Here is a 72,089-nt window from a genome sequence, read left to right as displayed (position 1 = left end):
AGATGGTGGACCGGTATCTGCTCCCTCCGCATACTCACAGGAAGACTCCTGCAACATTCATGCCAAAGGGTCCCCCGCCCTGGCCTGCTGATGAAAATCCATCCCTAGCGCTGCCACAAGAGGAGTGCCCAGAAGAACTAAGGGGGAGGGGAGGCCAGGAAGCTGAGAAGCTGACCCCAGAATCATCAGCAGTGGATGCAGCACCAGTCCAAGAGCCAGAGATGCTGCCGTACTCCCGCTGGGATGAAGAGGGCCCGACATCCTCCGCTGAGGAAGATCTGTCCAGATACATCACCTGGGAGCCTGCAAGCGGTGAGATAGCAGCCAGGCAGGACCCAGCCCGCAGGACACGGCGCCGCAGCAGGACAAGGGATTCACCTGCACAGCAGTCTCCCGAGGAGAAGGACGAGGTCACGGCCAGAGACTTAGAGGAAAAGCGGTCCTTGAGAAGGGCCAAATCGCAGGTCAGAGGCCCACTTTGTCGAGGAGTTGTAGAAGACTTCAGTCTAAGGTCTGGATATGGCTTTATAGTAGCATCTGGTGTAAAGGAGGGCATATTTGTAAGCAGGAGAGACGTTAGAGCACATTTACCTAGAGGACATCCAGGAAGAAACCTACAGATAGGAGACTCAGTAGAATTCACAAAGCACCAAGGAGAACGCGGATGGTACGCACTAGATGTCACACCCTGCCCCAGAAATCCCTACAGTAAACCTGCTATCTCAACAACAGAAGATGAAGATACAGAAAAAGAAACAGACGACAGAAACATAGAAAATGTCAGGTGCCAAAGCCCAATAGGCAAAAGCCCTGGTGGAACGGAGTAGAGAAAAGTAAAGAAAACTACAGCAGTTTGAAAAGTTTTGCAACGTTCAAGTTTAAGCACGTGCCCACATGAACTTGTGTGAGAAACCCTTTTGCACTTTAACCCATGAACCTTAAGGCTATGAACTGGCTATAGCCACAAACTCTCGCAGTGTTTATAGTTACCCCAGAGGTACAACCACTACCAGGGAGCACGCCTGTTTATGGGGCCTGGCTCTCCACCACAAAGAGGGTACCTGGTCAGCACCAACTGTGGAGGCCGCCTCTGCATCCTGCCAGAAGAGGCTGAAGGCGCGGCTCCACCAGGCCAGGTATACCCTGAAACCACCAGACCATGAAAGCCGCCTCTACATCCTGCCAGAAGTGGCTGAAGGCGCGGCCAACGGGAGAGGCAGATGGGAAGAAAGGTCTGGGGAAGCTGATGGCCCAGACCTGGTTACCAAAAGAAACCGGTGACCTGCCGCCTGAGAGGGTTTAGGGTGGGTTAACGGACTTGTGGGTGGAGGGTGGTGATGTATGGTACCTGATGGTTTTAAAACGTTTTACCATGTTTTACTGTTTTACGCTTTTTAAAATGTTGTCTTGCAGCCCGAGGACGTGCTGGTGATAACTAAGGGGGAATGTGGCGCCCCTGACCTGGTCAGGCACCACTGAGTACTGCACCCATGCTGGGGACAGTACAAAAACAGGTAATCCAGAAGGCTGACTGAGGTGTGACTACACAGGCGCATAGTGATCAGGTCTCACACATTTACCTTTGAGAGGACCCCTGGGGATCCCAGGAGGGGGCAAAGCCTCCATCTCCACTCGAGGGGTGTGGTAGAGAGCCTGGTTGCTAGGTGACGTAGGCAAGAACAGGAGAGGAGGGAAGAGTGAGCCGAAGACAGTTGAGTGGTGAAGTTCAGGGAGGGCAGAAGCAGACCCTGTAGCTCTACACAATTCTGACAACGTACGCGCAGTGACTACCGACGGGGGAGATCGGTCACCTGGTAGTGCTGCCCGAAATCCACCCATGACTAAAGAGAGAGCAACGGAGTGGAGAGTAAGGAGACTGTCAGGGAGATACCAGGCCCAAACGGGTAACAGGTCCCAGTGCAGGGATAGATCCACCTGTCCTTTGCCAAACCTGCATGAGGGGGCACTTTACACCCCCAAGACAACACCACAGAGTCCGCAGCCACGTAGCAAAGTGAGGGCCCATAGCTCACAGGAGGCAAGCAGCCGGAGTGACCTGGTCCAGGCTACAAGAAAACGGGCCAAAAAGAAGGGAAGAGAGGCACCAGCAACTTCCCTGGGCGACCCCAGCAGGGCTTCAAGCAGGGGTTACCCCAAAACACAACGGGCTAAGGAAGGCGAGTTGGTAGCCACCCTCACCAGTCAGCCTGAAGGACACCTGGTTCCAGCCTGGTTCATCCCAGCTACGCCCGGGTTACTCACCCTGCCACCATCAGTGAGTAAAACCCCTGAAAGACATCCTGCTTGTGCGTGTGAGTCATTCTGCGACTTGTAGTTCCACACACCTACACGGGACCCTGGGGCATGCCTCACTCTCAGGAGGCTATTACAACTGACTGCACCTACTATCAGCCCCAGGCACCCCTAACCTGCAGTGGCGGTCTCCACTGACCGCAATTCTGAGAGTGGCGTCACGACAATCAAAATAGAGGATTTCCTACCTGTGACAAGATCCAGCCGCGTGGAGTCCCTGAAGGTAATGCACCGCTGCACCGACACCGAACCTCGGGGCCCCACAATACCAGTATACAATCTCAGTTACAATGACCAAATATCATCATTATATCAAAAAAAGGATAACTTCCCTTATTAAAGTGCATCTGCACTGCCTCGACGCGTTTCTCCGCCCTCTAATCCGGTTCATCAGGAGGCAGTGCAGATGCGCGTTGGTAGGAAAGAGTCAGTTGAAGGTTTATAATAGGGTAATTGTAATCCCTCTGTGGGACCCCAAACCTCCTTTGTCCTCCACCATTGACTGTATATATTTTTATCCTCTGATTAGGATTGGCATCCCTGGTGTATATTTATACCACCCTTGATAATTGCTGTACGGGTGAATCACTTGGGAATATTTTTAATAAGTAAATAATTAAAGAGATGTTTTAGGGTATGTGCGCACTAGGCGTTTTTTTCACGCTGCGTTTTTATGTGCGTTTTTGTCTAAAAAACGCACCCGCGGCTAAAAAACGCGATTTGGTGCGTTTTTTGCTGCGTTTTTGCTCACTGCGTTTTTAATCAGTGCACAATGCCATTAAAGATTGTTGATGAAAAAAAAGGTCTGATGTCATTTCCTTCTTCAAAATGTTCATTGTATGCAGGAGAGCAGACAGCTGCAGAACTAGTGTATGCAGGAGAGCAGACAGCAGCTGCAGAACTACAAGTCTCAGCATCCTCCATTCACTAGTGTATGCAGGAGAGCAGACAGCAGCTGCAGAACTACAAGTCTCAGCATCCTCCATTCACTAGTGTATGCAGGAGAGCAGACAGCAGCTGCAGAACTACAAGTCTCAGCATCCTCCATTCACTAGTGTATGCAGGAGAGCAGACAGCAGCTGCAGAACTACAAGTCTCAGCATCCTCCATTCACTAGTGTATGCAGGAGTGCAGACAGCAGCTGCAGAACTACAAGTCTCAGCATCCTCCATTCACTAGTGTATGCAGGAGAGCAGACAGCAGCTGCAGAACTACAAGTCTCAGCATCCTCCATTCACTAGTGTATGCAGGAGAGCAGACAGCAGCTGCAGAACTACAAGTCTCAGCATCCTCCATCCAGGACTGTATGCAGTTTTTTGCCCAAAAAGAAAAAAAAAATGACATGGGCTTCGCCATATTTTTGTATGCTAGCTGGGTACAGCAGGCAGGTACGGGCTGCCCCCAACCCCCAGCTGCCTATTTGTACCCGGCTGGGAACCAAAAATATAGAGAAGCCCTTTTTTTTAATTATTTCATGAAATAATTAAAAAAAAAAAAAATGACGTGGGCTTCGCCTAATTTTTGAGTCCAGCCGGGTACAACTAGGCAGCTGGGGATTGGAATCCACAGTGCAGGGTGCCCATGCTTTCTGGGCACCCCCACTGCGAATTGCAGTCCGCAGCCACCCCAGAAAATGGCGCTTTCATAGAAGTGCCATCTTCTGGCGCTGTATCCAACTCTTCCAGCTGCCCTGAAGCCGGGTGGCTAGCCGGGTAATAATGCAGTTAGGGCTAGCTGTATATTATCAGCTGGCCCTAAGCCCGAAATTCATGGTGTCACGCCAATATTAGACATGGCCACCATGAATTTCTAGTACAGATAAAAAAAAAACACAACACACAGAAAAATATTTTTATTAGAAATAAAACACAACACAATTAGTGACTCCATCTTTATTGAAATAAACCCCCCTCCGCAGTAATCCTGGGTCAGGGTCCCGCGCCGTCCAATCAGGATCCAATATCATCTGATCGGTTTGCTGGAAGGCAAAGCGATCAGATGATCTGTCAGGTTCAAGGATGTGAATCACATGACACATCAGCTGATTGTATAAAAGCCGATTATACAATCAGCTGATGCATCAGTAGAAAAAAAAAAAAATAATAATAATACTCACTTATGTGCTGTGCTGATTACCGGCAGCTCCTGGAGCGATCGATTGGACAGGAGTCTGATCCCGTCCGATCGCTGCAAGAGCTGCCGGTAATCAGCTGATGAAGTCCCCTGACGGCAGGATCAGCTGATAGCCGGCCGCGAAAAAGCCGGCGAGACTACGATCAGCTGATGCGTCAGGTGACTGCATCAGGTGATCCACCGCCAGGTCCTGCAAGCAAGGTCCTGTCCCGGGGAGACTGCACACAGCCAGAGCGGCGGGACCGGGAGGAGATGGGAGCGGGCATGGCACCGGGACCCTGCGGACAGGTGAGTATATATGACATTTTTTTTTTTTCTACTGTTCACTTTGATTTTCGCCGCTGCCTCCACCTCCCGCCCAGACATGGCGCCGCACGGAGCTGACATGCACAGGACGGGAGGTGGAGGCAGCGGTGACGGTACCGGGAGGATTCATGCTTCTGTGTTTACCAACAGAAGGAATCCTCTTCCTGTACACGTCACTGTAGTACCCACCCCTTGCGTTTATAGCTGCGTTTTTAGTCATAGAAACGCGGCTATATGCATTTTTCATTGCGTTTTTAACATCTCATTGAATTCAATGGGTGAAAAACGCAGTGAAAAACGCAGAAATAATTGACATGCTGCGTTTTTGTGGTCACCACAAAAACGCAGCTAAAAAAAAACGCTGTGTGAGGACAGCACTTCTGAAAACCCATTGACATTGCTGGGGAAGCAATGTCACTGCGTTTTCAGCACAAAAACGCGGTAAAAACGCCGCTAAAAACGCGGCAAAAACGCCTAGTGCGCACAAGGCCTTAAAGGGATTTGTTTGTTCACTCAATATACACTTTGACTATCCCAGAACGACTTTGAATTGTTAGCTTTTTTTTGAACAGGAAAGGGGTTAAGAGGGAGGAAGGGGTTGCTAACTGGAACCTAATCCTACATTGCCGCGATAATTCTCTTGTAAACACCATTGGGCCCAGGAAATCCTTAGAGGGGATTTCGCTAGGGCTACCCCATATTAGGGAGTTCGGATGGAAAGGTGCCAGCCAGAGCTTCTCAATCTCTGTCCATTTGTTGTAGGGTGGTGAGGTTGTCCACGAGGCCAGGCAACGTAAATGTGATGCATAGTAATAAAGAGTAAGATTCGGACATGATACCCCTTGTACGTGGTGCGTATAGGACTGAGTCTGGTATGCGGTGCCTCCCCGAATGCCAGATGAATTGCATAAGGGATGACTGGACTTTTTTTAGCACCAACATGGGAACCCCCAGCGGAAGTGTTTCAAATAGATAGAGAAACTTAGGAATGATTGACATTTTAATTGTGGAAATTTTACCCAGAAACGAGATCTGCAGGGATGACCATTTTTTTAGGTTATTTTCAACGTTTCGTGTCAGGGGTGGAAAATTCGCTTGGTATATTGTTTTATAGCTAGGGGTTATTTTAACTCCTAAATATCGCAGGAAGTCCGAACGCCAAAAATATTTAAAGCTTTGTTTAAGAGTCTGTAGTTTAGCTTCTGGGATATTAAGAGGCACTGCCTCCGTTTTATCTGAGTTAAGTTTGTAGCCTGAAAACCTAGCATATTGGGCTAGCACCGCGTGCAGGTTTGGTAGAGAGATGGCAGGGTTAGTCAGGGACAGCAAGATATTATCTGCAAATAAGGCCACCTTAAAGGGCTTATCCAGAACCTTAACCCCCGTAATATCCGGATTGAGCCGGATTTGTGCCGCCAGCGGCTCGGTACTAAGTACATATAACAGGGGAGACAATGGGCATCCCTGTCTCGTGCCATTTCGGATTGGTAGGGAGTCTGAGTGTGTGTGGGGGAGACGGATTGTCGCTGCAGGGGAGGAATACAGGCCCCTTAATGCAGAAACAAATGGCCCCAACAGGCCGAAATGACCCAGTACTGAAAACATAAAGGACCAGTCCAGCCTGTCGAAGGCCTGCTCTGCATCTAATTCCAGGAGAAGTGCCTTCACACCCTTTTTGTTCACCACCTCCACCAGATCCAAGATCCTGCGAGTATTATCTCCTAACAAATAATATAACCCTTTAATAGTCAATTTTTATTAAATTATGCTAAAATCCAAAACCCAGTGTAAATCAAAATTTAGGAAACGAAAGGGAGGAGGGTAAAGTTCTCACCCTAAAATGATGCACCTCCCTCCTGTCCTCTACCTACCGCGGAGGTCGGCACCCTAAATCTGATATGAATGTGGCGCCCTGTTACACCTCGTGGCTCTCCTGTGGCAAGGAATGAGACAGTCTCCTTGCCTGCCATGAGCGCTCCTGCTCAGCAGCGCCGAAGGTCTGCCAGACTGCGCAGAGTGCAGGAGAAACCTCCTCAGAGAGGCAGCACGAGGGTGACACCTAGTGGTACTCCTGTTGCAAGAAATGAGGCGGTCTCCCATTCCTTGCCTGCCGCAGCTCCTCCTGCTCAGCAGCCTCGAAGGTCTGTGAGGTTGCGCAATGTGCAGAGGTTTGCTGTTCAGGGAAGCAGTGAGACTCCCGTTATCTCTACACATTGTGAGACCGAGGATCCCGCCTCTATTTCCCAGAGGCAGGAGGGTGAGCATGTGCTATGCTTGGTGGATCCTGATTCGCCCACTGACGTCACACGGCTTGATGACAAGGCTGGTGACGTGGTGAATCCTGACTGGCCAGGCTGGGATGTCGTGGATCCTGATTGGGTCAAGTCCGTCATCTCCGCCTCGCGCCCGCCCTTGGCTGGAGCTACACCTCCTTAAAAGCTCCTCCTGCCATCATGGCGGCGCGCGACCGTCCTTCTATGTTTGGATGTCTGGCAGCGTGCTGCCACGCCACTGCTCAGGCATTATCGTCTTCTGTGGGCTTGGCCCTTGCTGCTTAGGCAGTACCTGGTTTGCAGGCCGTGTCCCTGCCTTGCTGCTCCGGCAGTAGCTCCTTCAACAGGCCGTGTTCCTGTCCCAGGTGAGCTCCTCGAGTCTCCACCGGACTCACCTGGTTATTGAAAGCACACGTGCGTGGGCACCTCTGTGCTACCCTCGTGCCATATTCTCGTGACTTCCACTGGCACACGTGCGTGGGCACCTCTGTGCTTCCCCGTGCAACAGGTACACCGAGCCGTGTGATCCCTGCCATACAACCCACACGGGTTAGGGCAGACCGGTGTACATAGATCGTCTGTGACATTCCAGACGATCGCTAGCAGCAACCCGCTCACTCTTCACCCACCATAGCAGTGGTCCCTTACACCGCACAGTGGACCTTGACCGGCGGAAGCTGTCCATTCCCCATCTTGGCACGCTTCCCCGGGTCCCCCTCGTAACATTACGGTCGCGCCAAAGGTCTGGCTATGGCTGAAGAGCAGCAGCAGTTGCTGCGTTATGTGCAGCAGTTGGAATCACGTTTGGCAGCAGTGGAGCAGTCTTCCTCTGACAAGACTACTCTGACGACAGTCGCCACCCAGGCGGCTACCCAGGCTGTGCTATTGGGCGGAAGGTCTCCTCGCCTTGCGCTTCCAGAGCGCTTTAGTGGGGACAGCTCCGAGTGCCGTGGGTTTATAAACCAGGTCACCACCTACTTAGAGCTGTCCGCGACTCTTTACGCTACCGAGAAGGCGAAGGTAGCCTTCGTCCAGTCCCTGCTCACAGGGAGAGCGCTGAAGTGGTCCACGCCGTTGTGAGTCCTTGATTGAGGTTGCCTCTCGCATAAACATCCGCCAGGCAGAGCGGAGGCTCGAGGTCTCTTCAGCACCCACGTCCTCACGGCCTAAAAAGCGTCTGGCTCCCGTCTTCCACCAGACAGGCCTCCCAGCCAGCTCTGTAGGCGACTCCGTGGAGTCAATGGAGGTGTCCAAAGCGGTCTCCTCTACCCCAGGTTCTCGGTCTGGTGTCATCTGCTTTTCCTGTGGGCAGAGGGGACACATAGTTACCCGATGTCCCAAACCGTCAGGAAAAGACAGCGTCTAGTTTCCATCAGAGGGGGGTTCCTAGACGCTGCTTCTCCCTCTAGGTTGACTATCAGCGCCCAGTTGCAGTTTGGCACTACTCTCTTCTCTGCTCTGGCCTGCCTGGACTCAGGCGCTGATGGCAATTTCATTTCGACCTCCCTGGCAATCCGATACTCAGTTCCCCTGGTTCTCTTGCCCAAGCCACTCAGGGTTCGGGTAGTCAACGGGTCCCTACTAGTCGATCCCATCACCCAGATCACCATCCCTCTCAGGATGGAAGTACCACCAGGACACCATGAGCAGGTGTCCTTCCTGGTGCTTCCAGAGGGGACGGATGAGATCCTACTGGGTCTCCCCTGGTTGAGACAGCATGCTCCTATACTCAACTGGGCAACAGGGGAGATCTCATCATGGGCAGGATTCTGTAGGGAGCACCTCGTGACTACTGAACCACCCGCTACCATTAGGTCGGTTGGGTCCTCAGGGAATACAGGGGAGCCAGGTTTATCGACACCTTATGAGGCCTACAGGGACGTCTTCTCCAAGAGGGCCGCAGATACCCTTCCTCCCCACCGGCCATCAGATTGCCGAATAGACCTGAAGCCAGGCTCCGAGCCCCCTAGGGGCAGAGTGTATCCCCTCTCTACTCCAGAGACGGAGGCTATGTCCAAATATATTCAGGACAGCCTGGCAAAAGGGTTCATTCGCAAGTCTATTTCACCGGCCGGTGCGGGGTTCTTCTTCGTGCAAAAGAAGGAAGGGGATCTACGCCCCTGTATCGATTACAGGGGATTAAATGCAATCACAATCAAAAACAAATACCCTTTGCCCCTCATTACGGAGTTATTTGATCAATTCCGCGGGGCAAAGATCTTCACGAAGCTGGATCTACGCGGGGCGTATAATCTAGTGCGAGTCCGAGAGGGCGATGAGTGGAAGACCGCCTTCAACACCAGGGACGGTCACTACGAGTATCTCGTAATGCCCTTCGGACTCTGCAATGCCCCCGCCGTATTTCAAGACTTTGTGAATGATGTTTTCCGGGATTTGTATCTTTCCGTGGTTGCATACCTGGATGATATCCTTATCTTCTCCCCCGATCTTGCCACCCATCGGAGGGATGTCATCCGAGTACTTAAGAGGCTCCGCACTCATTCGTTATATGCTAATCTAGAAAAGTGCGTTTTTGAACGTGAATCCTTGCCGTTTCTGGGGTATATCGTGTCCAGTCAGGGGTTAGCAATGGATCCGGGGAAGTTGGAGACAGTGATGAAATGGCCTGAGCCCCGCTCGCTGAAAGCGATCCAGCGTTTCTTGGGGTTTATCAATTATTATCGCCAGTTCATTCCCAACTTCTCGACGGTGGCAGCACCCATCATTGCCCTTACCCGCAAGGGCGCTAATCCCAAAGCATGGACACGGGAAACGGTAGAGGCATTTCACACTCTCAAAACTTACTTCTCCAGAGCCCCCATCCTTCATCGTCCAGACATCTCCAAACCCTTCCTACTAGAGGTAGACGCCTCTTCGGTCGGTGCTGGTGCAGTCCTGTACCAGAAAGACGAATGAGGAAGGAAGCATCCATGTTTCTTTTTCTCCAAAACCTTTTCTCCGGCCGAGAGGAACTACTCCATAGGGGATAGGGAGTTACTGGCGATGAAACTGGCATTCCAGGAATGGCGGCATCTCCTGGAGGGTGCGAAGCATCCATTTGAAGTATTTTCCGATCATAAAAATCTCACATACCTCCAGACAGCACAACGCCTGAACCCAAGGCAGGCCCGTTGGTCCTTGTTCTTCTCCCGGTTCCGCTTTATTATCCGCCACCTGGCCGGTGAGAAGAACGTACGGGACAATGCCTTGTCACGTTGTATGGTTGTGTTGGAGGAGGACGAGGAGGAGCCTTGTCTTATACTACCCCCGGACAGCTTGAGGATGGTCACTCCCACTTCTTTGGACCAGGTGCCACCTGGCAAGACCCTCGTTCCCCCTGAACTACGGAATGAGGTGCTATCGTGGGCCCATGCCTCCAAGGTCGGGGGTCACTTTGGGGTCAAAAGGACCAGAGACCTTGTGACTAGGCACTATTGGTGGCCGAGACTACCCCAGGACATACAGGAGTATGTGGGAGCCTGTATGTCGTGTGCACGGAATAAGCCGTCCCGGCAGAGACCGGCAGGTCTTCTTCACCCACTGCCAGTGCCGGATCGTCCCTGGGAAGTGGTGGGAATGGACTTCCTGGGAGATCTGCCCAAGTCAGCAGGTCACAAGGTCGTATGGGTCATCACGGATCACTTCTCTAAAATGGTCCACTTGGTGCCTCTCCCACGACTCCCGACGTCACGTGCTCTCGCCACCTTATTCATTAGGCATGTATTTAGGCTGCATGGCATGCCTGACAAGGTGGTGAGCGACCGGGGTCCCCAGTTCGCGTCTCGCTTCTGGAGAGAGCTCTGTAAGCTCCTGCAGATAGAGCTGAACATCTCCTCCGCATACCATCCCGAAACCAATGGACTGGTAGAGAGGACCAATCAGACCTTGGTAACGTACCTCCGCCATTTTATCTCCGTGCACCACGACAACTGGGCTAACCTCCTTCCTTGGGCCGAATTTGCCATTAATAATTCGGTCCATGAATCCTCTGGTCAGACTCCGTTCCTGCTCAATAACGGACAACATCCCCGAATCCCGGTTCCGATGCCCATTACGTCACCCGATCCTAGAGTGGAGGATTGGGCGACCGAGGCCCAGGAGATCTGGGATAACACCCAAGAGGCCCTTAAGAGGGCTAAAGACCGGATGGTGACAACGGCTGATGAGCGCCGCCACCCTGCACCATCCTTCGCCCCTGGTGACCTAGTGTGGCTGTCCTCTAAGAATGTTAACCTACGGGTACAGGCAGCCAAGTTTGCCCCTAGGTACCTGGGTCCGTTTAAAGTACTAGAGCAGGTGAACCCGGTGGCATACCGACTCCAGCTCCCTGCACGCTGGGCTATAGCCAACACCTTTCACAAGTCCCTTCTAAAGCCCGTACGACTTAATAAGTTCTCGGGGTCCCTGACGCCTCAAACCGACTCCCCGCCTGACGACTCTGAGGTGGCGAAGCTTGTGGAGACAAAAGTCATACGGGGCAGGAGGTACTACCTCGTGGAGTGGGTCGGCCGTGGTCCGGAGCATAGATCCTGGGAATTGGAGGATCATATCCACGCCCCGGGTTTGATAGCGGCCTTCGAGCACGGGCAGGGGGGGGCCTAGACGGGGGGGTAATGTTACACCTCGTGGCTCTCCTGTGGCAAGGAATGAGACAGTCTCCTTGCCTGCCACGAGCGCTCCTGCTCAGCAGCGCCGAAGGTCTGCCAGACTGCGCAGAGTGCAGGAGAAACCTCCTCAGAGAGGCAGCACGAGGGTGACACCTAGTGGTACTCCTGTTGCAAGAAATGAGGCGGTCTCCCATTCCTTGCCTGCCGCAGCTCCTCCTGCTTAGCAGCCTCGAAGGTCTGTGAGGTTGCGCAATGTGCAGAGGTTTGCTGTTCAGGGAAGCAGTGAGACTCCCGTTATCTCTACACATTGTGAGACCGAGGATCCCGCCTCTATTTCCCAGAGGCAGGAGGGTGAGCATGTGCTATGCTTGGTGGATCCTGATTCGCCCACTGACGTCACACGGCTTGATGACAAGGCTGGTGACGTGGTGAATCCTGACTGGCCAGGCTGGGATGTCATGGATCCTGATTGGGTCAAGTCCATCATCTCCGCCTCGCGCCCGCCCTTGGCTGGAGCTACACCTCCTTAAAAGCTCCTCCTGCCATCATGGCGGCGCGCGACAGTCCTTCTATGTTTGGATGTCTGGCAGCGTGCTGCCACGCCACTGCTCAGGCATTATCGTCTTCTGTGGGCTTGGCCCTTGCTGCTTAGGCAGTACCTGGTTTGCAGGCCGTGTCCCTGCCTTGCTGCTCCGGCAGTAGCTCCTTCAACAGGCCGTGTTCCTGTCCCAGGTGAGCTCCTCGAGTCTCCACCGGACTCACCTGGTTATTGAAAGCAAACGTGCGTGGGCACCTCTGTGCTACCCTCGTGCCATATTCTCGTGACTTCCACTGGCACACGTGCGTGGGCACCTCTGTGCTTCCCCGTGCAACAGGTACACCGAGCCGTGTGATCCCTGCCATACAACCCACACGGGTTAGGGCAGACCGGTGTACATAGATCGTCTGTGACATTCCAGACGATCGCTAGCAGCAACCCGCTCACTCTTCACCCACCATAGCAGCGGTCCCTTACACCGCACAGTGGACCTTGACCGGTGGAAGCTGTCCATTCCCCATCTTGGCACGCTTCCCCGGGTCCCCCTCGTAACAGCGCCCCCACTCAACGGTGGCTGTCCCTGTGGAAGCCCTATTAGGCCCTTGCACCAGTCATGAAAATCAAGGGCAGATAGGCAGGGTATGCTTTTTATATATAGTGGACAGGATAGACAGAAACACACATATATCCCTCCAATTATGCAGATATCGAATAATGGATAATAGGTATGTATGGAGGGGTCCTCAACTGTGCATAATCAAACAGGACCTCATCCTTTCTTTCAATCCGGCAAGGGGTCAGATCTTATGGATAAAGGTTCTGATACCCCAAATATGAACTGACCTCTGGTTGCAACTTTCTATCCTCTAGATCAAGAGGTCTAGACAGAAAAACTATCACAGTAGTGAGCAAATAATTACACTTAGAAGATAAAGTGCCAAGTGCATATGATACACAATGCAATGTAATGTATAAGAATCCCAATTCGCATCTCATGCAATAAAGTGCAACTGTGCACTAAAGTGCAAATGCTAACGTATAAAGTGCTGATATATATCGTGCAATGGAACTCTGAGCAACCATTTGATAGAAAAAGAGGTAGTCATAAACACTTATCTTGTGGAGGTCACATGTGTGTTTCAGCGATGCCTCTATAATGCCTCGACGCGTTTCTCCATCAGCGGATCATCAGGAGGCTTGATAAGTAATGTGTCAGGTGTCATCAGGATAGCATGATGTCATGATAGAAGGGGGAACCCGATATAATGGGATCTCCTTAAGTAATGCACCAGACAGGATGCGACCAGCCTCCAGCCCTCCCACTCAACCTCCCTCAGTGCGGCTCTGCCCCCCCCCCCCCAATACATAGTACTCCCCTCTGAGTGTCAATATTAGGATGGTTTAAGGATTTATATTATATAAACCCCATTCCCCTCATACACACTAAGACAAGTTGCAAATACTACCTCCCATCTGTTTCAGGGGCGTTCCGTGTCCCGTTCACGTGATATATGGGAAACCGGAAGCGGAAACACTATGTAATACACACAGCCAGCCCACTGCTTGCGTTCCACAGTCGCTTGCATTCTACCACATGCCATATGCGCTGATAGGGAACGGAAGCAGAAATACTCCCAACAAGGGGCCTGTGTCCCAGGCCTAGGGGGCGGATCTGATTTACGTTTGCGTTAGAGATCGGAACGCACCGCCATAGTGCCATACAGATGTATAACCAGGATGCAGGTGCGATGTCCCAAATCAAAACACATCGCATCAGAAGGGCGACTTCAACTGGACGGGACGCAAGTGCGATTATTAAAGCACACTTACCTTCCCTATATAGTTCAGATTGTGGTACAAGCGGTATTAGGTAAAATAGAATACGATATCCACCACCTAAAAGGGGGAGGTAATTTGGCAACCAGGCCATGATATAGGCCCTCGCTTATTAATGTCAAGATGGTTCCCATTGGTACCAAAAGTTGTTATTAAAAATCATCTTTACATCTAATTCCCCCCAGGGGGAAGGAGAGAAGGGGGGGGGGGGTTGGGTGGGGGGAGAGAAGTGGACGAGACAGGAGGGCAGGAGGACAGCGCCAGCCACATCAGGTGCATTCATACATTCCATAACTAATCCATTCTAGTCAGATATAGTTAAATTTTATCTCCCTATAGCGGAATACAAGCCAGCAAAAGTGGGAACCGTAAATGGTGACCCCAGGCTTCAAAGGAAACAAGCATATGAGATCTGCTCATTTAAGCCACCAGGGTATGCAGATTCCATCCTAAAGATCCATTCACATTCCTTCCTGAGGAGGGCTCTGTCATGGTCGCCCCCTCTGGGATTGCTCTTGACCACCTCCAGAACCCTAAAATAGACCTGGTGAATATCTGCTCCATGGTGGCTATTTATGTGCCTATCTAGGGGAGTGTCCCGTTGATTGCGCACGTCACCAAGATTCTCACCCACCCTTCTAAGTAGCTCCCTCTTGGTCTTACCCACATAATCCATTGGGCAAGAGCAAGTAGCCACGTAGATAACGCCTGTGGTCTTGCAATTGGCAAAGGACCTTAGAAAAAACTCCTTCCCGTTCCTTGCACTCCTTATAGATTTAGAGGGTCTCATGTTATTACAATATATGCAATCACCACATCTATAGAAGCCACATAGGCCCCTTTTCAGCCACGTACCAGGATGTTGAGGTCTCAAATAGCAACTATGGACAAGCCTGTCCTTAAGAGACCTACCCTTCCTATAGGTGACACTCGGTCTGAGTGAAATCATGTGTCTCAAGTCTGGGTCAAGGGTAAGGATGTCCCAATGTTTATCCAACACCTTACGGACCCGCTTGTTTTGCCAATCAAACGAACCAATCAATCTGGTGACATCATCTTCCTCTCTCTTCCCCTTGCCACATCCATGTAAAAGTACTGCTCTATCCTGTCTTTCAGCATGATATAGGATATTTTGAGGATATCCCGTATCAAGAAAGCGTCTAGTCATGTCTCTCGCTTGTGAATGATAGCCCTCTAGTGTCGAGCAGTTACGCCTCAGCCGCAGATATTGGCCCTTTGGGATGCCATTTTTTAGTGGAATCAGGTGATGGCTATCCCACCGTAAAATATTGTTTGTGGCGGTGAGCTTACGGTAGGTGCTAGTAGAGAGGACCCCGTCTGGCTCCTTTCTGATGTTTACATCAAGGAAGGGCAACTCATTCATATTTATCTCAAAGGTGAAATGAAGATTCAGATCATTAGTGTTGAGCAGTCCTACGAACTTCTGGAAGAGAGTACTGGACCCAGACCACAAAATAAATATGTCGTCGATATATCTTGACCACAATAAAATATGCGGCTGCCACCAGTGGTCCCCATCCGTAAAGACGACGGTTTCTTCCCACCAGCCCAGGAAGAGGTTAGCATACGAGGGAGCACAAGGGCTCCCCATAGCTGTCCCCCTGAGCTGGTGGAAGTGCTTACCGTCGAATTTAAAGATGTTATGATGTAATAGAAAGTCCAATAGAACAAGAAGGAACCGATTATGGTCCACGTACTCCCTAGTTCAGGTATTGAGATAATGTTCGATTGCTTTCAGTCCTAGCTCGTGTGGTATATTACTGTAGAGTGCCTCTACATCGATGGAAGCCAAAAGTACGTCCTCACCTACCGTAATGCCATCTAATTTGCACTGAAAAAGTAGTGGGCACCATTCCCCTATTGGGATCACCATCAGCAATAATAAGACTGAATCAACAAAAGGAAGGGAACGGATCGCTGTATATAGGGATCAACCAATGAAAACTTTGTTTAATTCACAAGTAATATTTTAGTGATACAAAAATTTATACACATAATATCCTCACAAGACAGTGAAAGGGTTAAAAACATTTAAAATACAAATAGTCAACAAACACTCCAATATAAAGTTCCATGTCAGGAAACTAGCACCAAGATCCTGAGAAGGACTATACAAAGTATATCATTCCGTGATCAATCCAGGTTGGGATGCAGGACATATATATAGTCTGTCACTGCAGCCTAAATACCCTATCGTACTCAAAAGTATAGTATTTTATCTGACACCACCATTGATTGGTACAATGTAATAACTCCAAGCCACTAGCAGGAAAAAAAACAAAAAAAAACAAAAACTGTAGAAGATCAATATACCACAGTCAATAAATGGAGAATAAGTAAACCACTGCTGTCCAAATTGAATCACCAGGTGATGTTACCGCCTGCTAGAGGTCCGATTTAAAGTGGTGCGAGGTCCCAGGATCAGTGTAAGTGTCGTGGGCGGCGGGGCGCTGCGCTCACCACGCTCAGGTCCGGCGCTGCTGCTGCTGTTGCTCGGTGGCTCGAGCGGTGGGCCGGATCCGGGGACTCGAGCGGCGCTCCTCGCCCAGGGCGCCACATTCCCCCTTGGTTAAACGCAGACTGTCCGCGGGCTGCTCGTCCATCACCGGTTTTATTTTCACAACTGGAAAAAAGGTAAGAAAACGGTAAAGCATGTAAAATCACAACATTTTATAAAGTTCCCATAACGGGAGGCACGGTACTTTAACGTTACTAAACGGTAGTCAATTTTATTGAACAAACGGCTTCCGCTCTCCCCCCGCCCAAACAACCTGGCCCTGATGCTGCCCCTAAGAAAATGGGCAGCACCCCTTGCCCCAGTCCAGAACCAAATTGCCCGAGCGGGTACGGTCTCTTTCAGGGGACCCGCGTCCATGGGGACCCCTGACCCCCGGAGGATCGCCACCGGTTACGGAAGTGGCGGGCCTGGGCCACCCATTTCCTCCAGGCCCATCCTCCCAAATCAGCCTCTCCGGAGGCAGTCACGGTAACAAGCCAACATTTTTATTTACACGCCACAAGTTTGTGGTTGCCCTGCGAGTTCTCGGGCTTGTCCGCAAGTAGTTTCTTACGCACGGTGCAAGGGGTCCCAACGGGGACTAGTTGCCGGCAACGGCCGGTTTAATCTCGGTGCTAATCTGGTCACAGTTCGGTTGATTATTTCTTATTATCATTCGGTTACATTCAACAGCATACAAGAACATCACAACGGTGCTGGTGGTCCCAACGGAGACACTTGCGGTGAGGACCGCTGCCATCACTCTAGATCCACTCCACCTGGCGGGGGAGGGGGCTGGGTTGGTGCTTGAGGCTCTTGACCTCCTCTCAGCCTAGCGTCCAGGGCAAACCAGACCCTCTCCAGTGCCGGTTATAGGTAACAAGGTCACCGGGAAGCAAGTTGCGGCTTGGGTGATCCTCCGGCAGGTGGTCATTTACGTCCCTCCGGGCTATAAAAACTTCGGCCTCCAGGCCTGGTTTGAAAATGAAGCCGTATCCCCTACGGACGTCGAACCTCCTCACTTGCCCCTCGTACCTAGGGCCCCGCACACGGAAAGTGGCTCTGCGAGGGTTCTCCTTCTCCCTTATTGCGCGGGCTACCAGCTCCGCCTTCCTCTTCTCTCTCTCTGCAATCTCTTGGCCCAGCGGTGTCGGCTCCCTGTCCCAGTAAGGGGCTATTGCGGGCCCCTGCGCACGGGTCGGGCCCCGCGATACCTCCTTTACGCTGCCCAGGACTGGCGTGCGGGGTGGGAGGTCCCGCGGTGTCATGGCCTGGGATGCTGCTGCACAGGAACAACCCGGCGCAGCCTCAGCCGAGGCGTGGGGGATGGGTACAGGGTGCTTCTCCCGCTTGACTTCCGTCTCCTTCTGCATGGGGCAAGCCGCCGGAGTCGGTTCGGGCCTAGACACGGTCACTGGGTGTGCCTCTGGGGCATCTCTGCTAATGGGCTCGGCTTTCAGTATCTTCCAGGGGAGCGGTGCCAGACAGTCACGGGCCTCGGCTGCAGGTCGGTCCGCCTGGGCGGATTGGCAGGGTACCGCTACCGGTTGCGGTGGTAGCGGGCCTAGTGGCGGGGCAGCAGCAGCCAACACGGGCAGCGGGGGAGGCAGCAGGGCGACCGGGCACAGACCGGGCTCCTCAGCCACGATGGCCGACCCTATAGGGCTACAGGGGCGTGGGTTGCTTACCCGCTCTTCCAATTCTTCCTCCACCTCGCGTCTCCGGATGGCCGCCACCACATCCGCCATGTCGGCCTCCCACTCCTCCAAGAGGAGCTGCACTCGGATCTGCAGTCAGCTATGCAGCTGAGCGGTCCGGACCTCCACCCACGCCGCGGAGCCGGGCGCGGGGGTTACGGTGTTGCTCGTCGGGCGATGCATCGCTGCGGCGGCCTCCTCCAGGAACCAAAAGATGGCCGCAGGGTCCTGGCGTCCCTGCTTTTATAGCCGCGATCTACATGCGGCCAGACGCCATCCGTCTCCCCTTGGTGTCTCTCTGGCACCTCCTCTTCAGGGGCGGAGCTTCGAATTTCGCGCCTCCACTGCTCAGGAAGACGGTCGGGGAGATAAGGTATGCACACCAGTGACTATGTAAGGGGAATACATGGAATAGCAGAAACTGCTGTGTGAATACTGACTTGAAAAATCCAATAGCTATATGTAAAGAGTGAAAATGTGAAAAATGGAATCTGCATTACTGCCATGAACATATGAATCAAGAGAAATTTAGCTACTGAATTGATCAATGCAATAGAGCCCCAACACTACGCCAAAGTATTTCTCTACGTTGGGGTCCCTAGCTTGTGTGTGTCCTCTCATGCAGTTAAAAAACTTACCGTGTATGGGAAGCTGAGACCCAGGCTATTTATGCGTATTATATGGATTGGCAATAGGTGTGGTGGGGAGGGTTCACAAACGAAAAACTACTAACAATAACGAATAACGTTTGGAACACCATTCTAAGTCCGAACTGGGTGCAAAAAACCTAAAAAAATCACTATGGGGAGATAAGGTATGCACACCAGTGACTATGTAAGGGGAATACATGGAATAGCAGAAACTGCTGTGTGAATACTGACTTGAAAAATCCAATAGCTATATGTAAAGAGTGAAAATGTGAAAAATGGAATCTGCATTACTGCCATGAACATATGAATCAAGAGAAATTTAGCTACTGAATTGATCAATGCAATAGAGCCCCAACACTACGCCAAAGTATTTCTCTACGTTGGGGTCCCTAGCTTGTGTGTGTCTCTATTGCCAATCCATATAATACGCATAAATAGCCTGGGTCTCAGCTTCCCATACACGGTAAGTTTTTTAACTGCATGAGAGGACACACACAAGCTAGGGACCCCAACGTAGAGAAATACTTTGGCGTAGTGTTGGGGCTCTATTGCATTGATCAATTCAGTAGCTAAATTTCTCTTGATTCATATGTTCATGGCAGTAATGCAGATTCCATTTTTCACATTTTCACTCTTTACATATAGCTATTGGATTTTTCAAGTCAGTATTCACACAGCAGTTTCTGCTATTCCATGTATTCCCCTTACATAGTCACTGGTGTGCATACCTTATCTCCCCATAGTGATTTTTTTAGGTTTTTTGCACCCAGTTCGGACTTAGAATGGTGTTCCAAACGTTATTCGTTATTGTCAGGAAGACGGTCGAGCGGAGACTTTTTGCGCCCAATATGGCGGCTTACGAAAATTTTCGGCCGGACACCTCCGGCGGGACACAAGGCGCCCCTCTACCAGGCGGTAGAACGGTAAGATCCTGTTCGTGACGCCAAGTTGTCGCGGGCGGCGGGGCACTGCGCTCACCACGCTCGGGTCCGGCGCTGCTGCTGCTGTTGCTCGGTGGCTCGAGCGGTGGGCCGGATCCGGGGACTCGAGCGGCACTCCTCGCCCGTGAGTGAAAGAGGAGTTTTGTTGGTGCTTGGTATGTCGGTTTGTGATGCCACCCATGGTGTGTGGTGAGGTTGGGGCACCACCGCTGCTCTGTACGGGGATCCCGGGAGCGGTGACAGGGAGCAGCTGGGATGTTTTCCTCTCCTCCGTGGGTAGGGGGATTTTGGTAGTCCCGGGGCCCGGAGTTGTTGTCTGTTTGGTGGATTGCGGGGCTTGGCCAGGTGCAGGGTCGCGGGGCAGCGCAGTGCCAGACGGCACGGTGGTACTTACTCAGCCAGTAACGCACACGGAGTCTCTGGTAAAAAAATGGCTGGATGGACGAGTCCCACAGATGGCTGCGACGGTCACTCCCGGTAGGCTGGCGGTAACTGTCTCTCCCTGCACCGGTGTTCTGTTCTCGGCCCCGATGGCATCCACCGGTAACCCGCTCCCCAGCGGTATGTTGGCTAAGGGAGCCCCTTTTTGCCCGCAGGCTCTGGCCCTGGGAGCTCTAGCTCTGGCGGTAGCTTTATCTCCCTCACGGTTTGGACGGTTGCCTTCAGTCGGGTCTTTATTGCTGGGAAACCACGAAGGTTCCCATCGCTGACGGATTTGACCGGTTTTACGGCGACTCCTAGCCTCGTCGGGGTCCGTAGACCCTGCCGGATGGTGCTGGCTTCTCTTCGCTCCCCGATCCGGTACCGGCGGGCCACCACTCATCCCCGGTCCTTACGGTTGTGCGTCAATCGGCCTCTCCTGCAGACAGTCACCACCGTCTGCCAACCTTGCTGTTTCTGTGCCCGGGCCACGCACCCGGACACGGCAAGTCAGTTCCTCCACTACTACTTCCCTCAACTCAACTCAACTGTCAACTCCACTCGACTCGACTCCCTTCCTTTTCCCGCCTCCAGGACTGTGAACTCCTCGGTGGGTGGAGCCAACCACCTGGCTCCACCCCACCTGGTGTGGACATCAGCCCCTGGAGGGAGGCAACAAGGATTTGTGTCTGACTTAGATGTTCCTAACCAGGGTGTGGGGTGTGTTGTTGCAGTATCCGTGACGTCCTGGCTTGTCCAGGGCGCCACATAAGTATGGGGTGTTGCCCCACGCGTATCAACACAGAGAATGTGGCTTCCTCAAGGGCCAGAAAATAAATGATCCCTTCACCGTTCATGGTGCAATTTATCCCGTGAGTTGAGCATTTGTGGCGCCCCAGGACCTGGTCGCCACAACAGCATTGCCCCTCCAAAGGGTTGATGCTGAGCCTGGAGGTAATTGGGGGGGTCTATTGGCCAGTAAGTTTAACATCCAACGCAGTTCTCCCTCAGGCCAGCAGGGGGAGCTCTGAACCTGGAGTTCCAGGGAGCATTCCTTAAGTCTGACCTGAGGGAGGAGTTAGTGTTCAGTCTGTAGGAGAAAGCAGAGAGTGCAGACGCCGAGTGTGCTGTCCTGTGGAACTGGGGCCTAGAGCTGGAGCAGCTTCGCCCAGTGAAGCAGGAGGAGCAGAGAGGCACAGAAGAGACTCGGACATCGGAGTCTGTGGCCACCAGGGCCTAAAATACTCCCTGGTAGCCGAATCCGAAGGGCAGGAGAGCTGCAAGCACCTGGCCCATAAACAGCCCGAAAATACAGCTGCATCATTAGGGCCCGGTGTGGACTCCAGCAGAGAAGCACCAGAGAGGGCCTGCGCGGCCTACCACAGAGGGAAAGGGACGTACCACCGGTCCCAGCAGCAAGAGGGCCATTGCTAAATTCAGAGAGCAGGGTCCTATCACAGTAAGGAAAAGAACAGGAGTAGGCCTCATACTCATCCGGCCAAAACGACATCTCAGTTACTTCCAGGCCGGCCGGAGCCCTCTACCACCTGTAACAGTCTACCAGGACTAACCGTTTGTGAAGTAAAAGAGGAGAAGGTAAAGAGACTGTTGTTTGTGCCTGTTTCTTTCATTGCCTGTCGGCCCTGCACCGTGTTATCCACACAGCACCATAGACTCTCACGAGCACCAACAGTGTCCCCGGGGCACTGCTCCACCTGTGGGGAGCAGTACCACCATTGCTGCCATATCATCACCCCGGAGGCCTCACACAGCAGCGGCGGCTTAATAGCCGCATACCACAGGTGGCGTCACGAACACAAACCCCAAGTCACCAGCCATATTTAACTGACACCCACCAGGGCCACGGAGTCGGGCCCTGCCACCACTGACTACCCCCGGACTAGTCCGGCCCGGCACCGGGTGTCCCATAGCACTGGGGTGGGCGAGTCAACTTTTGGCGTCACGAATAGGATTTCGTGCCCGGTCCCACCGGGTACTGTGCGCCTGCAGAAACTGTGCTTAAAAGACTGTGTTACTGTTTGAAAACTGCCGCCGCCATTAGCCTCGCTGAGCGCAGGAAGAAGGGGGGGCGTGCCCGAAAAAGAGCTCAAAGGGAGTGCGCCATCAGAGCGGAGGGTCGTTAACCCCGCACTACCCGGAAGAGATTTTGAAAAGTGAACGGAGCCTGGTAAGGTTCACTAAGGGGGAGGAAGATGTCCGACTCAGAGGGAGAGCAGGTGGCTGCCATAGGCCGAGACGCTGCAGCACCAGCCGAAGCAGTCCCGGTCGCGGTCGCCCCAGCCCCCGCTGTAGCGCCGGTAATGCCGATCACAATGCCGTACATTCTGGGAGCAGAATGGCTGCCGCAGTACTCCGGGGAGTCACATACCCTGAGCAACTTCAGAGAAAGGCTGCACAGCTTGTTTAGGGTGTATCCTCTGACTGAGAGCCAGAAGGTGGGCATACTAATGGGGCAGCTAGCCGGCGCGGCCCTGCGTGAAGTGAAGTCCTGGCCTGATACAGATAAAGGGACAGCAACCCAGATACTGGCCAAGTTAAAGAGTACTTTTGACACCCGCACCGCAGCAGAAATAAAAATGAGATTCTTTGGGTGCAAACAACGGGCCACAGACAGCATAAGGGACTATGCCTTAAACCTGCAAGAGGCCCTGAAAGCAATTAAACAGGTGGACCCAGAGAGTGTACGTGAAGAAGACAAACTCCTAACTGAGCAGTTCATAGAAGGGCTCCTGGCAGATGCCCACAGGACACAGCTGCGTATCATGGTCCTGCAGAACCCTGCTCTGGACTTTGCAAAGTTTAAGGACCAGGCCATCCGGGTACTGAGAGAATCTACACCGAATGACCCAGTACCCCTCCGGCCTCTTGCTATCACATACCCCGGGGTGGTGCCTGCAACACGAGCTGCTGCGGGGGCTGAGGCGCAGTCCCTGGATAAGGATCCCACTGCAGAGCTCAGACAGCAGGTCCAGGAGCTGACCAAGACTGTGGCTGCCCTTGCCAAGACTGTGCAGTCTCTACAAGTGACCCCATCGCCTGCAAGAATCGAGTTGGCCTCCAGCCCAGATGACGTCCCATGGATGCGACAGAGGAGGATTCCGCCGACCCGAGGGAAAGACACAGACCGGTATGATTCAACGGGACAACCGATCTGCTGCCGCTGCAGCCCGGCGGGCCACATTGCACGACACTGTCCTTTAAATGGGCCGAACCTGGGGCCAGGAGCTAACCCCCAGGTGTAAGGAAGCCCGGCTCAACCCCCAGTCGCAGCAAGTATGTGGGAGGACGCTCGGTCCTTCCTATTGTGCTGGACGGGATCCCCTTGAATGCCCTCCTGGTTACGGGGTCCCAGGTAACAACCATCCCTTATAAACTGCACAAAAGATATTGGGCTGATTCAGACATTGACCATGGCCCAGATGATGATTTAACGATTGTGGCCAGTAATGGTCAGCCCTTGCCTCAAATTGGGTATAAGGAAGTAACCATTAAAGTGGGGCGGGTAGAATTGCCGTGTCAGTGGATGATAATTGTAGATATTGATCACAGAGAATCTAACCCACTGCTAACCATTGGTACAAATGTGATGGAAAATTGTATTGCCGAAGTGATAATTTTCTTGCAACAGGCGTCTGAAAATGCCAGCTCCGGGCAGCAGCGTGCCCTACAGAGGGAGATCAGAGCCCTGATGAGGAGGCAGCAGGTAGAGCTGGCCGGAGGAGAAATTGGCAGTGTAAGGGTAAGTGACCCTCTCCCCATTGCAATACCCCCAAAAAGTGAAATGTTGATATGATGTCGGGCAGCAATAGGCCTCAAGGGTCAAGATTACCAGGCCCTGGTAGAACCTGTGTATTCAGAAAGTAGGCCTGGAGTCCTGATAGCCAGAGGGGTAGCAGACGTCCGCAAGGGAAGAGTGCCCGTCCGCGTCCTGAATTGTGGGGAGGAGGAAGCCAAATTGCCCCGGTTCGCCATGGTAGCAAAACTGAACACTGTCAGTAACAATACCATCAAAGCAGTGGAACCCTTGATCCCGTCCGACCAGGCGGAAGACAATGGCTCCAAGGGACAGCTGGAGGACTGGTGCCAAAAATTGCATGTGGGCACCGACTCCACCCCCTCACACGAAAAGCATGGGGTTTATCGGGTGGTACAGGAATACGAGCAGGTCTTCAGCAAACACCCCCTAGATTTTGGGCAGGTAAAAGGGGTCAAACATCAAATCCCCACTGGTGACCATCATCCCATTAAAGAGAGATACCGCCCTGTACCCCCAGCACAGTATCAGCGTGCCAAAGAAATGTTACGGGAAGTGAAGGAGGCCGGGGTTATCAGAGATAGTTGTAGCCCCTGGGCAGCTCCACTAGTGCTCATAAAGAAAAAAAGATGGTACAATGAGAATGTGCGTAGATTACAGACAAATTAACCGCATTACACATAAAGATGCTTATCTACTACCAAGAATAGAGGAGTCACTAACAGCCTTAAAGTCAGCTAACTATTTCTCCACCTTGGATCTCACCAGTGGGTATTGGCAGGTTCCCGTGGCAGAGGCGGACAAGGAGAAGACTGCATTCACGACACCAATGGGCCTCTGCGAGTTCAACTGTATGCCATTCGGGCTCTGCAATGCCCCAGGGACATTTCAGAGCTTGATGGAGTGCTGCTTGGGCCATCACAACTTTGAAACCGTGCTGTTGTACCTGGATGACGTCATAGTCTACTCCAAGACTTATGAAGACCACCTGAGGCACTTAGCAGAAGTGTTCGAGTCCCTGTCGGAGTATGGCCTGAAGATAAAGCCGCCCAAATGTCACCTCTTGAAGCCAAAGGTACAGTACTTGGGTCATGTGGTCAGCGCAGAAGGTGTGGCACCTGATCCAGAGAAAGTCACAGTAATCAAGGACTGGCCGAGACCCACCACGGTAAAGGAGCTGTGGCAGTTCCTTGGGCTGGTGGGCTACTACCGAAGGTTCATTGATGGTTTCACAAAGATAGCAGCCCCTCTCCAAGATCTCCTGGTGGGCCAGCCAAAGAAGGATAAGAAGCAAAGCCCTCCATTTGAATGGAACAGCCAAATAGAAACGTCTTTTGTCCGGCTGAAAGGGGCTCTCACTGGAGAAGAAATTCTGGCCTACCCTGACTACAACTGTGAAGGCCTAGGCTATGAATCGTTTGTCCAGTATGATATTATATTATAATAAGATTAATCTGTATTTTCTATGTTTTATGTATTGCTTTTTACATATACCTGAATGAAATGTTGCAAGGATTGTAAACGTAAACCAACTATGCTTAGGGCTAAGTAATGAGTTTGCAGTCTCATAAATAAGTAAAGTGACATTCTTCAATGTCTTCTTCCAGTCTTGGAAAACCGGTTAGACTCATGATTAAGAAATATTCTTGAATAGACTTTCCTCTCTTCCCAGACACACCTGAATGCCTTAAAGGAATGTTGTTTTACAGGACTGTCCAAAAAGCTGTATAAAATGTTATGCTTTTGAATACACTGGCAGAAGGCATCCACTTCTCCCAAATAGAGACACGTTTCTCTGTATGGTCATTTTCCTGATTCATATACATCTGCGCAGTTCTGATTTGAAATTCACCTCCGTGACCCTGAGAGACCGGGAGGTCTCCCCCAACAGTTTGGCGCCCAACGTGGGGCCCCCATAAGGAGCACCCCGATACCTGGACACCCCGATACCTTGGACGTCACGGACCAGGACCTCCCTCCGCTCCAACAGGCCTGATCAACCAACAGCCCCGGTAAGTGTTACATACTGTGTATTCACTGCCGACAAGGTTGTTTTTGGAGAGGAGGGGGTGACAGGCCTTGTGTCCCCATCGGAGTTAAAGGTAACCGATAGTGACTCGGTGGTGATGCCCGCTGGGGGCCCAGTAGCTCGAATCCTACCCTGTGGTGTGGATTTCAATTGTCACAAGGGATCCGGAGGATGGATTGTAGGGAGTAAGACGGCAGCAGTTGGATATAGCTGGATAGACTGACCCGATCCGTAGTTTGAGGATACGGGGGGGATACCCGTGATCGAAGATAGGGATTAGGACAATAAATTGGTACAGCTGACCAAGTCCGGAGGGCGGGACATTCTTGTATGTGACATTTTTGTACGTCCTCCTCCTTTCACGGGACACCTTTGTTTTTACTTAGCTGAGGGAGCTAGAGTAAGGGTGGAACGCCCCAGTGCCGGCCGGACTGTAGCGTGCACCATATAGTCTTGAATTAGTGTAATCCAACTGCCGCCAAGACAGCAACAATGTTTAGGTGGAGAAAGAAGAAAGTTGAGAAGCCGGAAGGATCACAGAATGTTATAGAATTAGTGACAGACAGAGAGGGAAAGAAAGTTGTGCGCCATGCCTTAGAGATTTTTAAGGTGTTAGGTTTGCCTAGGAGCGGACGGCTATAGCCGTCACATGGAATGCGGCGCTGAAGGGAAAGAAAGTGAAGTTGAAAGATAAAGGATTGTGGGAAGATGCACAGGTGTTTGGTAAAGTGTAGCGCAGATGTTGCAGTCAGAAGGATAGGTTGAAATAGAAGAAGAAGGTGCAGGAGACAGGGGTGTATAATAACCCAGCTAATTCAAATTTACATCATGCTGGGGGAAGTTGCCCAGCAAATGGTTTTACAAGGTGGTCAGACGATTCAGGAAGAATCAGAGGAATATGTTGGATAGCCTGGCGAGAATAGAGAGTTTACAAGTACAAAATTTGTTACTTTGAGTCCCTGAAGTGTCGACCCCTTATTGTACAAATAAGTGAAAATTTTGAACAATTGGTGCTGTAAAAGTGTGGCAGCATTATATCTTAAAATAGAATAGGGGCAGGTAAATACATATTTTTGCACCGTGTTAGCTAATCTAAAAATCCATAAAGACTTACCCCAATAATGTTGGAAGGTATTATATCCATTTAGAAAAAATAGATCCAACAGAGACGTGTATTATGGAGAATTAGATTTCTTGAGATACAGACTGCCAGTATTTCATTAATATTTTGATTTTCCTTTCTTTCATGGATATTAGTGTACAGTATATACAAACTGTGTTATCTATTGTAAGGTCTCAAAATTCCCCAGCAGTGTATATTGTTGCAGAGAACTTTGCTAGATTAGTACACTAAAAAAAAAAAAAAAAAAAAAAAAGGTGTTTTGAAAAACAATGCATGGGGAAGGGTTTCTAAAAGTCTATATAGTGTCTATATAGAGAGAATTGGGTAGAAGGGGAAAGGGAAAAGAAAGACAGAATTTTGAGTTATGTATATAATAAAAATGTACCTTGTGAGCGACCAAAAATGGCGATGGTGTGGTATGGGCCTGTTCTAGCTGTCACTGGAAAAATCCGGATGAGAGTGAACTTTGTTGTGGATGTGGAGACTCTAGGCCGCAATACTATGATAAACCATGTGCTATTTTAGGTCAGATCTAAAAATGGTGGATGAAGCACATGGTGGTCGAGGCATGGTTATTACAAAAGAAGTGAGAGGGGGATGTGTGAAGAAGACCATGTATTGTGTAAATGTTTAAACAACAGATTGGGTGGACTACTACATACTCAGACAGAAAAAAAGGTGTTTTATCTATAATTAGACTAAGATCATGGTTAAATATATATAAAGTAATATTTGGGACTTGGGTCAGTCATAAAGAGAGTGTCAGGTTAGTAGGAAATTGGATTTAATGAGTATTTGCAATGTGAGCCTCAGGGATCAAAATGTTAACATCCATTGCTATATTGAAAATATTAAATTAAAGCTGTTAGTAAAAGTTTATAATACTGAAAGATTTAATATGAATGAATGAATGAATGAATGAGTGGTTGTGCTGGAGATGGCAGGGGAAGACAAGCCCTGTTTGCTATTGGCTTCAGGGTGTGGACCCAAAATACAGGTATTTCCAGTCTGTGGGTCAAACAACTAAAGTTTCAACTTACAGGGGGGGTAGTCCTATTGTTTGCTATAAAAAAAGGAGACTTTTCTCTACTTTAGCAATGCATTGTAAATTATATTGGAAAAAGTAATTGACAATAGTGTTTTATTTTACTGATTCTATCTAAACAGAATAAATTGAATTGTGGACATGTTTAGATTTATTGGCAGATATTGGAGCATAGAGGTCAGGCTGTGTACAATTAGTTAATTATTATAATCTTTATTAATAATCTAATTTATTAATAATTATACTAATTTGGTTTACGGTGGATGATTTATGGCATTCTGTGTTTGATATATAATGTATTGAATAATCTGTTTTCTTTTTATAGAAAGATTGTAATGCAGATTTCTGTGTTTCAAGCAAAGGTTGAAAAGTCATTGAAATCGTTTTCCATTATAAGGCTACACATAACATATTTATGGTGTTCCCGGTTAGGTATGATCTATACAATGTGACTTTTGTGCCTAAATGTAGAGCTCCGGTGACACACACTTTTTGAATCTAATTATGCTTTGGATAATGGATTCAAAAAGGGGGGAAAGACCTATTTTTAAGTTTTTAATTTGTTAATCAATTGAGTTTGTCTATTAAGTTTTCTTTATATTTTTATCTGTAATGGAGGATACAGCAGACAGACATATATCTCATGATTGCTCTGCTGTAACCAGAATTGTCAGATTTTGAACATGTCTCAGATGAGCCCATTGCTAATGCAGATTTTAAGTTTTTTCGTAGATGGATCCAGATACCAAGATGCTGGTTGATTCTGCACTGGATATGCTGAGGTTACACAACAGTAAAATAGCAATCCAATTATGATTAGGGTACAAATTCAGCATAAAAATTACCTTTATTCCTAAACTTGTAGGAGCAAATATCTCACTCCAAGGCACAAGTTAGGTACTGAAAGCCATCACTGTAAGAGGTGATAACACCCTGGTCATGTGGGCTAGCCCAAATAGGCAAGCGCATACAGTGAGGCCACTAGAATAACAAACACATGAAAAAAACTAAACATACATAAAGGAAAGAAGTATTGCTTGTAGGCAAAGGACAGTGGTCCAATTGACAAAAAAACGCAATATACAAAATAATACCTAAAAAAGCAATAACATTACAATGCACTCCATTCGCTGACAATGGTCAGTCATATAAACAGACGAAATGCAAACAATTTCAAGGTATTAAGAAAGGAATGGTCTCACCCAATCCCTTTTGATGGAGGGACACGGAGTCTCTAGATCCTGAGTAGTGGATATGTCCGCCATATACTGGCCCTACTACCTATCGGATACAAAATAACAAAAGACTGCTGCCCCAGACTTCCGTCCTAACAAGGACGGACCACAACTAGGTCTCAAGCTGGACCCCTATGCTGACCCTGATGACATCCCGGCGTCCCGACGCGTTTCGTCACTAAGACTCCTCAGGGGACATGATCGTCTTCAGTCAGGTCCTTACTGCCAGCCCTCACCAAACCATAGTGTCAAAGGTTCTGGCGTGGTCAAAAATGGGGTCATTTAAACCTGTGAGTGATGTCATTGCTCCAATCAGAAGCCACATTCCACCTGATGTTTAATTAATCAAAATCAAGTGGATATCCTCATATGGGTTTGGATTAATCAGTGTAAAACACACCCCTACCTGGGTGTATAGCTGCAACAGGTGTAGACTCAGAGGGTCCTCCCCGCATCTCCTCCAATCATACGTATATTTACACACTGCCAGGAAGCACACCACATGTGCGTCGGCATCATGGGGGAGGGGGGCCTCCTTACAGAGCAGGTGTTACCTCACATCCGGCCAGGGACGCCCATCCAGTATGCACCAGCACCAGAGGGGAGGAACTTCCTCTCTGCTCGGATGCGAGTCCATTTCCGGCCGGGGAGGCACATGTCGTGTGCACCAGCATCAGAGCGGAACTCCCTCTCTCTTCGGATGAAAATACACATCCGACCGGGGACGCACATCTCGTGTGCACCCTTCTCAGGAGGGAGGAACCTCATATGGACCGTAGTCACATGATCGGGAAATTCCCGCATCACTTCCGGTCCCCGATATCAAACATTACACCACACAGTCCACTTCCGGCCGGGGACGCACATGTCGTATGCACCAGCATCAGGGCGGACCTAACTCTCTCCTCGGATGAAAATACACATCCGACCGGGGAGGCACATCTCGTGTGCGCCCTTCTCAGGAGGGAGTGACTTACTGTGGGCAGTAGTCACATGATCGGGAGATTCCCGCATCACTTCCGGTCCCCGATGTCAATCACTACACCACACGGAGCGGCTCCCATATGCAACAAAAAATATAGGGGAGGTGCTTCATTATGCGTAAACATGTCATCAGTGAGGGGCGTAGGGCTATACCACGTATTCACACCCACTCTAAAGTCCGATATGGAGATAAGAGGACCGCCCCCTCTCCATGGGGATACGGTCCAGTCGGCGTATATGTGCCAAAACATGCATTACCTCCCACCCCCATACATAACAACAACAAGGGGCAGAGTATTGCTCAGAAACATACAGCCAATAGGCCTCATCGAACAAATCACCACACTTCATATAGGCATGTTTAGGGGATTTCTCCGATACCTGAAACTCTTCACCATAACATTACACTAATAAAATCCATTCCATTAGAAAATAAATACAAATCCACAAGGTGTTGTTATATTATCACAAATGCATGCAGCTGATTTGACAGGTACATATACGATGTTTGTGATAATTTAAGATATAAAATAAGGAAGGCAAGAATGGATTTCCTGCCCCATTTCCAAGGTGAAGGTAAGAAAGAAATAGGTGGCAGCGAAAAACTCTCCATAGGAAACTAAATAAAGCTGTTGAATAGTAGCTGCTCATTTAGGCCTTTAGGAGAGAGGGTTTCTAGTTGGAAGATCCATTTTGTCTCCCTTTGCAGGATGAATCTATCCCAGTCCCCCCCTCTCTTAGGTCTCAGGACTTTGTCAATTCCAGTGAACCTCAGGACACTGGCATCTCCGCCATGTTTTTCGATGACGTGTCTAGCCACCGCCGTGTCCCTACGATGTTCAACATCACCAAGGTGCTCGCCAATCCTCCGTCTGAATTCACGGATGGTTTTTCCGATATATTCAAGACCACAGGTGCAATCAATCTTGTAAACAATCCCCTGTGTACGGCAGTTGATAAAGTGCCGAATAGCATACTCTCTCTGGTTCACATTGCTTCTGAATGTTTTGGTGGTCTGTATCACCGGGCATGCAATGCAACCTGAGCACTTAAAACATCCCTTAACTCCTCTTGTCAACCAATTCTCCTCGACTGATCGTGAAAAATGACTATGGACCAGCCGGTCCGAGAGGGATTTACCCCTCTTGTATGTAATTTGTGGTCTAGTCGGGAGAATCGGACACAGGTCCTTGTCCATTTGTAAGATGGCCCAGTGTTTACCCAATATTCGGCGTACATTATCCGCCCCGTTGTTAAAGGTAGTTATGAATCTGGTTATGCCAAACTGAGACTCCTCCCTTTTTTTAGGGACCAGAAGTTCAGTTCTAGGCCTTTCCCTAGCAACATTATAGGCTCTTTTAATGATGGTATTAGGGTATCCCCTCTCCTGGAATTTAACTCCCAGGTCATTCGCCTGTGTGTGGAAATCGCCGTCTCTGGAACAATTTCTTCTAACACGAAGAAACTGTCCCTTCGGTATACCCCTTTTTAGATGTTGTGGGTGGCTACTGTCCCATCGAAGAAGGGAGTTAGAGGCTGTTGGTTTGTAATAAGTGCATGTCTGCAGATTCCCCATTAGATCTTTCTGAATAAGAACATCCAAAAACGGGAGGGAACCTCCCTCCTCAAAAGCTGATGTAAACCTTAGACCAATAGTGTTCCTATCCAGACCCGCCACATAGTCAGACAACTCATCCCTGGCGCCATTCCAGACCACCAGGATGTCGTCTATGTAGCGGGCCCAGATCTCAAAACATGATGTTACCTCCTCCGTTTCAGATGTAAAGATCATAGTCTCCTCCCACCAGCCCAGGAGCAAGTTGGCATAGGATGGGGCACAGGGGCTCCCCATCGCGGTGCCCCTGAGCTGGTGGTAGAAACGGCCATCAAAAAGGAAAACATTCTTGGTCAAACAAAAATCAAGGAGTCTCAACACAAAGTCATTATGTTGCTGATACTGAGTCCCCCTAGTCGAGAGAAAGTATCTCACTGCCTCCATCCCTTTATCATGTGGGATGGAGGAGTAGAGAGCCTCGACATCAATGCTGGCAAGAGTAGCACAAGATCGAACGCTAATACCCTCTAGTTTACGTAGAAGGTCAGGTGTATCCTGGACATGAGACTGCAGGGCCAGGACAAAAGGTCTCAAAATTTTGTCAAGATATATTCCACAGTTCTGTGTGAGACTGTTAATCCCCGAGACAATTGGTCTCCCTTTTAGGGGATTCAATCCCTTGTGGATTTTGGGGAGACAGTAGAAGGTAGCCACCACAGGATTTTTTTGGAGCAAGAATTCGTATTCCGTTCTGTCAATAACTCCTACCGACAGACCCTCATCCAAAATCCTTCTCAGCTCTTCCATATAAGTCCTAGTGGGATTCCCTGGTAGAGTCTCGTACGTATCCTTGTCGCTCAGCAACCCCAAGCAGAGATCAACATATTTGTCCTTATCCATGACGACCACATTGCCACCCTTGTCTGAGGGTTTGATGACAATGTGGTCGTCGCTCTCCAAATTTTTCAAAGCCTCAATCTCCAAGCTATCAAGATTGTACCTGGAGTAAGAGCTTGTCACTGAAAGACTCTTAAGCTCATCCGTTACCAAACGTTCAAAAATATCAATTGCTGATAAATCCCCAGTAGTAGGCGGCATCTTTGAACTCTTATTTTTGAGATATGTGAAGGGGCCGAGACCCCTCAAATTAGGGTCTTCTTCCCCCAGACTACTTAGGAGCCTTACATCTGGAAGCAAATCAGAGGGGATGTCAAGATCTTGGCAGACCCTGGCATCCTGCCTGAGAAAATGCTTCCTCCACCTTAATTTTCTCAGAAACAGGCTGAGGTCTTTAATGGATTCAAAGTGATCAAAATTGGAGGTTGGCACAAATGATAATCCCTTTTTCAATAAATCAATTTCAATTGGGCTGAGTATTTTATGGGACAAATTGATGATCTCTATGCTTGGTGTCATTTCCCTCTGTGGAACTGCCGGTTCCTCAGAAAATGGGGCTCAAAGGATTGGGTGGGGGAGGTGAAGTCCACCCTTTCCCCAGGTACAAATCCACCCCTGCCTCTCCCTCTGCCCTTGTTTTTATTTTTCCTGGACTTCCTGAAGTTCTCAGTATCAGAGGTTTCAGTGTCCGTAGAAGATGGCACTGTATGTGGGATCTCTGGGCCTGGTTGACTATTTAGGACCTGATATGCTCGGTTGTCCTTAAAGTTCCTACAAGTTTAGGAATAAAGGTAATTTTTATGCTGAATTTGAGGTTACACAACATGAGATAATAAAAATCGAACCACTCCTCTCTCATCGGAATAGGAGAATGAGATGAAGATTTGCGATTGCTGTGGTTTGTAGAGCGGAAAGGGGTAAGATAGTCAAATGTGGCTACAGGCAGCAGATCTTTTCTAGTGTGACGTGAAAACCCTGTAAAGACCGTAGAGTGCATATGAGCCCAGGTGGAGGCTCTCGCACAGGTGGAGACAGCAAAGAAGCAGTGAATGGGCCTAGAGTTGAGAGTCCTTTACCAATGCAGACCAGTACCTTGGTGGCTCCTGTCACGTCCGTGACATTGGTCACTACTTGTGTTTTTAAATCCCTACAGAAACAAGTGATTCAGCAAGGAACGGAGTGTGAGACGCAGGGAGCCAGCTGACTGAGGAAGGTCTGTGGATAAAGGGCGGTAAGCTTTCTCTGCCATGAGTGCTCTACTCAATAATGGCCCAGGTAACCCATGAACACATGTGACAAAGATCATTATAAGTGTGGTGGTGGACAAGATATGGGCGGCACCAGTGCTCAGTACCCAGGTGGCCGGACACACCAAGTCTTGTAAGACCTGTGCTTAATACAAAGTAGAGAAACTAAAAAGACCTCGTAGAAACACCCCCTCATCCGCTCTACTGCTCCGGTGATTGCAGATTAGTCATATACATCTACCATGAGTAGGTTTATGTGAGTTTGTGCGTGTTGTGTAAATTTCTTTCCAGGTTTGGTCAGAGGCATTCCAGTGCAGAAAGCGACGTTATTGCTGAAAAGCACATGATGGAGGTGGTATGTAAAAAATGGGTTTACAGAAGTAAAGAAAGTGTATATTTTTATAGAAAGGTGGAAACTTCTTTTCGTGATAAACAGGTCTATTTGTAAGATATTTTTTGGTTTATCTCAGGCATGTACAATTTTTTTTATATGATTGACTAAATAGTGTGATAAACAGGTGTATTCTCCATTTCCAGATTTTAAATCAGTGTCAGGAGCACGTGGTCTTCAGTCAGGGGACTGATTGATCCTAAAAGGACAAGCGAGAATGAGCCATCCAGCCACAGACATGTCAATAAGCACGACGGCAGGGCAACATGGATTCACACGTCGCATTGCAGAAGGGTCGGCCCACCGAAGCTACACTGAGCGTCTTGCTTGTATTTATCCTTTTTAAAAGACCTGTACAGTGTCAGACCATCATTGCCAAAATATGTAGAAGAGAGGACTTAGAGAACCTTGAGACATGGGAAAGTCCAACTACAAAGGGTGAGGACTCGTCTAGGAGTCTTTAGTCTCAAACCGGTGAAGAAAACCCTTTCCCCTCTCCGCCCATGCCGCAACGTTCAGTCAGGCAGGTTTTCCCAACAGATCTCTTTCCCTCTCTTCCTAAGGGAACACAGTACCCTTAGTATTCGGAAATGGCAGAAATAAGTCTTTAGGGGGGACTGGCACCATAAGAATTAAGTAACCTGAAATACTTAATTCAGCCATTTCACAGACCCCTATATGTAGTTTAGTCGATGTAGCCTAATATACATATTTATGAATGCTTTTGTTTTCTTCTAACACATATATAAATATATTCGTTGATTTGCCTTAATACAAAATGCCAGCTGTTAACCCTCTAATCCTGGGAAAAGTTTTGGGAGAGCCCATCCCACCAGGCTGATGTCTCCCCGGCCTAGTCTGCTGAGCACTGGCAGTGACACGCGAGTTAACGTCTTCGCCTCAGAAACCAATGGACCTAAAACAACTGAAGCAGAGAGTGGCTGCCATTCCACCCATTATCTCAGAAGGCTTCTCTGAGTCAACGCCTCAAACTGTTCACATGAAGCCTCATCACGGTTTGGATCTTTATCAAGAGCAGAACACCAAGGTTCACGAGTCGGCCCTGGACAGGACTAGCATCAACCAAGTATCCTCCTTCTCATTTAACATCTGGAAAAGACCACAGACAACGTGTAGCAAATGTTGTTTTGTTATGTGCTAACCTCAAGATAAGATCTAGACTCAAACTTCCTTGGTCAGGATAATGTTCCCTAATGAAAGTGTTACTGCCGATCCTAATAAGCCCTGTAAATCATGGAGTTACCCTTGAGCAGATAAGAACAAGTAACCAAGGTAGAACCAGGCCCCGTAGAACTGTGTCAAACAATGACCTATTGGAAGACCCCCATGTATATATTGATGTAATTGGAGACCCAAGGGGGGTCCCAGATGAGAATAAGGCCAGAGATGAAGTAGCAGCAGGATTTAAGTCCTTACTTCCCATTATTACTGTGAATAAAAATATTGCATGGATCAATTATCCAACCAATCCTTGGGGTGACTGGTTTAGTTGGATGACCTCTCTGAAAGGGATACTAATTCATATAGGGATTATAACCCTTCTAGTGTTGTTTTTTGCTATAATTATTGTTTACTGTATTTTGCCTTGCTGTAAGAAGATTTGTAATAAGGGGACAAACGAGGCTATAGCCATGGCAACCTTCTTTTTAGTATTACATACACCAGTAGCCCCCTCCAAATCTGACACAATGGTTACCATCAAAGCTCAACAACCCAAAGTCAAACTTAGCAGGTTGTTATAGAAGGGCACCATGGGGCCCGGATCCCCTCTGTAGGAACTGAGGTGAAGATGCTAGGAAAGAGCGTGATAGCACGCACCTATATACCATATCTATAAGACACTGTAGTCTCACCAGACAGGGGGGAAGGAATAGACTCCAGGTGATTAACCTCTCTTCACATGTACTCTCCATTGATCAGTTGGAGGTATTATCAAGGGGTCTAACCTTTTCCCCTGTCAACAATTTTGATTTCTTCACAGCTTTAAAAGATACCCACCTTTTTGCACGCAAGCTGATACTTAAGAAATTTCACCACAGACGGGACAACACGGGCTTGGATAGTCCCGCGGAGAGGGAGGCTCTGCAGGTACTGGAGGACCTGCTTGAAGAACAGTCCAGTGCTACAGTAGGTGTGTTTCCCAGATCACTACTGCCCAGATCCACAAAATTTCCCCCCCTGTCTCTTTGTCCAGCTATTGAGATTTTCACCCGCCTAGTGTCTAGTGACCTTAAACAAATTCCATCGCGGAGACGGCATGATAATCTCACTTATAGACAGAGACTAGCGCTAGAGGAGCTAAACAATATATCGGATATAGTAATAAAACCAGCGGACAAGGGGGGCAACATTGTGATCTGGGCAGTAGAAAATTATGAGAAGGAGGCCTTGAGGCAGCTGCGCGACAGGAGCACTTATTCTAAGTTATCATATAATCCTGTGCAGTCCTTTTCTCTTGACCTTTCCAAGATCCTTGAGTCGGCATCTGAGGTCGGCCTAATTACTAACAAAATGGCGTGCGGGCTCTCCACCAAATATCCTAAGATACCCACTTTTTATTTGTTACCAAAAATCCATAAAGATGCCCTCTGCCCTCCGGGGCGCCCCATCGTGTCCGGCATAGGAGGCTTGTGTGACCCCATCTGTAAATTCATCGATTACCATCTGAAGCCCCTAGTAGAGACCTTGCCCTCCTATGTCCGTGACACGACTGACGTGCTCCGGCGGATCGACGGCATCTTTATGGATCATAACATGCTGATTGTTACGGCTGATGTGGAGAGCCTGTACACTTGCATTTCCCACCTTGATGGTTTGGAGGCCACCCGCCTCTTTCTGGAGATGGGCAGTCGGGATGGCGAACTCAATAAATTTATCCTTGAGCTGCTCCACTTTGTCCTTACACATAATTTCTTTATTTTTAAGGACCAATTTTATCTGCAGCAGCGCGGCACTGCCATGGGGGCGGCCTGTGCCCCCGCGTATGCCAACCTCTTCCTCGGCATGTGGGAGAGGTTGGTGTTCGGCGAGGGTGGCACCGGGCTTAGCTCCCATGTGCAGTGCTGGCTCAGATATATTGATGATGTTTTGTTTTTTTGGCAGGGCACAGTGGAGCAGCTCGACGAATTTATGGGGCATTTGAATAGTAATAAATTTAACATCAAATTAACATACAAGCATAGCAGCAGGTGCATTGACTTTTTGGATATTAACATCGAGGTGGACCCTATGTCGATGATTCAGACTAGTGTCCATCGCAAATCCACTTCAGTCAATGCCCTGCTGCATGCATCATCTGCCCATACATCTTCCACAATACGCGCCATCCCGACTGGCCAATTCCTAAGAACGAGGCGGATTTGTTCCACTGATGAGACATTTGAGTCACAATCGGCCGACCTCAGAGGTCGATTCAGGGATCGAGGATACAGCAATCGCTGTGTCCGGAAGGGATATTTACGTGCTAAGCGGACCCCCCGTCAGCAGTTGCTTCAATATACTCCTAAATCTCAAAAAACTGATCCCCCTATTCGTTTTATAGGCACTCATAACGACCACTGGCAGACCATGCGAGAAATTTTAAGCAAGCACTGGCCTGTTCTTCGATCGGATCCTGTCCTGGCTGATGTCCTCCCTCCTGGTCCTCTTATGACGGCTCGTCGTTCTAAAAACCTTCGAGATATTCTGGTAAGGAGCCATTACGTACCACCTATTCGTAACCCTTTCAGTACCCGTGGCCCCTTGGTTGGGTGTTTCCCATGTGGTCGGTGTTTGGCCTGCCAGAATATCATGCGCACTTCCACATTTATGTCATCCAATGGCGGTAGGACATTCGACATCAGGTGTTATATTACGTGTGCTACTACATATGTTATCTACTACGCCACGTGCCCGTGCTCCCTCGTGTATGTCGGTCTCACTTCACGTGAGTTAAGGGTACGCACGAGGGAGCATGTGCGGGATATTAGTGCTGCTAAAGATACCATTGATCCTACCACGCTGAAAACACTCCCTAGGCATTTTCATAAGTTCCATGGGAGCAACCCGTCTGGACTTAAGATACGGGGCATCGATCATGTTCGTGGTGGGTCTCGTGGCGGTGATTTGAAAAAACGATTAGCTCAGGTTGAGGCTCGATGGATCTCCACTTTGGACACCTTGGCCCCTAATGGACTCAATGAGAGCATTAGCTTCGTGTCCTTCCTATAATTTGATGCCGTTTTAGCGTCATAATCTCCTCTGGTCTCCCTTTTCTGTAATTCCTGTTTTTAACTTTATCGTTTGTGTTTTTCATGAGTGTTGTTTTTAATTGTTTTGTCATCTATATTTTTATCCTTGCACTACTGTGAGCAATGCCTTGCTCACCCTTGTAGTGATCTCTGACCTGATATTAATTATTGATACATTACTTTTTAGACCTATCCCTCCTTTATGCTGTTTTGGTGATTAATTGTTGTTTGGCTGGTCTACGTTTTGGAATTCCGCCGGACATATCATACTTGGGATACCTGAAGAATCATCTTTCCATCCTCTTGTGGCGAAAATTTTACGATCTTCAAGCCCCGGTGGTCTTTTTCGCGCTCAAGATTCAGAAGAATCGAAGATTTATCTGCACGTCCTCATGTGGCTCTTTGAGTAATTTTAATTGTACCATTCTTCCATCTGTTCCCCATTTTTCATGTGGTATTATCTACCCGAGCTTTGGCACCTTTCAATTGTACAATAACAATATTGTGATATGTATTGTGAACTACTTTAATTGCTCGGATTTATATCACTTCCCCAGGGCGTTCTTTGGCACCTGTCTGACACACATGCACACTCTGTCTCCGGGGATACGCGTCCCTCGGACCAGGTGGCTGGTGGGGACGGGGCTCAGGACGCAATGGGGGGGTTTTTTGGTCCCTCTTGGTTCTGTCGTCCTGATTGGGAATGGTGGGGCGTGGTTGTGGGGTTGACGCGTCCCCAGTAATCACGTGGGACCTTTCCATCAGGTATGGAGGCCAATGATGATATATATTTTTCCTTCTGGACCACCATTGATTGAATTGTGTAGTATTTAAGTCTCGGGAGATGTACGTTTTAGATCTCATGACTACTTCCGGTTCTATCTATAAATAGCGTCCTTAGTCACCATGTTAATTGGGTGGCATTTTCGTTAGCAGCACTGACCGTGTAGATTAGCTCTATATGGTATGATACATCATGAACATGTTTGTGGCTTTTGGTTATATTCCTATCGATCGGGACTGGTGAGGCGTGTCTGTGGGGCTGACGCGCCCACAGCGCTCATGTGGAATCTTCCCTCTGTATGGTAATCCGCACAAACCTTTAACTTGATTGCTATTGGCTAACCTGCATGTCACTCATCCGGCGCTGGTGAGAAGCCATTCCAGGGACTTATGACGACTTCCTGTTATCATCAGGAAGTGCGTCCGTAGTTACCATACAGACCGGGCTGGAGCTCTGATAGCGATATTGCTTATCTGGTTTATGGCTTCTGGGCTTAAATACCTAGCGGCTTAATAGAGATTAGCCTGGACGCACCATGGATGATCAGATTGAACAGGTTTTAACCATCTTGAGGCATGGTGTTAATCAAAGCTTGTTGTCAAGGTGTGATAGGTCACTTCCGGTTTCTACGTCACTCCCAGCCACCCAGCTGTTTGATTCCACATTAGGAGGGGGATATATAGGAGGCATGTAGGTCATGGGGTTATTACCTCGGTTTTCCACCTTGATAAAGCTATCCTCGCGAAACGCGCGTCGGATGGAGACCTTTGGCTTCTCTTAGGGATATTTTTCTATTCTCATTGGGACTGCTTTTTTATCGTGGCTGGCTGCCCTGCATTGGCTTGTATTGCACTTCAGCACTTTAGGTAAGAGAATTTCCTTATCCTGCACACTTGTGTTATATGGTTATTGTATGGTATCTCCTATTCTGCTGTGCACTGGTATTTAGCAACAGCGTTGCCAGCAGGATCACCATGATTTCCTACCCACACCTGGTGGGAAACCATGGTTTTGATCTGACTATGCCTCATATCTTATAAAGCAGCCCCCCCCATTTCCTGAATATTCATACCAACTACCTGGACCTTTCCAGGCCTATAGCCACCTTCTATATAGATATCTACTAGTTAATTCTTTGATCCACAGGATAGGCTATTGAAACTGGTTTAGTCCTAATTATTTATATCCCTAGGAGTTATTGGTAGTGTACCATTTTAATTACAATCTTTTTCTTGTTGTGTATTTAATAAAAATCATGTACCTTTTGCACTTTACTCTTGTTCTCCTGTTTATTAATTTACTGTAGTCTCTGGGTAGCCCTCACGGAGTAAGTAGACAGATAATCTTATTAAGGGGGGACTGTGAAGGCCTAGGCTATGAATCGTTTCTCCAGTATGATATTATATTATAATAAGATTAATCTGTATTTTCTATGTTTTATGTATTGCTTTTTACATATACCTGAATGAAATGTTGCAAGGATTGTAAACGTAAACCAACTATGCTTAGGGCTAAGTAATGAGTTTGCAGTCTCATAAATAAGTAAAGTGACATTCTTCAATGTCTTCTTCCAGTCTTGGAAAACCGGTTAGACTCATGATTAAGAAATATTCTTGAATAGACTTTCCTCTCTTCCCAGACACACCTGAATGCCTTAAAGGAATGTTGTTTTACAGGACTGTCCAAAAAGCTGTATAAAATGTTACGCTTTTGAATACACTGGCAGAAGGCATCCACTTCTCCCAAATAGAGACACGTTTCTCTGTATGGTCATTTTCCTGATTCATATACATCTGCGCAGTTCTGATTTGAAATTCACCTCCGTGACCCTGAGAGACCGGGAGGTCTCCCCCAACACAGCCAGCCGTTTGTACTGTACACAGACGCCAGCAACGTGGGCCTGGGAGCAGTTCTGTCCCAGGTGCAGGGAGGCAGAGAGAAGGTGATAGCTTACGCCAGCAGGAAGCTTCGTCCCACAGAAAGGAATCCAGAAAACTACAGTTCCTTCAAGCTGGAGTTCCTCGCTATTGTTTGGGCAGTGACTGAACGCTTCAAGCACTATCTGGCGTCGGCCAAGTTCACCATCTTCACGGACAACAATCCGTTGACACATCTGGCAACAGCCAAGCTAGGTGCGTTGGAGCAGCGATGGATGGCCCGGCTGTCTAACTTTGACTTTACCATCAAGTACCGGGCTGGCAAGAAGAATAACAATGCTGATGCGCTGTCCAGAATGCCTCACTTACCCGAGTCTGGAAAAGACCTGGATGAACTTGAAGAGATAGAGTTACCGGCTTTCCATCACCAAGGTGTTTCCCATTGTGGGCATGCTGTAGGAGAGAAGCGCTCGAGCCAGCACGAGGTCTCGGTCAACCCATTACTCCACCATAATTGGGAAGAGACACAGAACGGTGACCCGGCCGTGCGATTGGTCAAAGAAAAGCTAGCACAAGCTGAGACCCATCTTGGCCCAGATGCTCCAGAAGAAGCCCAGCAGCTGTGGAAGGAGAGGGGACGACTGTTCACCTACCAAGGCAAGCTATGCAAGAGATATGTCAACTGGCAAACAAATGAACTCGTCTGGCAGATAGTGGTCCCACAGAGGGATGCTCCAATGGTCCTAGCAGCTTACCATGATAAAGCAGGACACTTCGGGTGGAAGAAGTTCGAGACCCTACTCCGTGATCGGTTCTACTGGGTGCACATGAGAAAGACAGTCGAGAAGTGGTGCCGAGACTGTGGTCCGTGTAACCTGAGGCGGAAAGATGGTGCCAGCCAGAGGTCTCCCCTACAGCCAATTGTCACGAAGCAGCCCCTAGAGTTGGTGGCCCTGGACCACGTGAAGGTAACACCGAGCCGGTCAGGCTATGTTTATGTCCTCACCATTGTGGACCATTACTCTCGTTTCCTGGTAGTAGTGCCTGTGAAAGACCAGACAGCCAGAACAGCAGCTAGAGTGTTTCAGGCATACTTTTGTCGACCTCACGGTTACCCTGTAAGGGTACTGACTGATCAAGGTCCTGCATTCGAGGCAGAAATGTTTCAAGAGTTCTGTAACATGTACGGCTGTAAGAAAATCAGAACAACACCGTACCACCCCCAAACCAATGGATTGTGTGAGAAGATGAACCACGTGGTTATTGATATGCTCAAGACTCTACCTCTGGAAGAAAGAAACCAGTGGCCAGAGAAGTTACCAGATCTGGTAGACCTGTATAACCATATCCCAGTAAATTCGATCAACTGCAGCCCTGCTTACCTGATGCGAGCAAGACCTGGCAAGTTACCTGTAGACTTGGAGATGGGAACTGTGTCACCTGAAGCAGTTCAAGAGATAGAAGATTGGGATACAGAGCGACAACAGCAATACCGCAAAGTTCAGGAATGCGTAGAAAAGAGCCTGTCCCAAGCAAGAACGAGACAAGAACAGAACTACAATCAAACGGCCCCAGCAACTCCCTTAGCACCTGGAGAACAGGTCCTCAAGAAAAAGCGGAGGGCGCATAAATTAGATGATCAGTGGCAGAATGAACCCTACACCATTATTCCCTCCAACTTTGACAATAGTAAGGTATGCCTCATAAGCAAGGATGAAGGCAAGACCTATCAAACAGTTTCTAGAGACCGCCTGAAAGCGTGCCCTGAGCGGTGCAAAATCCAAAAAGAAGTGGAAGAATTACAAGAAAGTCCCCAAATTCAAGAAAAGGAGGAAGAGATGATCCAAACAATCCTCGGAAAATTCCCCAAAACTTGGACCCGAATCAATAACGCCATAGTGGTACCAGTCTTGACGTTCCCGCAGTTGGTCGAGCCGGAGACAGAAGAGGTTCCAGATCCACCTAAGGAACTGTCCATCCCAACACAAGATGACACGCCAGCAGTAGAACAGGAGAATCAACCCCCTGCCAGTGGTGAACCTGTCGTGCCCTTGGCGAATCTGAGACCCCGTAGGCAACCATCACACATACCTGTCAGGGTTAGGCCTACCAGTAACACGGAGGGGGCAGACACTCCTAGTAGTCAAGGACAAACCCCAGAGCTACGCCAGTCCCAACGTAGCACTCGGGGACAGCCCCCTCCAAGTTATAGAACATAGAAAGTAAAATACCTAACAGAGTGTAAATAGTTATGTGAAAATGTCTTGTATGTAATTTTTGGTTTAGGTGATTAAGTAAATGGACAATTGGGCCACTGGACTATGGGTGGCCAACATTCTAATTGTACATAGTTAGCACCAGTGTGCTCAACACCCCTGAAGAAAAACCCGTCCGGCGTGCATAGAGTGGGGTCAGCAATGCTCTGACGCACGCCCAGAGCCTACGTTGGGAGTTTTATCGCGGCGGGTCCCCCATGGAGCAGTGTAATGGACACCTGGCAGGGAGCCACACTGGACTCATAGTATTGTTTAAGTTTGTAACGTTTAAGAAAATGTGCCTCCCATAATGGGATGAAATGTTCTAACATGTTATGTTTTGTTTCTTCAGTCCGGGAGTACTGAGTTTAACTAAGGGGGAGTGTGGCACCCCAGGACCTGGTCGCCACAACAGCATTGCCCCTCCAAAGGGTTGATGCTGAGCCTGGAGGTAATTGGGGGGTCTATTGGCCAGTAAGTTTAACATCCAACGCAGTTCTCCCTCAGGCCAGCAGGGGGAGCTCTGAACCTGGAGTTCCAGGGAGCATTCCTTAAGTCTGACCTGAGGGAGGAGTTAGTGTTCAGTCTGTAGGAGAAAGCAGAGAGTGCAGACGCCGAGTGTGCTGTCCTGTGGATATGGGGCCTAGAGCTGGAGCAGCTTGGCACAGAAGAGACTCGGACATCGGAGTCTGTGGCCACCAGGGCCTAAAATACTCCCTGGTAGCCGAATCCGAAGGGCAGGAGAGCTGCAAGCACCTGGCCCATAAACAGCCCGATGGTACAGCTGCATCATTAGGGCCCGGTGTGGACTCCAGCAAAGAAGCACCAGAGAGGGCCTGCGCGGCTTACGACAGAGGGAAAGGGACGTACCACCGGTCCCAGCAGCAAGAGGGCCATTGCTAAATTCAGAGAGCAGGGTCCTATCACAGTAAGGAAAAGAACAGGAGTAGGCCTCATACTCATCTGGCCAAAACGACATCTCAGTTACTTCCAGGCCGGCCGGAGCCCTCTACCACCTGTAACGGTCTCCCAGGACTAACCGTTTGTGAAGTAAAAGAGGAGAAGGTAAAGAGACTGTTGTTTGTGCCTGTTTCTTTCATTGCCTGTCGGCCCTGCACCGTGTTATCCACACAACACCATAGACTCTCACGAGCACCAACAGTGTCCCCGGGGCACCGCTCCACCTGTGGGGAGCAGTACCACCATTGCTGCCATATCATCACCCCGGAGGCCTCACACAGCAGCGACGGTTTAATAGCCGCATACCACAGGTGGCGTCACGAACACAAACCCCATGTCACCAGCCACATTTAACTGACACCCACCAGGGCCACGGAGTCGGACCCCGCCACCAATGACTACCCCCGGACTAGTCCGGCCCGGCACCGGGTGTCCCATAGCACTGGGGTGGGCGAGTCGCATTCACCAGCTGTGCTTAATTCTGCTAGAGTGCCATATGAGGCATAACGTCGGGACCCGTAAATAACCAGGTAAGTAAGACAAGTTCAGAACACACCTGTCCTCCCATACATAATAGGGCATGTGCGATAGTAAAAGAACGGTGATGGTTATATTCACCTGCTCAAATAAATAAGTATGCACTGACAATATAATAAATCAATTCAATACATTTGCCCGCTTATAATACAGTGTCCACCAAGAGTGGGTAAAAGTATTTATAAGTAACCCACGTTCTCCGCGGACTATCAGACATACACGAGTTTGGTAACCTGGCAATATAGGTAAACAGATAGAAATCCAGGCATAATTTACCGTAATAATCTAGCCAGCGCACTTAGATCCTCCCTTGCAAGTGTGTGAGATGGACTTTATCATACAGGTAAGGTGATTTTAAGCGTGGTAGGAGAACAATGATCACTTTATGACTGTTAAATCAACCTGCAAAGCAAAGTCGGGTTAAAGAGACAGGTTTTATTCGGGTACGTAACATACACATCCCAAAGTATTTACTCAGCCCTTATAATCTGTAGAGCAGGTTCAATATCCAAATAGATGAAACAAAGCAAATCCCATAAAACTATCTAATCTGCAAATTACCGGCAATACATGTGTCTAAAAGCCTAGCAGCGTAGATAAACAGATCCATGTCAAAAGACGCACAACCACAATATATGATGCAGAACCTAGTGAGCGGCCAGTTTATACACAAATCAGAGAAAGGTTTCTTTTAGTGATGAGCGAGTACACTTGTCACTACTCGGTACTCGCACGAGTATCACTGTACTCGGGCTACTCGGCGGGGACCGAGTAATCTCGCGATACTCGTGCTGTACTCGTGGTCTTCATCCCTGCATGTTGGCGCTCTTTTGAGAGCCAGCCCTCATGCAGGGATTGGCTGGCAGACCACTGCAATGCCACAGCCCTGTTAGTTGTGGAATTGAAGTGATTGGCCGGCCCGCACAGCATGACCGAGCCTTTATACCGGCGGGCGCGCTGTGCTCTGCACACAGCCATCCAGACAGTCAGTGCAGGGAGAGTGTTGCTGCTCCAGGGAAAGGTTTGCGGCCCTTTATAGTTATTTCCGGAGCAGGGCTGCAAACAGTGTGACCAGAAGTCCTTTTCAGGACTATTGTAGCTGTATACAGGCAGGCAGGGTATAGCCAGGTCGGAGTACAGGAGAAGAGTCCTTCTCAGGACTATTGTTGCTGTATACAGGCAGGGCAGGCAGGGTATAGCCAGATCAGAATACAGGCTAGTGACTAGAGTTGAGCGCGGTTCGCGGTTCGAAGTTCTTCAGTTCGCGGCTCGAGTGATTTTGGGGGCTGTTCTAGATCGAACTAGAACTCGAGCTTTTTGCTAAAGCTCAATAGTTCTAGATACATTCGAGAACAGTTCTAGCAGCAAAAACACAAGCTAATTACTAGCTAGCTTTCCACTGTAATAGTGTAAGTCACTCTGTGACTCACACTATTATGAAATTTCAGCGGGAACAGCGCATTCAGATCACTGCTGTTTGGATAATGGTGATCGCCATTTTTTTTTTTCTTCTTTGTCTTACTTCCCTAAGCGCGCGCGTGTAGTACTAGTGGGGCGGGCCAGCATTTCAGCCAATCCCAGACACACACACAGCTAAGTGGACTTTTAGCCAGAGAAGCAACGGAATGTGTGATAGGATGTCCATGTCACATGTCCCTGCATTATAAAAACGGACATTTTCCTCCAGCACGCCATTATCTGCCTTCTGCGTCTTGGTGTCAGTCACCGCTGGCGTGGCTCCTGTCTCCGATACTACTGTGTACGCTCTACACACAGCGCTATACAGAATAGGGATAGAAGTTTCTTTCAGCCCTTGTAAGGGCTAATACCGGCATGGTCAGAGCCATAGGTGACAGGTCCAAGAAAACAGATTTTAACAGCTACACAAGATGACAGCGTCTGTGTAGCTAAGGTCAGGGATTTCCTCGCTGCATTTCCCCATTGGGAGGGATAGAAAGGGAGGCTTCCTTTCCTCTACCCAGACCCACAACCCTGCCACTGTACCCTCCTGCCCTTTGCACACTCAAACTCATTGTTACTAAGCTATTATACTAGCAAACACTGAGAAAACTTAGTGGCATCCTAAAAGTGGCTGTTGGACTTCCATTAGTGTCCCACTGGTGTAAAGCTATTTGCAGCACCACTGCATTGCACACTCAAACTCATTGTTACTAAGCTATTATACTAGCAAACACTGAGTAAACTTAGTGGCATCCTAAAAGTGGCTGTTGGACTTCCATTAGTGTCCCACTGGTGTAAAGCTATTTGCAGCACCACTGCATTGCACACTCAAACACATTGTTACTAAGCCATTATACTAGCAAACACTGAGGAAACTTAGTGGCATCCTAAAAGTGGCTGTTGGACTTCATTATTGTCCCACTGGTGCAAAGCTATTTGCAGCACCACTGCATTGCACACTCAAACTCATTGTTACTAAGCCATTATACTAGCAAACACTGAGGAAACTTAGTGGCATCCTAAAAGTGGCTGTTGGACTTCATTATTGTCCCACTGGTGCAAAGCTATTTGCAGCAACACTGCATTGCACACTCAAACTCATTGTTACTAAGCCATTATACTAGCAAACACTGAGGAAACTTAGTGGCATCCTAAAAGTGGCTGTTGGACTTCCATATTGTCCCACTAGTGCAGAGATATTTGCAGCACGTCTGCATTGCACACTCAAACTCATTGTTACTAAGCCATTATACTAGCAAACACAGAGGAAACTTAGTGGCATCCTAAAAGTGGCTGTTGGACTTCATTATTGTCCAACTAGTGAAAAGATATTTGCAGCACGTCTGCATTGCACACTCAAATTCATTGTTACTAAGCCATTATAATAGCAAACACTGAGGAAACTTAGTGGAATCCTAAAAGTGGCCGTTGGACATCATTATTGTCCCACTGGTGCAAAGCTATTTGCAGCACCACTGCATTGCACACTCAAACTCATTTTTACTAAGCCATTATACTAGCAAACACTGAGGAAACTTAGTGGCATCCTAAAAGTGGCTGTTGGACTTCCATTATTGTCCCACTGGTTCAAATCTATGTGCAGCACCTCTGCATTGCACACTCAAACTCATTGTTACTAAGCCATTATACTAGCAAACACTGAGGAAACTTAGTGGCATCCTAAAAGTGGCTGTTGGACTTCATTATTGTCCCACTAGTGCAAATCTATGTGCAGCACCTCTGCATTGCACACTCAAACTCATTGTTACTAAGCCATTATACTAGCAAACACTGAGGAAACTTAGTGGCATCCTAAAAGTGGCTGTTGGACTTCATTATTGTCCCACTGGTGCAAAGCTATTTGCAGCACCACTGCATTGCACACTCAAACTCATTGTTACTAAGCCATTATACTAGCAAACACTGAGGAAACTTAGTGGCATCCTAAAAGTGGCTGTTGGACTTCATTATTGTCCCACAGGTGCAAAGCTATTTGCAGCACCACTGCATTGCACACTAAAACTCATTGTTACTAAGCCATTATACTAGCAAACACTGAGGAAACTTAGTGGCATCCTAAAAGTGGCTGTTGGACTTCATTATTGTCCCACTAGTGCAAAGATATTTGCAGCACGTCTGCATTGCACACTCAAACTCATTGTTACTAAGCCATTATACTAGCAAACACTGAGGAAACTTAGTGGCATCCTAAAAGTGGCTGTTGGACTTCATTATTGTCCCACTGGTGCAAAGCTATTTGCAGCACCACTGCATTGCACACTCAAACTCATTGTTACTAAGCCATTATACTAGCAAACACTGAGGAAACTTAGTGGCATCCTAAAAGTGGCTGTTGGACTTCATTATTGTCCCACTGGTGCAAAGCTATTTGCAGCACCACTGCATTGCACACTCAAACTCATTGTTACTAAGCCATTATACTAGCAAACACTGAGGAAACTTAGTGGCATCCTAAAAGTGGCTGTTGGACTTCCATTAGTGTCCCACTGGTGCAAATCTATGAGCAGCTCCTCTGCATTGCACACTCAAACTCATTGTTACTAAGCCATTATACTAGCAAACACTGAGGAAACTTAGTGGCATCCTAAAAGTGGCTGTTGGACTTCATTATTGTCCCACTAGTGCAAATCTATGAGCAGCTCCTCTGCATTGCACACTCAAACTCATTGTTACAAAGCCATTATATTACCAAACACTGAGGAAACTTAGTGGCATCCTAAAAGTGGCTGTTGGACTTCCATTAGTGTCCTACTAGTGCAAATCTAATTGCAGCACCACTGCATTGCACACTGAAACTCATTTTTACTAAGCCATTATACTAGCAAACACTGAGGAAACTTAGTGGCATCCTAAAAGTGGCTGTTGGACTTCCATTAGTGTCCCACTGGTGCAAAGCTATTTGCAGCACCACTGCATTGCACACTCAAACTCATTGTTACTAAGCCATTATACTAGCAAACTATGCTGCCAGTTTAAGGGCCGTAGTTGCATTGTCAGGGATAATTATTGTTGTTTATTCTGCTGTTAATAAAGCTAGACCCCCGCTGAAATCTACACCACCTTTCAATTTTTACTACCACATTTTAAGTGCACAATCTTGTCGCAATCAAAATGAGTGACAGAATGACAGATGCTGGTGGAAAGGGGAAGAGGCGTGTTGGAAAAGGAAAAAAAGGGTTTGTCCGTGGGGAAGGTGGCAAAGCTCCATTAACATCTGCTGAAGATAGACCATCTTCCAGTAGAAGTAAGATGTCTACTACTTACCGTGGACAATCCGATGTGCTCCCTTTTTTACGGACACGAACAACTGGAACAAAGGTAGATGATGGCCAAAAAAGGAAAATGCTTGAATGGATCTCAAGTGGTCCAGCAAGTGCCCTCTCCGCCACCTCAACTACCGCATCCAAAAAACACCAGTCCTCTGAGTTGTCAGCACAATCACACTTGCTTTCTCCCAGCTCTGAAGTCTCCATCCGCCCTGCACATTATGGTGGAACTGAGATGGCTGAGTCTGCAGAGCTGTTCAGTCACACTATAGCCTGGGAATCAGAAGTCTGCTCCCAAGCTACAGTGAGTACAGACCAGGAAATGGTCTGCAGTGATGCCCAGAACCTTTGTGACTCTGATTCAGGCCGTGAGGACCAAGTTTCTGAGCATAATGTTGACCATTTTTCACAAACTGTAACACCTGTTGTTATAGACAATGAGGAACATACTGATGACGATGAGACGCAGATACCAGATTGGGATGACAACTTAAATATTCGGTCAGGGCAAGAAGAGGCTCGGTCTGAGGGTGAGGGGAGTGCAAACACAACAATTGATGAGGAAGTTCTAGATCCCACCTACTGTCAATCCACAGTCAGGCATTCGAGGAGGTCAACAGAGGCGGTGGAGGAGGATGCAACCGACGACGAAGTTACCTTGCGCCTTCCTGGACAGAGTCGGAGCACTGGTAGCACGTCTACAACTTCATCCTCAGCCACCACTCTGCCTCAGAGCACTAGTCGGGGTGGATCAGCAGGTCGCATGCCCTCTAAGCCTTGCCTAGCCTGGTCCTTATTTGACATAGCAAAAGATCGCCCAAATTATGTGATCTGTAAAATTTGTCGTGATTCTGTTAGTAGAGGGCAAAACCTCAGCAGTTTGACAACTTCTTCCATGAATCGTCACATGAATAAATATGATATGTCCCAGTGGGAAGCTCACCGTGCTGCAATGCGGCCTAGCGGAGAGAACCATCCACCGCCTGCCCCTTCCAGTGCATCCGCGCGCTCTTCATCTTCTAGGACTGTGGGGACAGCTGTCATACCTGGTTTTCCACCCACAACTTCCACCACTGTAACCGCAACAGGCAGTTTGCTTGGTAGGTCGTCAGTTGGTTTGGAAGGGGAAACAAGTGCGTGTGTACAGCTCTCTCAGACATCGATAGCACCAACGTTGGATGAAGGCAACATCATGTCTACGCCTGCACTTTCCTCACAAACCTGCATTTTTCCAGGGACACCCTACTCACCACCGTCTACACACAGCAGCCAGATCTCTGTCCCTCAGATGTGGACAAATAAAAGGCCATTTCCTGCGACCCATGACAAAGCTAAGAGGTTGACTTTATCCCTCTGTAAGCTCTTGGCTACCGAAATGCTGCCTTTCCACCTGGTGGACACACAGGATTTTAGAGACCTTATGTCTGTCGCTGTGCCCCAGTACCAGATGCCCAGTCGCCACTACTTCTCTAAGAAAGGTGTGCCCGCGCTACACCAGCATGTCGCACACAACATCACCGCTTCCTTGAGAAACTCTGTGTGTGAACGGGTGCATTTCACCACCGATACTTGGACCAGTAAGCATGGACAGGGACGTTACATGTCGCTGACTGGGCACTGGGTAACTATGGTGATAGATGGTGAAGGGTCTGCTGCACAAGTCTTGCCGTCCCCACGACTTGTGTGTCAATCCTCTGTCTGTCCAAGTTCCGCCACTGCTTCTGCCTCCTCCACCTCATCTGGGTCCTCCACCTCCGCCCCAAGCCTGCCTGGTCAGGCCACCAGCGTTCTCACTGCGGAGAAGGAATCACGCACCCCTCATTACTATGCTGGCAGCAGAGCGCAACGGCATCAGGCGGTCTTTAGCTTGAAATGTCTTGGAAATAAGAGTCACACAGCGGCTGAGTTGTGGGCAGCTCTGGAGACTGAGTTTAATAAATGGTTGTCTCCACTCAACCTGCAGCCTGGTAAGGCCGTGTGCGACAATGCTGCAAACCTGGGTGCGGCCCTTTGCCTGGGCAAGGTGACACACGTGCCTTGTATGGCTCACGTGTTGAACCTTGTTGTCCAGCAATTTTTAACACACTATCCCGGCCTAGATGGCCTTCTGAACAGGGCACGAAAACTGTCTCCTCACTTCCGCCGTTCAACCACCGCTGGTGAGCGACTTGCATCGCTCCAGAAGTCTTTCGGCCTGCTGGTTCATCGCCTGAAATGCGATGTGCCGACACGCTGGATTTCGACTCTCCACATGTTACAGCGACTGTGGCAGCACCGCCGAGCCCTGGTGCAATACGTCATGACGTATAGCCTGGGCCTACGAGATGCAGAGGTGGGGCAGATCACCCTGATGGAGTGGTCCCAGATCAAGGACCTATGCACCCTTCTGCACAGTTTCGACATGGCGACGAATATGTTTAGCGCTGACAATGCCATTATCAGCATGACAATTCCAGTCATTTACATGCTGGAGCACACGCTAAACACTATTCGGAGTCAGGGGGTGGGACAACAGGAAGGGGAGGAACTACAGGAGGATTCATATGCGCAAGACACAACAACATCACCAAGGTCCAGACGTTCATCATCACCAACGCGGCAGGCATGGGACCATGGGGGACAGGGATCAACAAGGGCGCATGGTAGCAGGCGAAATGTTGAGGAAGGTGCAGGAGAACATGAAGAAATGGAGGACGAACTGTCCATGGACATGAAAGACTCAGCGGATGAGGGAGACCTTGGTCAACTTTCAGTTGAAAGAGGTTGTGGGGAGATGTCAGAGGAAGAAAGAACGGTTAGCACCTCTATGCCACAAACACAGCGTGGACTTGGTCCGCATGGCTGCGCAAGACATGAGTGCCTTCTTGCTGCACTACCTCCAACATGACCCTCGTATTGTCAAAATTAGAAGTGATGATGACTACTGGCTTGCCACACTATTAGATCCCCGGTACAAGTCCAAATTTTGTGACATAATTCCTTCCATAGAAAGGGACGCACGTATGCAGGAGTATCAGCAGAAGCTGTTACTCGATCTTTGCTCGGCTTTTCCACCAAACAACCGTGCAGGTGCAGGGAGTGAATCTCCCAGTTGTAACTTGATAAACATGGGACGGTCTCGTCATCTTCAACAGTCTACCCGTACCAGTAGCACTGTAACTGGTGCTGGTAACAGCAATTTTATTGAATCTTTTCATAATTTTTTTAGACCCTCCTTTGCAAGGCCACCAGAGACAACAAGTCTGACACATAGTCAACGGCTGGAGAGGATGATACAGGAGTATCTCCAAATGAACATCGATGCCATGACTTTGCAAATGGAGCCTTGCTCATTTTGGGCTTCAAATCTTGAAAAATGGCCAGAGCTCTCCACTTACGCCTTGGAGATTTTGTCGTGTCCAGCTGCCAGCGTTGTCTCTGAACGTGTCTTCAGTGCTGCTGGGTGTGTGCTGACAGATAAGCGCATGCTATGGGGAGATAAGGTATGCACACCAGTGACTATGTAAGGGGAATACATGGAATAGCAGAAACTGCTGTGTGAATACTGACTTGAAAAATCCAATAGCTATATGAAGAGTGAAAATGTGAAAAATGGAATCTGCATTACTGCCATGAACATATGAATCAAGAGAAATTTAGCTACTGAATTGATCAATGCAATAGAGCCCCAACACTACGCCAAAGTATTTCTCTACGTTGGGGTCCCTGGCTTGTGTGTGTCCTCTCATGCAGTTAAAAAACTTACCGTGTATGGGAAGCTGAGACCCAGGCTATTTATGCGTATTATATGGATTGGCAATAGGTGTGGTGGGGAGGGTTCACAAACGAAAAACTACTAACAATAACGAATAACGTTTGGAACACCATTCTAAGTCTGAACTGGGTGCAAAAAACCTAAAAAAACATCACTATGGGGAGATAAGGTATGCACACCAGTGACTATGTAAGGGGAATACATGGAATAGCAGAAACTGCTGTGTGAATACTGACTTGAAAAATCCAATAGCTATATGAAGAGTGAAAATGTGAAAAATGGAATCTGCATTACTGCCATGAACATATGAATCAAGAGAAATTTAGCTACTGAATTGATCAATGCAATAGAGCCCCAACACTACGCCAAAGTATTTCTCTACGTTGGGGTCCCTGGCTTGTGTGTGTCCTCTCATGCAGTTAAAAAACTTACCGTGTATGGGAAGCTGAGACCCAGGCTATTTATGCGTATTATATGGATTGGCAATAGGTGTGGTGGGGAGGGTTCACAAACGAAAAACTACTAACAATAACGAATAACGTTTGGAACACCATTCTAAGTCTGAACTGGGTGCAAAAAACCTAAAAAACATCACTATGGGGAGATAAGGTATGCACACCAGTGACTATGTAAGGGGAATACATGGAATAGCAGAAACTGCTGTGTGAATACTGACTTGAAAAATCCAATAGCTATATGAAGAGTGAAAATGTGAAAAATGTGAAAAATTTTTGCACCCAGTTCAGACTTAGAATGGTGTTCCAAACGTTATTCGTTATTGTTAGATAAGCGCATGCGTCTGTCCAGTGACAATGTGAACAGACTAACGTTCATCAAAATGAACAAGTCATGGATCCACAAGGAATTTACTACCCCTGTGTCATCCTGGGGAGAGTAAATGCTTGTGGATTTGGAATGTGCTTGATGCAAATCAAAACATCCTGTTTGCAACTAGGGCACAAGTGCTGCCACTGAAGGGGTGGGTGTGTGTGGAGCCCAATTTTTTTAAAAAAAGGGAGACTCCGCTTGGAGTAACCCTTGCTTGCTGTGTTTTTTAAAAGGAGCCAAGATGAACAGAGCTGGGATCAGGAAAGACTTTGCTACCTACCCCGGTGTCATCCTGGAAACGGTTAAGTATGGCGTATTTTTGAATGTGCTTGATGCAAATCTAGCTGTGAAGTGTACAGCTGGGGCACAACTGCTGCCACTGAAGGTGTGGGTGTGTGTGGGGCCCAATTTTTTGAAAAAAAGGGAGACTCCGCTTGGAGTAACCCTTGCTTGCTGTGTTTTTTAAAAGGAGCCAAGATGAACAAGTCATGGTTCAGCAAAGACTTTGCTACCTACCCCGGTGCCATCCTGGGAACGGTTAAGTATGGCGTATTTTTGAATGTGCTTGATGTAAATCTAGCTGTGAAGTGTACAAGTGGGGCACAAGTGCTGCCACTGAATGGGTGGGTGTGTGTGGGGCCCAATTTTTTGAAAAAAAGGGAGACTCCGCTTGGAGTAACCCTTGCTTGCTGTGTTTTTTAAAAGGAGCCAAGATGAACAAGTCATGGTTCAGCAAAGACTTTGCTACCTAACCCGGGGTCATCCTGGGAACGGTTAAGTAAGGCGTATTTTTGATTGTGTTGATGCAAATCTAGCTGTGAAGTGTACAACTGGGGCACAAGTGCTGCCACTGAAGGGGTGGGTGTGTGTGTGGCCCAATTTTTGGAAAAAAGGGAGAACTCCGCTTGGAGTCACCTTGCGGTGTTTTACATGATTTTAGAAGGGCGTGCCATGCCTATATCTGTGTCTCCTCCTCTTTTTCCTTGTCCTGCTCTTTTGTTTTCGCATGAGTATATGTCCTTGTCACTTTCCCATGTGTTTGTGTTGTGTTGTGAGTTGATTGTCACCTTTTGGACACCTTTGAGGGTGTTTTCTAGGTGTTTTTATGTGTTTGTGATTGCCTGCCATTGTTTCCTATGCGGTTCGAGTGGTTCGTATAACGCACAAGTCTAGTGAATAATACACGTCAGCAGTGTCTGATAGTGTCAAACTTCTCAGTAATTGTCGCTCCTAAAAAGCTGTTAGGTTCTTAGTGCGTCCGTGCGTGCATTTAAAAACCGCACGTGTGTGCCTGTCGGTGGCAGCGTACAGGTGCACTTTTGTGCGTTTTGCACAAACTAGGATATAACGCACACAAGTCTAGTGAATACACGTCAGCACAGCATTGCAAAATGCGCAAGGGCGTTGGCAACGAACAAGGAAGTGGACGTGATGGTGGTGCAGGCAGAGGCCGAGGTCGTGTGCAAGCTTTAATTTCGCCACAACAAAGGACCACATCTACTCGCTCGCACGTTTTGTCCCAAATTCTTGGGGACTGCAGCAGTACACCGCTCTTGAACCAAGACCAGTGTCAACAGGTTGTTAGTTGGATAGCGGATAATGCTTCCAGTCAGATTGGCACCACCACAAACACTCTGTCTTCCACACGGTCAAGTGTCAGTAGCCGTGATACTGCACCGCACATTTCAGAACCTGATCCTCCTTTCTACCACCAGGCCGAGTACACGTCCACGGACATTACTGATCCCACACTTGGACACTCGGAAGAGCTGTTCACATTTCCATTCGCACATTCTGGCCTCTCGCCAGCTCCTGTTGAAGTGGGTCATGACGAGATCGTATGTACAGATGCCCAAATATTTGAGCAGCCACGTTCTCACGAAGTTGGCAACATGTCTCAACAAGGGGTGGACGATGATGAGACACAATTGTCAGGAAGTCAGGAGGAGGAGCAGGGTGCGGAAGAGGAAGACGACGTGGTGGATGATCCAGTAACTGACCCAACCTGGCAGGAGGATATGCAGAGCGAGGACAGCAGTGCACAGGGGGAGGGAGGCGTAGCATCCCAACAGGCAGTAAGAAGCAGGGTGGTGGCCCCAGGCAGAAGTCAGGCAACCGTTCCCCGGAACAACAACACAACACAAGGTGCCTGTACAAATGTTAGGTCTTCCCGAGTCTGTCAGTTTTTTAAGTTGGCTCCAGATGATTCTAAAAAGGCCATTTGCAACACCTGCCATGCCAGCATCAGCAGGGGAACCAAAACTAGCAGCCTGACCACCACCAGCATGATCAGGCACATGTCAGCCAAGCACCCGACTTTGTGGGATGTACAACAGAGTCGAGGAGCAGTGCTTGCTGATGTCACTGCTACGTCTTCGCTTGTTGTGCATGCGAGCCAATCCCCTGTCCATGCTGCCCGCGAACAAGCCTCCTCCGGCCCTGCACCTGCAGTTGCCCACGCAGAAATAATACCATCATCAAGCACGTCCTTGTCCCAGCGCAGCGTTCAGTTATCCATTCAGCAAACCTTTGAAAGCAGGCGCAAATACACTGCCAACGCCCCACATGCCACAGTTCTAAATGCTAACATTTCGCGACTGCTTGCGCTGGAAATGTTGCCTTTTAGGCTGGTGGAGAAAGAAGCATTCCGCGACCTGATGGTGGCAGCTGTCCCACGTTACTCCGTCCCCAGCCACCACTATTTCTCCTGGTGTGCCATCCCCGCATTGCATAACCACGTGTCACAAAACACGTGCCCTGAACAACGCTGTTTCAGCCAAAGTCCACCTAACCACAGACACATGGACAAGTGCTTGTGGGCAAGGCCGCTACATCTCGTTGACGGCACACTGGGTTAATATTGTGGAAGCTGGGACCCAGTCTGAGCGAGGGACGGAACACGTCCTTCTCACACCAAGGATTGCAGTCCCTACCTCAGTCAGGGTTTCACCCACACTCTACAGCTCCGGAATGTCATGCTGCTCAGCCTCCTCCTCCTGCGCATCCTCATCCACTTTACCCTCCACACCAGTCCCAAGCTGGAAGCACTGCAGCACTGCCTCGGCGAAGCGGCAACAGGCTGTGCTGAAGCTAATCTGCATAGGTGACAAACCCCACAATGCAGAAGAGGTGTGGACAGCTCTGAAACAGCAGGCAGATCACTGGCTCACACCTCTTAACCTAAAGCCAGGAAAGGTCGTGTGTGACAATGGCCGGAACCTGGTGGCGGCTTTGAGGCGAGGCCAGCTGGCACATGTTCCATGCGTGGCCCATGTGCTCAACCTCGTGGTTCAGCAGTTTTTAAAGTCATACCCAGAGCTGTCTGATCTGCTGGTAAAAGTTCTCCGCCTGTCTGCACATTTTTGAAAGTCACCTACTGCTTCAGCCGGCCTTGCCGGCTTTCAGCGCCGTTTGCATCCTCCGGCTCACAGACTGGTGTGTGATGTCCCCACGCGTTGGAATTCAACTCTGCACATGTCGGTCAGGATATGTGAGCAGAAGAGGGCAGTTGTTGAGTACCTGCATCACCTAAGCCGTCGGGAAATGGGTCAAACTCCACACATAACACCTGAGGAGTGGAGATGGATGTCCGACCTATGTACCATCCTCCAAAACTTTGAGGACTCCACCAAGATGGTGAGCAGCGATGACGCCATTATTAACGTCACCATACCGCTTCTCTGCCTTCTAAAATGGTCTCTGCTCAAAAACAAACATGATGCATTGCAGGCGGAGCGCGATGAGTTGGAGCAAGAAACAGTAGTGGGTGTGGGTGATAACGCACAGCCCAGCCTCGTCTCATCACAACGTCCAGTGGAGGACTATGACGAGGAGGAGGATGAAGACATGGAGCAACTCTCCGGCCAAATTGAGGATATGACATGCACACCAGTCATATCCTCGGTTCAGCGTGGCTGGCCAGAGGACAGGGTAGATGAGGAGGAGGAAGAGGAGGAGGAGGACAGCATGTTCAGTCATCGTGTTGGTCAGGATACTGAAGTGATGGCTGTTAAGAGTCTGGCGCACATGGCTGACTTTATGGTAAGCTGCCTGTCTCGTGACCCTCACGTTAAGAACATCTTGGCCGACAATCATTACTGGTTGGTAACACTGTTAGACCCACGCTACAAGGAGAACTTTATGTCTCTTATTCCCGAGGCGGAGAGGTCAGCCAAAATGCAGCAGTTCCAGAAGGCCATAGTCACGGAAGTAGGCAAAGCATTCCCCTCACAAAACGCTAGTGGCATAGGTCAGGAATCAGTGGACAACCAAGGCGTACAGCCGAGAGGGGCACAAGTCCAATCCGCCAGAGGTAGGGGAACAGTCTTTAAGATGTGGGACAGTCTTCTCAGCCCCTCATGTACCACAGCCCCTGAGGTGCGGGGTAGTGCCACAAGAAATGCTAAGTTTGCCCAGATGCTCAAGGAGTACCTTGCAGATCGAATAACTGTACTCCGACATTCCTCTGTGCCTTACAATTATTGGGTATCCAAGCTGGACACATGGCATGAATTGGCTCTCTACGCCTTGGAAGTCCTGGCCTGCCCTGCCGTTAGCGTTTTGTCAGAGCGTGTTTTTAGTGCCGCAGGTGGAATCATTACAGATAAACGCACCCGCCTGTCAACTGAAAATGCTGACAGGCTGACTCTGATCAAGATGAACAAGGGTTGGATTGGGCCAGACTTCACCACACCACCAGCAAATGAGAGCGGAATTTAAATTTTGTAACAGGAATTTGCCATGTACCTCCACTCACCCATGGGTACACACTTCTGGACTTTGGCTAATCGCTGGACTGCTCCTCCTTCTCCTCATGCGCCACCATGATGACCGTTACAATAGTTAGGCCGTTGTTTCAGGTATACCCCCAGTGGTAAATTTTTTCACCCATTCTTTCAGAATGGGCATTACAACGACAGGAGACCCGCTCCTTTGCAATGGTAACAATGTTTTGAGGCCCTCATGCACGTCTCTATCCAGGGACAATGTGGAGCCTCCCAATTTTTGGCTGCCCTGCTAAAGGGCTATACTACAATAGACCCACTTCTGTCAGAGTTCCGGGATTTCCAGTTTTCTTCTGAAGGATCTTGCCCTTTATTAACATGGAGTTTTCTGTTCTGTTGCCCTACTTCCTGTTCATCTGTTTAAAAGCCCGCTCCTAAGCTTAGTCTAGTTGCCTGAGTATACTGCTTCCTGTCTACTCCTGCCCTGCTGCTCTTGGTTCCTGATTGCTATTTGGATCCTGTTGAAACACCCGACACCGGCTCTGGACTTCACCTGGTCTCATCAAGCTGTGCCCGGACTCCGTCTGCCGTCTCTGGTCGGCACTTCTGCCCGGTTCCTTCCATTTCATATCCACCCTAGGACTCACCTCACGTACGGACATTTTTGTACTATACCTGTTGCCCTTTCGTGTCCCGGCTGCTGAGCATTTAGGCCTTCTGGGGTGATCGCCAGACAGCCCCTGTATAGGGGTTCGCTCCTGGTGGTCTCCCTGGGGGAGTCCGGTGCGCGGCCCCGGGAATTCCCCTTTGCTCCGAACCTGGCAGGTATTTACTGTGTTTATGTTCTACTGTGTTTATGTTCTGTTCTGTGTACATATTGTTAGTTGCATATTATAAACGTCTTAGCACCAAGAACCCGTCTCTGGTTGTCATTGCCCTAACGCAATCGAAATCCTCAGTACATACAATAGTATTACATTATACTCAGGCCACTAAGAGGATTTCGCTGGGGCAATGACGGAGACACGAGTAGATCAACTTTTCTCCATGATTAACTCCTTGCAGCAGGAGATGGAGGCGGTGCAAACTAAACTTAGAGATGTGGAGGTACAGCTAGGCCAGGATTTGCAAGTCAGAGTGGAGGTTCAGGAAGCCGCCCCCACTATATCCGTATCAGCTCCCGGTATGCCTAGGTTACCCCCATTTCGTTTCAGTGGTGATCGAAGTCAGTTCCGGGGTTTTGTTAATCAGTGTATACTGTTTTTTGATGTACATGCTGATTATTACCGGTCTGACCGGTCAAAGGTATTATGCATAATCATGTTGTTAACATCACGAGCACTGGCTTGGGCTAATCCTATGATTGAGAATCGTGATATCCGTTTAATTAACCTGGATGATTTTTTAACAGCCATGGCACAAATGTTTGATGATCCTAATCGCTGTGCTACCGCTGAATCGGCTCTGCTTTCCTTACGTCAGGGAAAGCGGTCTGTCATCGAATACGCCACCGAGTTCAAGAGGTTAGTGGTAGACACCGACTGGGGAAACAATGCGCTATTGTCAGTTTTCAGAAAGGGTCTGTCCGGTACCATCAAGGACGAGTTAGCTCGAGCCGAATCTCCACGGGATTTTGAACAGTTTCTTCATCACTGTGTGTGTATCGATACGCGCTTGACGGAACGTAGACAGGAAAAATGGGCAGCTGTAAACCGGGTAACCGACTTTGCTTTCCCTTCTAGGGAACCCACTCACAAGATGCCACGGGAGGCCGAGGATGTTCCTATGCAAGTGGACTCTCTGCAAAGGCGAGAGACCAACGAACGTTGTGAACATCGGCTCCGTGAGCGTTTGTGTTTCTATTGTGGTCAATCGGACCATTTTCTGATTGATTGCCCAAAACGTCCCAATCGCCCAAATAAGGTACTAGCAGCAGTGGCAGAGTGTGACAACACTGACGCAGAGTCCGACATCTCTGAGACCAGTATACACCTGGTTGCAGTAGTTCCTCGACAGTGATGTCAACTTCACCTAAGCACCCGGAAGGGAATTACACCCATTGCTCGCTTTCCATTCAGATTCGGTGGGAGGGATAGTTAATTCCTACATCTGCTATGATAGACTCTGGGGCAGGGGGAAATTTCATGGACTCTTCTTTTGCCAGGAAACACGGTATCCAGACTCAACAAAGATCCTCACCGGTTACCATGGAGACGGTAGACGGTTCTCCATTAGTTTCCAGACCAGTTGATCGGGAGACAGTACCCCTTGAATGTGTGATGAAACCAGGTCAGCAGGAGACCCTTGTTTTCATGTTGATTTCTTCTCCCCATTTTTCGATAATTTTAGGAATTCCTTGGCTGCGGTCTACAATTCCAGTCATCAATTGGGAGACTAAAGAAATATCCTTCCCACCCCAGAGTGGTCCGACCATTAGTCCAACTGTACCGGTTCCGGTAACACAGAATGCGGAGGGCACTGTACAGGTACCTGGTCTACCCCCGGTTTATAATGAATTCGCAGATATATGCGACAAAAAAAAGCAGATCGGCTTCCCCCGCATAGACCGTATGATTGTCCCATAGAATTACTCCCAGGGGCAGAGATCCCGTTTGGTTATGTCTACCCGTTGGCGGCACCAGAGTTACAAGCACTAAAATATTATATCGCTGAAAACCTAGCCAAGGGATTTATTCGACATTCTACCTCACCAGAGGGGGCACCCATCTTTTTCGTGAAGAAGAAAGAGGGGACTCTGAGACCTTGTATCGACTACCGGGAACTAAATAAGATAACCATCCGGAACCGGTATCCGTTGCCGTTGATTCCCGAACTATTGGAGAGAGTACAACAGGCCAAAATATTTACTAAATTGGATCTCCGTGGGGCATATAATCTACTCCGCATACGTCCCGGGGACGAGTGGAAAACAGCGTTCAGATGTCGATATGGACATTATGAGTATCTAGTAATGCCCTTTGGACTCTGCAACGCTCCTGCGGCTTTCCAACACCTAGTCAACGATATTTTTAGGGATATAATGGACCAGTTCATGGTGATTTACCTGGATGATATCTTGATCTTTTCTGATTCCCTACAGGAACACCAGGAGCACGTCAAGACCGTACTTACCCGTCTGAGGGATAACCACCTGTATATTAAACTGGAGAAGTGCGAATTCCATTGCTCAAAGATACAATTTTTAGGATATGTCATCTCTCCTCAGGGACTGAACATGGAGTCTGGCAAGATACGGGCAATTCTAGACTGGCCGGAACCAGGAAACATCAAGGAGGTACAACGCTTTGTCGGTTTTGCTAATTTTTACAGACGCTTTATCCGCAACTTTTCAGAGATCGTCCGTCCTATCACACTGTTAACCAAAAAGGGGCAGAAGTTCGTGTGGTCCGCCCAGGCCCAGGAAGCTTTCAATCATCTCAAGGTTTGTTTTACCTCAGCGCCAATACTAATACACCCGAATCCCGCACTCCCTTTTATTATGGAAGTCGATGCTTCCGATTATGCATTAGGGGCTATCCTTTCACAGAGGACTGGGGACAAGAGTCTCTTGCACCCGTGTGCCTTCTTTTCTCGCCGGTTGTCCCCTGCAGAAAAGAACTATGACATTGCGGACAAGGAATTGTTGGCGATTATTTCTGCTTTTAAGGAATGGAGACACCACTTACAGGGAGCAGAGCAACAAGTAGTAGTTCTCACAGACCATCGTAACCTGGAATTCCTTAAATCTGCCAGGTGCCTGTCTCCACGGCAAGCCTGTTGGAGCCTGTTCCTTAACCAGTTCAATTTTATCGTCACGTACCGTCCAGGGTCACATAATGGGAAAGCCGATGCCTTATCCCGGATCCACGCCATGGACTCCGTGCCTGGAACCCTGTCTCAGACCGTTTTATCAGATGCCAATTTTGTTGGATTAATCCGGGACCAGGACTTATGGAAGGACATCAAGCTGGCCTATGATGGTGACGTATTTCTTGCTGCCCCCCCGAATGATGTGACTCTTGTCCTTCGGAATGGTGTGTGGTTGAGAGAGCGACGTATTTATGTCCCGGAGGCTGTAAGACTTCGGGTTCTCAAGTTGGTCCATGACTCCGTGTTGGCAGGTCATAGGGGGGTACAGAAGACGCAGGAATTTCTGAGTCGTTTTTTCTGGTGGCCTATCTGTTTGAAGGATGTGAAAGACTATGTCCACTCATGTGTGGTTTGTGCCCGGTGCAAGGTCCCTCCTGTGGCTCCTACGGGACTCCTTCAACCATTACCCGTGCCATCTCGCCCTTGGGGATCCATCTCAATGGATTTTATTGTGGAGTTGCCCGTCTCGGACGGTTACAATACCATTTTGGTGGTAGTGGATCGGTTGACAAAGGCTGCTCACTTTATTCAGTGTACCGGTCTTCCCTCAGCTGCAGAGACAGTGGATTTGGTTATCCAGAATATATTTCGGTTGCATGGGGTACCGGATGAGATCATCTCTGACCGGGGCGTGCAGTTCACTTCTAAGTTCTGGAAAGGGTTTTGTTCGGCACTCCATATTGATGTCTGTTTGTCTTCTGCATACCATCCTCAGACAAATGGGCAAACAGAACGGACTAATCAAACCCTGGAGCAGTACCTGCGATGTTATGTCAGCCATCTGCAGGACGATTGGTTGAAGCTGCTTCCTTTGGCGGAGTTCTTGTATAACAACACTCAGAGCAGCTCCACTAAGGTAACACCCTTTTTCGCTAACTTGGGTTATCATCAGAGTATTTTGCCTAGGTCACCGGTAGCAGTTTCGGTGCCCACAGTGGAGGACAGATTGACGGAGCTACAGCAAAATCTGGAGGTTTTGAAGAACTTTTTGGCTTCGGCTCAGGAGCGTTACAAGAAGTCGGCAGACACTCACCGGAAACAGGCACCCATGTATACGGTAGAGGACTCGGTGTGGTTATCCACCAAGAATCTAAAACTGGGTGATCCTTCACAGAAGCTGGGGCAGAAATTCATTGGTCCGTTCAACATTAACCGGGATAGTGAGCTCTGTGGCCTGTCGGCTGAAGCTACCACGGAATTTGAAGGTACACCCGGTCTTTCACGTTTCCCTGCTGAAACCGGTTTCCCCTAATTCATTTCAGGGTCGTATCGTGCCTCTTCCTCCACCGGTGATGGTTGATGGCCAGGAGTAGTATGTGGTTGAGGACATTATTGACTCCCGGCTCCATCGGCATCGGCTTCATTATCTGGTTCGTTGGCAGGGGTACTCCCCCGAGGATGATTCCTGGGAACCTGTGGGTAACATCCGAGCGCCCCAGAAGGTTGCTCAGTTTCATCGGAGGTACCCGGACAAGCCTGGCCCTGGTTCGTCCTGAGGCCGTTTCTGGGGGGGGGGAGTAGTGTCAGAGTTCCGGGATTTCCAGTTTTCTTCTGAAGGATCTTGCCCTTTGTTAACATGGAGTTTTCTGTTCTGTTGCCCTACTTCCTGTTCATCTGTTTAAAAGCCCGCCCTTAAGCTTAGTCTAGTTGCCTGAGTATACTGCTTCCTGTCTACTCCTGGCCTGCTGCTCTTGGTTCCTGATTGCTATTTGGATCCTGTTGAAACACCCGACACCGGCTCTGGACTTCACCTGGTCTCATCAAGCTGTGCCCGGACTCCGTCTGCCGTCTCTGGTCGGCACTTCTGCCCGGTTCCTTCCATTTCATATCCACCCTAGGACTCACATCACGTACGGACATTTTTGTACTATACCTGTTGCCCTTTCGTGTCCCGGCTGCTGCGCATTTAGGCCTTCTGGGGTGATCGCCAGACAGCCCCTGTATAGGGGTTCGCTCCTGGTGGTCTCCCTGGGGGAGTCCGGTGCGCAGCCCCGGGAATTCCCCTTTGCTCCGAACCTGGCAGGTATTAACTGTGTTTATGTTCTGTTCTGTGTACATATTGTTGGTTGCATATTATAAACGTCTTAGCACCAAGAACCCGTCTCTGGTTGTCATTGCCCTAACGCAATCGAAATCCTCAGTTCATACAATAGTATTACAACTTTCTTACAATGGGCACTTCAGGTTTACAGGCCCTCATGCACGTCTCTATCCAGGGACAATGTGGAGCCTCCCAATTTTTGGCTGCCCTGCCAATGGGCTATACTACAATAGACCCACTTCCTTACAATGGGCACTTCAGGTTTACAGGCCCTCATGCACGTCTGTATGCAGGGGCATTGGTGAACCTCACAATTTTGGACTGTCCTGGCAAAGGAAAATACTACAAAGACTCACTTCCTCAAAATGGGCACATTAGACTCAAGAGGCCTTCATGTACGTCTCTTCTCAGGGACATCGGAGTGCCACACAATGTTTTCACGTAAAATCTATCATGTAATCTCAAAAAGTAACATACACCAGCTCTATCACTATTGGGTATGTGCCCTTAACATTTCCGCCATGAAAATTCATTTTGGTGTCATTTTGGAAGGTTTTCTGGTGAGTCTGTAAAAATGGCGTAAAACTCGGACAAAATTTTGAGTGATAAATGCTTCAAGGGGTCTTCCCCATGCTGTTGCCATGTCATTTGAGCACTCTTCTGAGACTTTTGTGACATTTTTATGGTTTCTACATGCTGCCGGGGGGTCATTTCATAAAAATACTCGGGTCTCCCATAGGATAACATTGGGTTCGGTGCTCGGGCCGAGTACACGAGTATCTTGGGAGGCTCGGCCCGAGCCTCGAGCACCCGAGCTTTTTGGTACTCGCTCATCATTAGTTTCTTTGCATAAATAGATCCACAGGAAATACCCACTCATGAACACATATACATATACATACACGCATGCATATACATATATATATATATATATATATATATATATCTATACACACACACATACATACACGGCTGCATGCTAGGTAGGTTTGGTCATGAAGAAAAATATATCAATTGTAAATTATTCAGTGTCTACCAAATCAAAGTAAATGTGTTGTTATAAACCTATGCTGTCTGTAAATCGCCGGTGATACATATACATGATAATCTGACAGTGTACATACACAAATCAGGGTACAGGCACAAACTCCCACAATACATTGTACAATTCTTAATAACCAGGCACACATGTACAAATATCAGATTAAACTTTCTTTATATTATAGCGTCTATGAGGAATACCCACTTATGGACATGTACGATTGTAAACAGGAATACCCACTTATGGACATGTACGATTGTAAACAGGAATACCCACTTATGAATATGTACAAAAAAATGGGTAAGCTTGGCCATGGAGGGGAATATCAGCTGTAAGGCAAATTCAGTATCTACCAGCTAAAGACCAGTATATTTTTCTGATCTAAATTATGGGAAGACTGCCAGCAATATAAATGCCAGTCAACCTGGCAGCATAAACAGGCAAGCAAACAACATCTACACATAACAAATGAAAGTTTTTGTTTTAATAAGTACCAACCAATGGATATACAGGATTATATATAGAGTAAGCTAAGTCATAGAGGAAAATACCAATATTGTGAATAACCAACATTAAACCAGCACCTCTATCAAGACCCAATTGGGACAGGTTATACGGGTACACTACATCTATATCCCAGGCATTCATCCCATAGTGAAAAATCCCCAGTCTAATCCTGGAAATTTACACTGCTGAAGGATAGCACTGCAACATACAATCAGATTGTTAGTCAGCTATATATGCCCATCCATCACAATTACAGTGCATATTGATCAAATAGCTCATATCAATTGCAGTTTCATCCATCTAATTTGCCCAATAAATCTGCTGTGTCACGTGTGTAGGACGGCAGTGCGAAGACAAATGGGCGTAATAGCTCATCAATGTAAATCTCGCTATTCTGCGTATACGACCCCACCCCTGAAATAATTGGGCGTCCCTTCAGTACCTCAAGGCCTTTATGCACCTTGGGTAAGGAGTAAAAGGTTGGCATGACAGGGAAGTTGGGTTTCAGATAGTCAAATTCACTGTTGGTTAACAGGCCAGCCCCTCTTGCTTCCTCAAGTATTACAAGTAAAGATGACTTGAACACACCAAGAGGATTAGAGGAGAGTACTTCATAGGTGTTTTTATCCCTAAGGATACGGTGGCACATCTCCAAATATTTATCGTGACTCATGATCACGAGATTGCCACCCTTATCCGAGGGTTTTACGATCAGGTTTTCATTTTTTTCTAGGTCCTGCAGTGCCAGAGACTCCTCCTCAGAGAGATTCCGGTCCATGTTGTCATCCCTACGGGGAATATTTTTGAGATCCCTTTCTACCAATTGGAGAAATAAATCGATGTTGGTAGTGTCTCCTTGTGGGGGCATCTTAGTGCTTTTGGGTTTCAGTTTTGTAAAGGGGCCACAGCCTTTACCATCATTAACGTCCTGCTCACGGACTAACCCTAGGAATGACCGGCATCCTTCTATGTCATCTTCTGTTAAATCCAGCCTTTTACAGCTTTCCCTATCGTTGTTAAGGAAGAATTTCCTCCATTTGAGCTTCCTCCCGAATAACTGTACATCTTTAACCCAATGGAAACAGCTATAGTCATTTGTGGGTACAAATGATAAACCTTTTTTCAAAATCCTATTCTGTCCATCGTTAAGGGTATAATCGGACAAGTTAATGATTTGGCTCCTATTTAACCCTCCACACTGTGAATGCCCCACATTTAATTCACCCGGTTCTGTTTCGCCCAGGGACAAGGGGTACTCAGATCCGGGCCACGGGGTCACTTCTGTGAGTATCACGGTGGCGTGACCCGGTCTGTGATCCCAGGCTCCACAGTAAGAAGGGGATTAGGTAAGGGAGATTGTCCGTGACGCCACCCACGGTTGTGGTGATTGTGTGGACACCACCGCTGCTCTGTATGGAGATCCCGGGAGCGGTGACAGGGAGCAGCTTTGTTGTTATTCCTCCCCTCCGTGGGTAGGGGGTGGGTTGTCCCGGGGCCCGGTGATGGGGTAGGGATGGGTGGCAGGCCGGGTGCGGGGCCTGGTGAGGTGCAGGGTCGCGGGGGCAGCGCTGTGCCGTACGGCACGGTGGTACTCACTCAGCCTGAGACGTTGACACAGTTCTCGGTAAAACACACGGCTGGAAAGACGGTTCCCACCGAGGGCTGCTGTTGCTTTTCCCCGGTAGTTGGCGGTGACGGTCTCTGTCCCTGCACCTAGTGTAACTGTTGGTAGCGATGGATTCCCACCGGTTACCCGCTCCCCGACTTGGATATGGGCCGGAGGAGCCCCTCTTTGCCCGCAGGCGCTGGCCATGAGAAACTGGTGCCTTGGCGGTGGCGGTGTCTCTCTCCTACGGTTGGACTGTTGCCTTCAATCGGGACTTAGTTGTTGGGAGACCCGGAGGTCCCCTTCACTGACGGATTTGGCAAATTCACGGCGACTCCTAGCCTTGCCGGGATCTGAAAGGCCCCTGCCAATGGTGCTGGCTTCTCTTCGTATACCGTTCCAGTACCGCCGGGCCACCACCCGTCCACGGTCCTTTCGGCAACCTCCAATCAGCCTCAACTGCAGACGGTCACCACCGTCTGCTAACCTTGCTGTCTCAGTCCGGGGCACACACCCGGACCAACTTCAGGCTTTCAAACTGTCACTTTCCTCTTTTCACTTGCTCCTCTACCACTCAACTCCTCTCACTTCCTCCTCCAAACTCTATCTCTCTCTAACTGCCTGTGTTTTCCTTCCTCCAGGACTGTGAACTCCTTGGTGGGTGGAGACCAATCGCCTGGCTCCACCCCCTGGTGTGAACATCAGCCCCTGGGGAGGGCAACAAGGATTTCAGGTCTAGCTTAGGTGTACCTATCCGGGGTGTAGGGTGTGGTGGTGTCATGACCTGTGACCCCTGGCTTGCCCAGGGCGTCACATTCCCCCTTAGCAAAATGCAGACCATCCGCGGGCTGCCCGTGCAACACCGGTTTTATTTTTCTGAAAAAGATAAAGCATAATACAAATAAAAGAACATCATCCCACAACGGGAGGCACTTTTCTTAAACGTTACGTTGCGGCTGCCGCTCTCTCCCACCCAAGTAACCTGGCCCTGATGCTGCCCCTAAGAAACAGGCAGCACCCCTTGACCCCAGTCCCGAACCAAGTCACCCGAGCAGGATCTGTCCTTCCCCTCCAGAGGGTAGCCACCGGTTCCTGTGGTGGCTGGGCCCCAGCCTGCTCCACTGCGGGCCCTCCCTCCAACCTGCCTCTCCGGAGGTGGTAACGGTAAGCTGCAACAAAACATTATTTATTTACAAGCCACTAACGTTTGTGGTTGCCCTGCAAGTTCACGGGCTTGTCCGTAAGGAGTCCCTTACGCAACTTTTCAAACGGTCCCCACAGGGACAACGGTGCCGGCAACGGCCGGTTCAATCACAGTAGCAGGTTAATCAGATGAGGCTTCGGTAATCATTTTCATCACTTTCAAAAACTTTTCTAAACTTTTTAAAACAGTGCTTTCAACACACATATTCACCCCCCCCCTCTAAATAGTAGTTTCCCTGTACCTAAGTGGGGATCTACCTAGGTTGGGGCGAGTGGACCTGCGGGGTCCAGTGTCAGTGGTGACAGGCAGTGGGGGAGAGGGAACAATCAGTCCCCCTTCCCTGTTATCATGTGGGGCAGGCAGAGGCATAGGGGAGCTGGGCACAGGTTCATCCCTGGGCACTGGCACTGGCTCTGGCTCACGGTTGATCACCTCCATCATTTCTTCATCCACGGGTTGTGGGAATAGTATCACTGGAAGAATCACCGCGCCGTTCTGTGTAGGCCAGTCCACTGGGAAGTCACCCATCACGGTGTGGATTACCTCTTTTGCCTTCTCCACTGGTGGAGGAACCGGAACTTCAGCCATTGCCCTCAATGCTGGTGGGCACCTTTTCAGATGGTCCCGGGAAACCGTGGCCAAAGTGCCCCCTTGGTCACGACTGATCTGGTAGGCCTTCCCATCTTCCCATCCTGTGGGCTGTATGACGTATGGGGTTTGTTCCCATTGATCATCCAGCTTGTGGGTTCTCCTTTTCCGCTTCAGCACCACATCTCCAGGCTGGAAAGGGCCAGCAGACACCTTCTGGTTGAAGCGCCGCTCCTGTTGTTCCCGACTCCGACATAAATTCTTCTCCACATATTCCTGAATCTGTCGGCACTGAACCCTCCTCCGGGTGTTCCATTCAGCCATCGAGGGGAGTGTTTCTGGGGCTTCCAGTCCCATTTCAAGGTCTACCGGCAGTCGGCCGGGGCGAGCTCTCATCAGATATGCTGGGGTGCACTTCGTTGAGCTGGACGGGATATTGTTGTACATATCGACCAAGTCAGGCAGCTTCTCCGGCCACAGGTTCCGCTCTTCTAGCGGCAACGTCTTGAGGAGGCCAAGGACCAAATGGTTCATCTTCTCACACATACCGTTGGTTTGGGCATGGTAAGGCGTGGTTCGGATCTTCTTGCAGCCGTACAGCTGACAGAACTCATGGAACACCTCCGCTTCAAAGGCTGGGCCTTGGTCAGTAAGCACCTTCTCTGGGTATCCATGTGGTCGGCAGAAGTAAGCTTGGAACGCTCTAGCGGCAGTACGGCCGGTTAGGTCTTTGACCGGGACAACTACCATGAACCTTGAGTAATGATCCACTATGGTCAGAGCGTAGGTGTACCCACTTCGGCTGGGGGTGAGCTTTACATGGTCCAACCAGCTCCAGCGGCTGATGTGTAATGATCGGGTGTAGGGGCGCCTTCTGGCTAGCCTCATCCTTCCTCCTCAGCGTGCAAGGACCGCACTCTCGACACCAGGCCTCTACAGACTCCCGCATCCACTCCAATAGAACCGCTCTCTCAACAGCATCTCCAGCTTCTTCCATCCGAAGTGTCCGGCACCATCATGGTATGCTTGCAGAACGGTGGGTACATTAGCTTGGGGAATCACCAACTGGTGGATTTTCTCATGAGTCTTCGGGTTGATCAGCTCACGGTACAACTTCCCTTGGTGTAGATACAGCCGGGTCCGTTCCTTCCACAAGCGTTGGGCTTCAGCTGGGGCGGCAGGGTCTATCCCAGCAGCGCCTCGCTCCACCAGGGTCTTGACTAGGCGGACAGCGGGCGCCTGGTTTTGAGCTTCCTGCCACTCCTGACTTGGCAGCGGGTCCAGGTTCACCCGTTGTTGGTGGACATGTACCTTCTCAGTTGGCGGCTGGTGAAATGCAGGCAACTCGATCTCATCAAGGTCGTCATCTTCACACCCTTCTTCTGACAAATGGGGCATCCGAGAGAGTGCATCAGCATTAACGTTGACACGACCGGCCCTGTATTTGATTGTGAAGTCATAGTTGGCTAGCCTGGCCACCCACCGCTGCTCCAACGCACCCAACTTGGCCGTGTCCAGGTGAGTCAGCGGATTGTTATCCGTGAAAGCGGTGAATTTTGCTGCGGCCAAGTAATGGCGGAACCGCTCGGTGATAGCCCATACCAACGCCAGGAGTTCAAGCTTGAAGGAGCTGTAGTTCTCAGGGTTCCTTTCAGTCGGCCGGAGCTTTCGGCTAGCATAAGCAATCACTTTTTCCTTCCCGTCCTGGACCTGGGATAGGACTGCCCCCAAACCCACATTGCTGGCATCTGTGTAGAGGATGAATGGGCAGCCGTAGTCAGGGTATGCTAGGACCTCCTCTATGGTCAAGGCCGCTTTCACCTGGCGGAGGGATTCCTCATACCTTTCTTCCCACACCAGTGGGGCTCCGATGGGTCTACCACCTTTGGTCTGTACCACGAGGAGGTCTTGCATGGGGGCAGCCATCTTCGTGTACCCCTTGATGAAGCGTCGGTAGTACCCCACCAGACCCAGAAACTGCCTTACTTCCCTCACTGTGGT

Source organism: Anomaloglossus baeobatrachus, chromosome 12 (genome assembly GCF_048569485.1).
Source record: "Anomaloglossus baeobatrachus isolate aAnoBae1 chromosome 12, aAnoBae1.hap1, whole genome shotgun sequence".
In the NCBI taxonomy this organism is placed as follows: Eukaryota; Metazoa; Chordata; class Amphibia; order Anura; family Aromobatidae; genus Anomaloglossus; species Anomaloglossus baeobatrachus.
Note: the sequence above shows the minus strand (reverse complement) of the source record.